This window comes from Pteronotus mesoamericanus, unplaced genomic scaffold, assembly GCF_021234165.1.
Source record: "Pteronotus mesoamericanus isolate MK-2021 breed Mesoamerican mustached bat unplaced genomic scaffold, CSHL_Meso_final scaffold_507, whole genome shotgun sequence".
Lineage (NCBI taxonomy): Eukaryota > Metazoa > Chordata > Mammalia > Chiroptera > Mormoopidae > Pteronotus > Pteronotus mesoamericanus.
The window spans coordinates 2041618-2102129 of NW_026555319.1; the positions used below are offsets into that span (position 1 = coordinate 2041618).

Here is a 60512-nt window from a genome sequence, read left to right on the forward strand (position 1 = left end):
CGCATACACCACGCTCCTTGCCTGCGTTTCCCCACCCCATTCCAGGCGCTTCGAAACTTCAAACAGGGGGTAGAAATATGCCAAGCCAAGGACACAGACATTTCCTTCAGAGCAAGGGCCGCCTCGTCATTTCTTGGAATTTGCCCTGCGTGGCCCTCTGTGGATAAGCCCACCTGTGACATTTCTCTTTCTTCTTCCCACTGTGGTGTGTGTTAAGTCTCATTTTCACATTTCAAAGTCCTCGCTGTTCAGTTGGCCATTAACCAATACAGCCAACTGTGCGAACAGGTTGAAGCCTCTGGAGTGTGTTGAAAGTCGCTTCATGGGCAAGGCCTGAGTATTTGGAAAGAGCAAGGAGTCGTTCCAGAAGGCCCACGCTGGTGGTCGGAGAAGGAGCGGCAGCCCCGGAGGAGGGGGGAGGCCAGGGTTATCTCAGGAGAGGCCACATGCTTTTGGACAGTGTGGCTCTCGTTCTCTTAGCAAAGCCTGCCCTGCTATTTCTTTGTGCACATAGAAACATGTCACAGTGCTTACACAGCTGGGGAAAAAACGAAGTTCTTGTCTTAGGGAGAGGGACGGGAAAGAAAACAGCCTGGTGGGCTTCCTGCCCCCCGACTCCCCGTGAGAATCCAGCGTGCCACCCCCCGGGCGTCTCCTGCGCAGGTGGTGCCCTCTGCAGGGACTCTATGCTCAGTTGGCTTCCAGACAGTTTCATCATGGGCTTACATGGCCTTTTTTTTTTTTTTTAACTGAGCCTTTGATAATAAAACGAGATGGGCTTCGCTGCCATGGGAATGAATGTGTCCTGATGTGATTAAATAAAATGCATTTTACTCATCTTCCTGATTACGGCACACCAAATCCAAAAGGAGCTGCATTTTAAAATGTATTCTTTGATGTTCCTTTACGTCGCTGGAAAAATTTAGAAGTATCGGAAGATCCTACATGTTTAGTTAAAATTATCAGTAAATGTCACTGCTTTGGTCGTTCCAAACTTAGAGCATTTCAACCCAATGCAAGCTCTCCGCTTAGGAGAGTTGTCCAAGCCAGAGAGAGATGAGCGAATGGCGGGTAGTCACTAAAGGAGGCTTTGGTTGGGGGTCGGGTTGCTGTTTACCCCCGGGGCACAGCACGACAGTCCAGAACCGGGGTGAGTTCCGAGCCAGCCTCTGGTGCTGCTGTGGCGGAGTGAAGACCAACTGAGCATGCGCGTGGCCGCCCCGGCCGTTGTAAGGCCCGAGTTCGTATGAGGTTGAGGATCTATAAATTGAGCGCCTTAGACGCATCTGGACACCCACTCCCCTTGGAAATGCTTGGTATACCCCAGGGATCAATATGCCCCAATTTAAAGACGGTCGCAGAGCTCCCTTTTCTCCTCTGCCCGTGCTTGGCCCGAGGTCCTCCGGAGACCGAACTCTAGCCAATGGGACCGAAGGGGCATGTGGCGGAGGCGGGGGCTCCGGACCAGTTTTCTTCTGATGAGCCAGGTCCTTTCGCAGGGAGCTGTGACAGACACTTCGTGACCCCGAGAGACGGCCCGGAAGAGAGCCCCCACGCAGAGGGTGCGGGGCGCGGGGAAAGCGTGGCGCCTCTGCTGAGCCACCAGCGCAAGCCCGTGACGCGCACTGGGCCTCCAGTCAAAGGAACAGGGCCTGACGTCTTGGCTTCAGCCTCCGGCGGCGGACTTGCCACAGCTGCTGCCAAAGGTGTTGCGGCTGAGGCAGCCAGCAGAGTCACTCCACGCGTCCCACCCCCGGCCGCCCGGGGCCTCTTCCTTTCAGTGCATCTGTCGCCCTGGCCAGTTGGCACAGACCCCCTGCTCTGAGACGTGAGGCTATCAGTAGTCACCAGGGAAGGCCAGACCCCAAGCCAGCACACCCGGATCCCAGCTCCCCAGCCTCAGGGTTCCTCGGGCCGGCAGAGGCGAGAACTGAAGACGCTCCGCGCCAGCGAGGTGAAGCACCTAGCCCAGGGCCCATCGCTGCGAAGAACCTTCCAGAGGGCGGAGCAAGCGCCGAGGCGGACTTGGCACAGGCAGATGGTGCCAGCCATGGGGGGCCTTGGGGGGCCCCGGGTAAAGACTTTAGGTTTTATTCAAAATGTGATTGGAAGCCATTTGGAAAGCTCTGAGTGGGCCGTGACGGGACTTCGATTTCCAAAGGATGGGGTGGGGGTGGGGCAGGCAGGGCACAATCAGAGGACCTGTTAGGGGGGTTTTGCAAAAGTCCCCCATGGGCTGCCACAGTGGCTCGGACTGGAGTGGGAAGGTGGGGATGAAGCCAAGGGGGGTGGGCAGATGGATGGATGGGCAGAGAGATCTTTAAACATCTGTATAGAGAGAGAGAGACTATGGAAGGCAGAACCGTGTGCTGCTGGGTTAGAATTTGGGCCTTGGAGCCCAGACAAGAGAAGGACAAATTCTAGCATGAGAGTGATTCTCCCCAAGTCAAACCTAAAGGAGCAATGAGGGGGGACTACCGGGAAAGGGGAGAAGACCCGCACGAGCAAGAAGGTGGCCGCCATTAGCACGAGAGGCTCTCCCAGGCCCCTCCCGCGGGAGAGGAGGGTATGATTCCACTCAGATGCGCAGCCAAGGGCCCTGAGTGTATCAGGTGAAAGGGTGTTTGAGGATTTCTGTTCCTGGCCTCCATGCAATGGTTGCTGCAACCTCCCAATCTGCCCACAGGCCTGTGACGATGGGGCAAACACCAGCTGCTGAGGGCCAGAAGTGCCTGGCGTGAGATCTTGGATTTCAACCTCCCCAGCTCCTCTCCAGCTCCACAGACGAAGCAGAGGAGAGAATGGGGCCATACAACCCAGCATCTTCCCCAGAAAGCAAGGAGACACAAACGGCGGGGAGTCGCTGGATGGAGTACTATAGAGCGGCGAAAAAGGTGCTCTAAACACGAGCCAGCGTGATGACTGTCAAAACCGTAATGGTGGGCAAAAACAGGGAACAAGCCACACAAATGTCCGATTTCTGTTTCCTTTTACAGAGAGGTCGGAAGCAGGCAAAACCCAAGATCTCTTGTTTAGGAACATATACATGTTAGAAAAACAAAGAGAAGCAAATAAATACTTAGCTTTCAGGGCACTGGTTTCTTCTAAGAGAAGAAAAGGGGATGAATTTAGGGAGGGCTTCCAAGACACTGGTCGTGCCCAGTAAACCGGGCGATAGGTACACGGTGTGCCTTTACATTATTTTAAAAACAGGACACCCATACTATATTTTGTCTTCTTGTATGCTGCTCACAATTTAAAAAAATAAATGAAGGCAGGGCCTCAAACATCTGATGACATTAATGACTGTTTTCCTTCACCACCAGACTCCACAAGGAGCTCTAGAGAAGTACACAAAGGCTTATGGCACCTGTCAACACTTCCAAAGGCCCCGCCTCCCGCTTCAAACTTTCTGTATCCTGACGCCTAGGAAGCAAGAGTCCCCTGCGCCAGTCTGGCCACGGAACTCAGTCATTCAGCAAGTTGTTTTCGACAGACAGGAGGGTCTAGAGGGTCAGGGACTGTGACAGAGAGCAAGGAGGCACCGCGCACCCCTCCCCACACCCCCGAGCTCACAGGCCAGGGACAGACACCCCAAGATAGCACACTGCGGGGCCACACCCACGGTCCTCCGGCTGCGTGTTCCTGAACTGGCGAAGTAAAAACGTATTGATGAAGCGCATTTATCGCTTCATGACTTATTGTCAAGGAAAAAGATCAAAAGGCTACATGGTTCTTTGAATCCAATTCAAGAAGAGGAAGCCATCAAACATCGGTTTTTGGTAAATTGGTCAACCGGGCCAGTTCTGCAAATCCAGTTAATTGATTATTTGACAAATCGGCTTTCAGCAAACTGATTTTCAATGTATTGGACCGCTTCTGCTTGAATCACCTGGACTGAAGACATCTGTCGTCAGTTCAAATGTTGCTCCCTCCTGCCAACCTTCCCCGGCCGGCCAGCATCTCGAGAAAGGTCCCTCCCACCCCCTGCCCCAGCACTCGACCCATTATTTCATTTTTTTCCTCAACAGGGCAAGACGGCCATCCCGACTGTTGCCTTCTGTCTCGGCCCCTGCCAGCGCGGTTCCAGGAAAGCAGGGACCTCCTCCCCGCCCCCGTTGGTGCTACGGGAAGGCATCCTCCGCCCCAGCTCAGGCGCGTCTACCGCTGGAGGCCCACAGCAGACACTCAGAGGAGGTGGGTCCCCACGCTCTGCCTTCATTTGACTTCCTTCTCCTCCCTGTCTGCAGAAGACGGGCTTCCAGAGAAAAGGGTCATGAAAAAGTCTCCTGTGTATTCATCTGGCCCATATGGTAAAGGAAGGGGCTTGAGGGTGTAATAAGATGCAAAGAAATCTTTTTCTCACACACTCTTTCTCTCTCTCACACACACACACACACACACACATTCCCTTTTTCATGCTATACCTGCTTCCCCCCACCCCAGGCTATGCACATAGTAAAAGGCCTCTAGAAGGCTGCTCCTCCTTGGGAAACCTTCCCCCCTAAAAAAGTTAAAGCCCCTTTTTCAGACCCTCTTTGCTAGAGCTAGCTTAACCCCATAGAGCATGACTGACTCCATCCTCAGGACTAGAAAATTATTGGAAGTGCCCTGAAGCGCTTCAGAGGCTCCAGAACTTACAAAACAGGACAAGTGCAACAGCTGAAGCCGGCACCTAAAAATGACACCTGAGCACACTGAAGCCTACCCCAAACCACCTGAAGCACCCTCTTCTGCATCCGCCCCGACACCCAGCTGCACCCCCGGCCCTTTACAACCCAGTAAGAGCTCAAAGCCCCGACCCCTCGGGGCGGACGTAATTCTCCCAGCCTAGCCTCTTCCTCCTTTAGAAAGTAAATAAAACTTTGCTCTCTGCATTTCCGTCTCACGGTGGATTCTTTTACAGCCCTGGTCATAGGCCACCCTACTGCCCCCCACCCCGTTTTATTGTCTGTGGGCTCAATTCAAGATCGCACCCAGATCCTCCGCCCGCGAACATGTCCGTACCCACAGCACTTATCACTGCCCGAAAGTCAGCCCTTGGCGTGCCCCCAGCGAGCTGCTCAGTGGCACTTAATTCTTTCTCGTCTGGTTTCCCAGCCACTCCCAAGAGGTCGGGCTCCGAGTAGCAGATCAGTAAATATTTATGGAAAGATTAAAGACCTCAGGGCGGAGGGATTCAGAATTTGTCTCTTCGTCTATATTGAAAGTCTATACTCGGCATTTCTTCTGGACATTTTGAGCAATTTAAACCTTCCTTTTACTTTTATGAGTGTTCCTTTATTTATTGCATTTATTTGTATTCATGATTCTTTGGGTGTTTTTGTTCCTTCATTTTTTTGGATGTCAAGCAAGAGTTTGAATTTGCTGGGTGGCTCCTTCAAAGTAGGCAAAACCCGCTGTAATAAAGCCGCCCAGCCCTGTTCACTTCTCCTCCACCTGGCAAGGCAGCGTGCTCGCGGCCACTACCCAGGTAAACCCTGCCAGTCCCCGAGGGTTTGTCGCCGCGGGATTCCGCCTGCGCCACCCGGATCTCTTCCCAGAACTCAGGCCGCGAGCCCGCGGGGAGCGCAGGAAGCGGAGGGATCCTGATCTCAGGCACGGACGACATTTAGCTCGCACGCTGATTGGCTGGTGGAGCTCTCGTCCCACATCGTCCGCTGCGCCGGAGGCTGAAGACTCACCAATCGCTAGTCGCTCGGGTGCATGGGCCGCGCCTCTCAGTCCCTACGAAAGGAAAGCCAGAAAACGGCGGGGCCAATGGGAGCTGGGCAGCGGGGCGGGGTCGCCCTTCCACCGTGAGGTCCCCCGCGCACTGTCACCTTTCCAACCTGACGGGTGCAGGGCGAGTCATCCTGCCCCTAGTGCTGGTCTCCCCCAGTCCGGAAACATTCACCCTTGACGTCGCTGAGTCACAGCCTAGAGCTTGGCGCCTGTGGGCCAAAAGGAGGAATTTGCGTTTGGGGCACGGCTCCTCTAATATTTATATGCTCGGATAAGTATACATGGGGCTCCTAGTGAGGACCCGATGCGCTTGGGGGGTGGGAGGGCACCCTACGAAGTGCAGAGGGAAGGAAGTGACAAACAATAAGGGTCACGGAACAGAAAGTGGCTGGACCAGGAAGCGGCCCCTCACAGGACACCAAATATCTGGCCCCTTGATCTTGGACGTCAGCCTCCAGAACTGTACGGAGTTTAAGCTACCCCGCCTGGGGTATTTTTGTTACAGCTGCCCAAACGCACTCTGGCAAGGCCCTTCTTATTGCCTTTTACTGAGGACCCCGGTTCCTCGATCGAAGACAGCGGGGTCCTCATCTGGGCTTCGATGTTCTGCCTGTGGCCGCGTCCCGTGCCCTTGGCCTCTGGAAAACTCCATTTCCGTTCACGACAGAATGGGAGAGAAAACGCCAACAGTCGGGGCCAGACCACGCTGTCCAGACGCTTGTTTTGCCTGACTCCTCAGGCAGGAACAGACAAGATCCTAGTCAAACACGGCCTCTTTGAATAGGGCAACCCAAACCCCCTGAAAGCCAAAAAATGTCCCGAAAAGACCCATTTGAGCTGAGAGTCTCCTGAATGTCTAATAGGCTGCAATGTGTCAATACATTGAGCTTCTACTTCCCTGGCCCGGCTGGAAGCTGGTTTAAATCCCAGCCCTCCAATCCCATGGTTGGTTGTTTCAGCTGTAAAGCAGGTATTTGGACACATGCCTATTAACAATTTTGAGTGGTTACTTTGCAACCATAAAGATCAAGTTCTGGCTAATGTTTATAACTAAGATTTAGCCCTGAGTAAGGTGTGGCTCAGCCGGTTGGGCATCATGCTGCAAAGCTAAAGGTCGCAGGTTGGATCCCGATCAGGGCACGTGCCCAGGTCCCTGGACAGGGCTTATACCAGAGGCAACAACTGACGTACCTCTCGCACTGGATGTCTCTTCCTCTGTTTCTCCCTCCCTTTCCCTTTCTCTAAAAATAAATAAAAATAGGATGATGATAATAATACCCCCATAAAAACGGTTTCAAAGACAAAGAGGCTGTAGGAACTGGACAGGAAACACATACAATCCCTAGCCGACCTGGGCATGGCGCGAATAAACCACGTGTTGGCTGCAAGCAGGACTGTGACAGAGGCAGCTGAGGGGCAGAAGCCGGGGAAGCTAAAAGGAGGCGGGACTGGGGCGGGGTGTCTGGCTCCCATTGCAGGGACGTGCTGTTGTCCCCTCGGCCAGCAGGGCATCGCCGGGTGAGGACTGGGCCCTATGTCATTAATTCCTCTGGGTCCCCACCTTCCACCCCAGCCTGCTCTGTTTCATTCAAACCTTTCTTTTTCGGTGTTTCTTGCAAAAATGATTATTTTAATCCCATGTATTTAATTCACTCGTGATATGGCTCTCCTCTCTCACTCCGGTTCCTAGTTTCTCACCCAGCATGGCCGCCGCGGCTACTAAGTGCTGCCTTCTCTGCCTGCTCGCTCTCCCAGGGCTGGGCCAGCCACGTGGCCTCCAAAGAGCGCCGCGGCGGCGACTAGCCTTCCTCTGTCCCCTGAGGGCTCCTGTGAGGCTCTCGTTGCAATATAAATGTACTCAGGAGCAATACTCTTGGTCATAGTGGATTTAACTTGACTTCCTCTTGTTACATTTGTTCCTGAATGTTTGCTAGGAGAGCCATTTTTAGCACCCACGAAGCATCTCTGGAGTCTCTGGGTTCGGGGTGGGGCTGGAGGGGTGATCATCAAAACCCTCCTAGGGCGGCCTAATTCGCGTATAAAAATACAGGATGCCTGGTTAAACTTCTTTCTATCCTCCCCCAAGGGCATGCTCACTGACAGAGAGAGGGGCAGGGGGGCGGAGAGAGAGGGAGTGAAACATTGATCAGCTGCCTTCCATACACACCCCGACTGTGGACCGAACCTGCAGCTCAGGCACGTGCCCGGACCAGAAACAGAACCTGCGACCTTTGGCGCTCCAACCAACTGGGCCGCGCCGGCCAGGGCGGGGTGCCTGGTTAAATTTGAATTTCGGATAAACAGCCAATACATTTTGAGAGTAAGTACAGCCCATGTGCTATTCGGGACACACGACCTTCTCAGATGGGGAACAGTCTCACGGGGTCACCACCGCATGTCCAAGCTGGGAAGACGCCACACACGCTTGGCTGGAAGCGATGCGACATATTTAAGAAGTCCGTACGACAAAGTTACAATACACGTTTATTAAGCTGTAATTTTCACAGTATTTTAATTCTGTTCTGAAATCAGTCTACAAATATCTCTACATATCACCAAAGCCAGTTATTCAATAAATAACAGGAATGTATCGCTTTGCAAAAAAATAAAAATAAAAAAATAAACAAGCCTTAAACATTTATGTCTATATATGATATTTGTAGAATCAGTTTCTCAAAGCTCATGGGGCTAAACTGCACACGCCACACACATACATACACACGCACCACTATATTCAAATCAGATTTATATTAAGCGTCAAATTAAATGCTATTCATAACCAGGTACACGAAATCTGAATTGAATCGTGAATGCACTGCTGACAATGGGCACCGTACCTCACAAACGCGATCTCCAGTTACGAGGAGGAAGGCTGCTTTGCTGGCTTTGAACTGAGTGCTGATCACCATCACCGTCACAAGGAATCAGTTTAAATTACAGGACTCAGAGGTTTAACACACATGCAGATATTAAATTGACACTAAGACCTTTAAATCTGCAAAAAGACATTGGAACATAGGGTCACTGACGCCCCTCGCTGCCACAGGTGTTCAGTACATGACACAAGTGACAATCAGCTTTGATGCCACCACAAGGGAAAAACTGGTCCTGGTGTGCCTGCTACATGCCAAGCCATCGTTAAAGGGAAGAGGGCAGAGTTCAAGTGCGGACCAAAGTCTGCCTGTCCCAGATGTTGTGCATCCTATCGATGGTTGCCTGACACTAACTCTAAGGGGACTGCGTCAGATCCGGCAGAAAGTATGTAATTCTGTTATTCACAAATGAGGCGCAAAAATCCAACTACTCGGGTGGCCATAAACAAAAACTCTGCAGAACAGTGATCGACTACTACAAAAATGAAGCTGAGGCGGTTGACACCTGGGTGGCCCGGAGTGGGGTTTCTGGGAGAGTCAGCCGCTTCGAAGCCCAGCAAGAAGCAGGTACGGGGCGCCAACCCGTGAGTCGGCTCGACGGCATTCGGCAAAAGCATCTTAAGTAGCAGGGAGCGTGGGAAGGGAGCCATGTAGGATTTTTAGAGTCTGTGCCGGCTATTGGACATGTCATTCCTGATCTCTCCGTCAGGCTGCTGAACCAGGGACAGGTGAACAGCCAAAGCGGCTTGCACGGTCCCCGCAAGCCAGCCCGCGTGGGCGTGCCGAAGCCTCCCAACCATGAGCCCTGGCCTGCGCCGGTGCCCAGCAGGGAGCGCTGGCACGGCCCCCAGGCCCCCTCGCTCCCTGCCTCCCGCGCGTGGGACGGGCTGTGTGTGGCCCTGCGTGGCGTGCTGCGCCCCCCATCCTCAGGAACCTGCGCATGAAAAAAAACCTCCTTTCGAGGGCATTAACCCCTACGTGTCTTCACGTGGTCACCTTTATAAATTAAGACCCCGGCACAATTCACAGGACAAGCTTTCAAGAAATCCTGTTGCTGCAGCTTCGTTCCCGGAAATGACACAGGGTATCCCTGAAACACGAAGCAGAAGACCCCAGGGGGCAGCTAATGCTGACTGGTGTCAGGAAATACATTTAGGGGAGGCTCTGCGCCCTGAAAGCGTCTTGTTCTAGCATGTCAAACAAGAGAACATTCTGAACATCGATCCCAAAACATCCACGTGACTCCAGCACTGAGAGACAGTTGGTCCTTTTTCTTTTCTGGACTAGTTTCTTTTCTTGGTATTTACTGTGATACTGAAGTATCAGGAAGTTAACACTGCTTATTTAAAAAAACTGAGTCTCCCTTAGAACAGATCCACAGCAGTTCTCGCCAGGATGTTTTTATATCACATTTAACGGAGTGTTGCACTAATGTATTCTACAGCCCTGAAGACATAAAAAAGGTTTCTCTTCAAGGTATGAGATATGGTACAAAAATACATTTCTCCACATACAAAAGAGAGAAAAAAGAAAGAGGTATGGGTGGCAGGGGAGGCCAAATGCCCTACAAGCGCCCATGGAATGGAGAAAGAAAAAACCCCCAAACTCTGTGGGGGTTAGGAATATGCCCAAGCAAAAGTCAAGTTTCTGCATTAAGAAGCAAGTCATTCAGCCCTGGCTGGTGTGGCTCAGTGGACTGGGCGCCGGCCTGCGGATCAAAGAGACACCGGTTGGGGCCCAGGCCTGGGTTGCGGGCCAGGTCCCCAGGAGGGGGTGCGAGAGAGGTAACCGCACATGGAGGTTTCCCTTTCTCCCTCCCTTTTCCCTTTTCTAAAATTAAATGAAACCTTTAAAAAAATAAAAAACAAGAATCATTCAGACCTAACATCTAGGACTTGCCCGAGAATTTCAAACAAGGTTCTACCCTGAGGTGATCCTCTGAACGCAGTGCAGGCTCCCTCATGACACAGACAGACAGACATCTCCCACTGGAGAGCATCGCACTGTGCCCACGTGGTAGAAACGGTGTGAATTCTCCACAGCGATTTCCAGTTATGCCGGTGGTTGGTCTGCGGCTCCCTGGATTTTCTGAGAGTTAAGATGGTTTCCCCACCTGGATCTCAAGCCAGCGCAGCGCCCTTCAGGTTTCCCCGTGAGGACGTGCCAGGGAACGCAGTGACCATCACACCCAGGCCGGCGAGAGCCTAAGACTCAAGTCTTGCGCAGGATGCACCAATTCCCCCGGTCAGCACAAGCAAAGCCGTGTTTCAGTCCCTGTGCGAGCCACATGCACACACAGAAACAGGACAAGGGTGGCCTCCCCGAGACCGTCTGTGCCCAGCGCTGAAGCAGATTCACCGGCAAGCATCTAAACGGCGAAGCTGGATGGGCTTCCAGCCAGAAAGCCTGGGTTTCAAGCGCCCACGGACACACACCTGCCCCAGCAAGCCCAAGAGTGAGACCAGTGTAGGCATGTTGGGGTCCCTTGGTGTGCACCTTAAAAAGAGAAGTTTCCTAAGTATCCCCCAGAAACACCTGCTTCCGTTCTCCAGCTCAGACCTCCCAGGAGCACGGCGCTGGGGCTGGCCAGGAACTGAGCTCTCTGCGGCATGACACCTGGACTGCAGGGTCTTGGCTCTGCCCGATCAGACAGGGCAGGGGGCTTGGGCGGGGGCGGCCGGGGCGTGGAGGTGCGCTGGGGCGGGCTGTGGAGACAGTGGGGCCTCTAGCAGCCTTCAAAACTACATCGAGCACCAGCCGGGCTGCCTTCCCGTGTCCTATTTTCTGGGGCAAGCCAATGCGCCTTGAGCGGGGGGGTCCAAGGAGGGGGCGCTCCCACCAGCCCCCGGTCGGAGCCCTGCTTGGCCCTCTCGTCCCCGGCAGAGACTGCCTCAGATGAGGATGCCAGACTGCCACCGGGAAGCCCCTCGCATGTGTACGAGAACATCTCAGGAGCAACAATCCACGTCCTCTCAAAGGCGCGTTTCTGCTGCTTACAGTTCCTGAGATGCTTCATAAGCAGCGCGAGGCCCTCCGAGGTCCTGAGTCAACCAAAGCCAGAGAGCAAGACACACACACAAAAGCCCTGCAGAGCCGCAGACCCTTCCCCTACAGGCCTTGCTGGCAACGCCAGGTGGGAACAGCTGGTTTTGTGAGCGCTCCTGGGCACCCCGCACCCCAGGCAGCTCTTGACAGCAAACCCCAAAGACATTTCTCTCCCGGGTCCTTGAGTTTTTCCTTTACAAAATGTTGGGCTTAACATCCATCCAAGAACAGAGGCAGGGGAAAAAACCTGAGGTTTTCTACAAATCACGGTTTCTTCACTTGGAAACATACCTGACGGGGATGTGACCGGGGTCCCTGCCGCCCAAGAGACAGTCCGTTTCATCCTCGAGCTCAACTGGCTACACTCAGAAGCGACGACGTTCATCGACTCGGCCAACAGCGACCCAAAGCAACATGAAAATAAAGACTCACCTTTCAGGGACGTGAGGAAAACGCACACAGACCTTCCCCGACGATACCTACACTGTGAAAACAAACGCTGAACTTTTCTAAAGTGTCGAATTAGCATATTCTTCCCCCTCTGTGTAAAGTTTTAAGAAACTGGACTCAGATCTGCCTTTATTAAAAAACCTTACAAAAGATGTGTTGAAGTGCTTGAAAAAATTAACTTTATGCTCTATGCAGATAAACTTCTCTCACTGTACAGCTAATAGGGTTATATCCTTTGTTTAAAAAATATCTCTCCCACTAACAACACCTGGCAGGTAGTCCTACTTCACTGAGCGGGTCCTCGCTCTCGGAATGTGTCCTAGGAGTGTACACGTGGCCCGAAACACCCTCACAGAGCGCCACCCCCTTGCTCAGGAACGTTTATTAGGATTGTTTGGGGTTCGCTGCCCTTTTCTTCCTCCTCCTCTTCTGTTTTCTGAGAGAGGGCGCTGGTGTGAGGGGGCCCGGCCGGCCGGCTGGTTGTCACTTGCTGTTGGCGCGGTCAAGGCTTTCCAGCACGCGGCTGAGGCGGATGTTGAGGACTCGGACCTGGTTCTCCAGGTGCTCCAGCTTCTCCTCCACGCTGGGGCCGCCGGGCCCGCCCCGCCAGTAGCAGCCCATGGGCCCGGTCATGAAGTACACGGCCACCACGAAGCACAGGGGCAGCGCCGCGCTCTCCGGCTCCCCCTCGTACTTGTGCAGGATGTACACGCAGGACATGGAGAACAGGAGGACACGCACGATCCAGAAGAAGCGGCCGAACACCACGTGCAGGAAGCCGAACGTGAAGCTCAAGGTCAGAGACAGGAACCAGTAGGCCAGGAGGATGACGCCGACCAGCATGATGGCGCGGGCCGGGCTGCTGGCCACCAAGGCGGGGTTGAAATACTGGGACATGTTCGAGACTGCAGGACAGAAAAGAGGGACAGTGGCCGGTTACAGGGAGTCGGGTTTCGGTACCGGTTGGGCGTGGGCAGCTCAGCGCGCTGGCTGGGCCTTCGCGACAGCCCAAGGAACGGAGCCGCCACCGACCTTCACGCTAGGCCCCGGGAGAAGACAGGGCCAGCCCTTCCGACTGCCTGCCCGATCGTGGGTGTGGGACACCCGTCACCGCAGAGCAGAGCCTGCACACCGCCCTTCCATTTCCTCCCTTCTCGCCTCCTGCAGTAACCAACGCGCACTTTCAGGCTGTCTCTCCCTTGCAGCTGCGCGACTCAGCCGAGGTCAGGGAGAGGGGAGCAGGAACGTTTCTGCGGGGTTTTTCCTAAATGCGGCAGGACTGTGCCCTTTACCTCTTCTTCTTCTGCCTGCTGGAATATGGATGGTAGGAATGGGAGCAGCTGTCTTGGGCCATGAGGGAAGAAAAGTCGCCTACTGGCGAGCAAGAAGATGGAAGGTGCCTCGGTCCTGAGGACAACGGGCTGCAAAGCCACCTACCTTCCTAGCCACCTACCTGTGAACTTTCCCACAAGAGAAATAAGCTTCCATCTTGTTGAAGCTGCTGTTTTGGGGGCGCTTCTTACTCACAGCCAAACCTAAGCATAACTGGTGCCCGCCCATGGAGCTCCACCCTAAGCATGGATGAAACGGAGGAGCTGCATCTTCGGTGGGCCCGACTTACGGACATTTTCAAACAGAGAAGTTAAAAGAAGAGTAAAATCAGGACTCCCGTTGAAACCAGCTAGGCTTCACAATTCTTCCCATTTTGCCGTATGTTGCTCCATGTCTCTAGTCACGCACCCTTTTTTTACCCAACCATTTGAAAGATGCACATGTCACACGCCAGCATGCTCCCCCGCGCCGCCCCGCTTCACGGAGATAGGAATGACCGACAGCACTACGCACGCTCCAGGCGGACGGCACGCTGCCTTACGCACTCTGCGACGGGGGGACCACGGTAAGCTTCTGACACCCCTCATCTCATAGAGACCCAAAAAAGGAAAAAAATTTTTGCTTGTCCTGAGACCTCTTAGGATCGAGTAATCACTTAACAACCTCCCTGTCTATCCCGTAGCTCTGGGTGTGAGAATCATCACGTTGTACCCGATCTCCCGAGTACTTATTTATCGATAGCTGCAAGTCGTACCTTTTGATCACCTTCATCCAATTCCCACGTTCCTTCCCTGCCTCTGGTAACCACAAATCTGATCTCTTTTCCTAAGGGCCTGGGTGTTGTTGGTGTTTTTTCCCTTCAGGTTCCACAGATGAGAGAGACCACACAGCGTGCGTCTCTCTGTCTGGGTCCCCTCACTGAGCACAGAGTGCTCTCAGGGTCCAGCCATGTGGTCAGAAATGGCAGAATTTCCTTCTCTGTATGGCCGAATAGGATTCTGTGGTGTAACGACCACACCTCCTCTAGCCTCTCGTTCATGGACGGTCGCTTCGGTGGCTCCCCTGTCAGGCTGCTGACGACGATGCTGCAGTGACCGCGGGGTGCAGGCATCTCAGACGCGGGTTCTCGCTTCCTTTAGAGACAAAGCCGGAAGCGGAACGGCTGGGTCATGTGGTACTTCCATTTTTAATTTGTTAAGGAAACTCCATACTGTTTTTCACAGTGGCTGCACCAATTTACATTCCCAAAAACAGAGCACAAGGGTTCCCTTCTCTCTGTATCTTCTCGTCTTTTTGAAAAATTGCTGTTCTGACAGGCGTGAGTTTTGATGTGCATTTCCTTGGCGTTTAGTGCCACTGATCAGCACCTTTTCATGTACCTGTTGGCCATTCATTATCTTCTTTGCCAAAAAGTCTATTCTGGCCCTTTACCCATTTTTAATCGAGTTATTTGGGGTTTTTTGCTATTGAGTTGTATGAGTTCTTTACGTATTTTGGAATAGTGTGCAAATACTTTTTCCCTATAATGTAGGCCCTTTTTATTTTGTTGACCATTTCTTTGGCTGTGCAGAAGCTTCTTAGTTGCCTGTAATCCCACCTGTTTATTTTTGCATTTGCGTTTGAGTAGGGGAAGGCTGGGCCCGGGCAACGCAGGGCACAGGCGGCCGTCTGCAGAGAGAACTGGGACCGGGTGGCTCCCGGGACCGCTTGACGGCTTCCTTTTCAGGAGGCAGCCCCTGGGTAACTCCTCTGTGTTTCCTCGGTGTTCACCCCAGGCCCGGCGCCGTTCTGCGGCTCTGCCTGAATTGTCCCGCAGTCCTCATGATATGCTGATAAGACATGTAGCACTTCCCACATGGGGACTCAGGCAGCCGGAACAGGGCAGCTCCGGGGTCGATGGCCTCCGGGGCTCAGAGCAGCTGCCAGCCACCCGGCGCACTGCGCACTGCGAGTCCCAGCTGAGACGCGCTGTCAGACAGGCTGGATTCCGAAGACTGAACGCCCCAAAAACGTAAGACACCTCAATCATCGTTTTCCATGCTGATGACAAGTTTAAAGGACAATATTTTGGATCGGGGTAACTGAAATCTTATTAAAATTAATTTTACCAGTTTCCTTTTTTAATGTGATGAGAACATGTCACATTACATATGTGGCTGGCTTTCTATTTCTGTCAGAACGCTCTGGGCTAAGACGTCTCCATTTTAACAACAGCCTGGAACATTCTGAAGGAGGAAATCAGAGGACCGTGCGCACAGAAAGATGTACCAGAATGTCCAACCTGTGAGCCGTTTCCCGTCAAGCCTCTCACACACTTGAACCTCTAAGCCTAAGACACAGATTGCCAAGGCCTTAGGATGCTTTGGAGCCGATGCCTCAGAGGAAAGGGAAGACGCCGTGACGGGGGGGGGGGGGGGGGGGTCTCCCCTCCGGAATGCGCACGCAGGTGGGCGTTCACTGCTTCGCGGCCCCGCTGTGGAAGCCTCTGATTCTGGTCCTCTCCAGGCACTTAGAAGGCTGTCTCCAGTCCACGTTTTTTCTCCCAAGCTTCATGCAATTTCTGGCAACCAGGTGTGTCCCTGCAGGGCTCACGGCCAGGGACAGACCTGCTGGAAGCTGAGCACTCGGGCAGGTGGAGCACTTGGACTCCGAGTGGGGTTGCGCTCGGTTGCCGCATCTGGGCTCCGCGTTGGCTCAGCCTCGGTCCTCGGGGGCCACTGGCAGCCCCAGAGGCTACAGCCGCACAGCCTCCTCTCAAGGGCCACGCCACCGCCTCTGACTCTGTGCCTGAGCCGAGGGGCCACTGCACCGGCCTAAGGGCTCCTCGGAGGGCGAGCTCAAAGGTCCAAGGCTGCAGACGGTTCCACGGGGCCGAGGGACACACCGGCAGGTGTGAACCGGGGCACCCGCCTGTGCAGCTTTGGGTTCCACCCCCAGCCCGGGGCTCCAGCCTGCAAGGTGGGGTCACGGGCCAGCAGGAGGGCTCCGGAGGCTCCGCAGAGCCAGGGCTGTATCCGTTTCCCGCGCCTGCTGTAGCCAACGGCCAGACTTGGCGGCTTAAGACAGAGTGTTTTCTCTCCCCGCTCTTGAGGCCAGAAGGTGGGAATCAGGGCGGGGTCGGGCTCCCGCTGCAGGCTCTGGGGGCGGCCCCCGCCTTGTGTCATCCTGCCTCTGATGGCTCCTGGCGCCCTTGGCTGGTGGCCACATCCCTCCAGGCTCTGCCTCTATAGTCACAAGCTGTCTTCTCCGGGCGTTTCTTTGTGTCTCTGTGTCCAAACATGCCTCTTCTCGTAAAGACGCCAGACATTGGATTTGGGACCCACTCCAATCCAGGATGACTGCCCCTTAACTTGACCACGTCGGCAAAGACCCTATTCCCAGGTGAGGCCACCTGCACCGAGACGGCCTTTCTGGACGGACGCAGTTTGATCGCAGGAGTGGCAGTGAAGCAGCAGGGCACGGCCCCCCGACCCTGACAGGGCTCCGCTGCGCCGGGGCGGCGCCGGGGCGGACAGTGCAGCCTGGAGGAGGTGGGCACGGCCCCCGCCTCGGGAGCCGAGATTTCAGAGGGGACCGCACCCCTTCAACATGCACAGGCGGTCACAGCAGACCAGTGCCACAAAGCGGGGGTCCCCACCTCCGGGCCACAGACCGTCCCAATAGGAACCACCGCCTGAGCCCCACGCCCTGTTCCCCGCATCCCATAGTGGACAAACCGGCTCCTGGTGCCAAGAAAGGCTGGGCGCTGCTGCCATAGAGAGAACAAAGGGACGGTGTGAGAACCAGCGCCGTCGCTTTACATGGGGTTCTCAGGATGGAGCCCCTGGAGGTGTCACGTACGAGAGACCCAAAGGTGGGAACGACCGACTGCAGACAAAGGGCTGGGGAACCGCTCCTGGCAGAAAACACCTAAAGGGACCCCTGGAAGGTGTGAAGGCAAGACACGTCCACGGACAGGACAGAGGCAGAAGCTGGGGAGACCCTTGGGGCTCACAGTCCTCAGGAAACCCCCGCAATTCCAAGTGCAGCTGGAAGTCACAGGGCAGTTTTAAGGTGAGTGATTTGTTCTGTTTTTTTTTTTAAATTACTCCATGCAATAAAAGTAGTCATAAAAAATCACCCTGGCTGATTGGCTGAGAAGGGACCACAGGCAGCCCAGGAAGGAGCTAGGACACCAGGACGCGTGCAGGGAGGGCGGAGCCGGCCTTGGAGGCCGCCCCCTCCGGCGAGGCCTGCGGGCAAGGCCGGCCTCGGCTGGTGTCCGTGAACAGGGATTTCCAGTGTGACGCTGGGATCTGAGCTTCGTCCCTGTTTCTGGCGCTGGGCTCCTGAAGCCCTTGGAATTTCCCCAGGGATAACAGCAATAAAAGTGCCTTGATCATTCATGACCAAGTTCCTTTGGACCACACCTGAGTTTGTTAATGAGGTGACTTTCAGATACCCCCAAGGGTGGGGGTGGTTGCCAGAGGAACCACCCACGTGCTCGGAGGGCTGGAACATTCCGTCCACCCCGACAGCTGGAAAGGGGAAAGGGGCTGCAGGTGGTATCTGTCCCCAGTGGCCGGTGATCTGGTCAGTCGTGCCCACGTGATGAAGGCTCTGCAACAACCCAGGGCAGGGGCTTCGCAGGGCTCCTGGGGCGGTGCACTGGGGAGCGGGAGCTCGAGCCCTCCTCCCAGACCCCACCCCACGCGTGTCTTCCATCGGGGCTGTTCCTGAGTTACGTCCTGTAATAAGCTGGTAATCTAGTGAGTAAACGGATTTCCTAAGTTTCGCGAGATGATCCAGCAAAGTAATCGAAGTGGAGGAGGGGGTCGTGGGAACCCCTGATCTATAGGTGGTGCGTCAGGAGCCCAGGGCACACCCTGGACTCACAATTGGCACCAGCAGCGGTGGCGTCTCATAGGACAGAGCCCTCAGCCTGTGGCATCTGATGCGTCTGCAGGCAGGTCGTGTCCGAACTGAGCAATATTTGTGGGACAGCGTCCGAGGAGAACCGGGTTACCTGCCTGATGGTGTCGTGTTGGAGAAAGGGCTCCCCCCACTGCCCCATGACAGGGACTCTCTGTGCGGCACTGTTTGCACAAACGGCGTGGTTCAGGCTGACACCTGCTGTCCTTCGGGCAGTCTGGGATTTGGGGAGCTGCCCAGAAGAGGGTACCCTTATGACCAGCCCATGATAACACCAAGTGTCTAACGGGCTTCCCCGGTTGATGACATTCCACGCATGTCACGGCTCATTGCTGGGGAATTAAGCACGTCCCAGGTGACTCGCCCGGGAAAATTCCAGAAGCTGAAGCCTGGCCTCCTCCAGACGTCATCTCCCGTGCCTTCTGCCCTCGCAGATTTTGCTTCATGCCCTTTTACTGGAACACGTACCAGCCGTCCTGGACAGTCGCCGAGCTGGGGGGCTGATCTTGGGGACCCGGACATGCCGCCAGACTTCCTGGAGGGAGAGGCAGCCGCCTGGCCCCCCCAGGCTGTGTCCTTGACGTCCATGGTCCCAGCCGCGGCCTGCTGGTCCCCACAGCAGCCCCTGCTGGTCAAGTCAGCTGTGTCCGGAGGGCGTACGTCCCTCCTTCAGCCCTTCTGATGATTCCGTCAGCGCCTCAATCTCTGAATCGAATCTTTTCTGCTTAAGTAACTGGAGTAGTTTGGAGCGGGTCCCAGAGAGCCCACCCCTGCTCCGCGCAGTTGGCCTGAGGGCAGACACCTCGACCCCACCCTGGCACCTTATCCCAAGTGGCATCTGCGGACCTGGGCTCTGATGGATCCTTTACATCAGCAACTATTCACAGCAGGTGTTTATGCCAATCGGCACTGGCCCCCACGAGGCGTGTCGCGAACCACCCACTGTGGGTACCAGCCACACTTGAAGACCCACTAGAATAAAACAGCGCCTTGAAGGAACACCCCCCACACCTACCGTCAAGTCCAAAAACATCCAAGATCTCTGTCCAAATTTTCCACAGTGTTTCCAGAAACATATCCACACCCAGCACGAACCTCTCGGTCAGCCTGGTCAAGAACTGCAGAAACAAGAGGAAGATCATTACTAACTTGGCCAACGCTGCCTTTGCCCAAGCTCATGGTCAACACGTCAGCAGGAAAACGGAGCTGCCGCTGACCACCAAGAAGAGCCAAGCAGCCCAGGGGACCGAGGAGCTGGCACCAATTGTCCGTGGGCCAAGAACTGAGTGAAATCGGGGCCAACATCCCCTTCTGCAGACTGAGCGATGCACCCATGGGAGACCGCAGCCTCTGCCGGGGAGAGCTGCCTCACTCCCGGTCCGATTGCTCCCAGAACCCTCTGCTCGCCCCTCCGTCAAGGTCTCTGCTTTCCTCTGCCTGATTTCTCTTTTTTATTTTTACTTATTTATTTTTAACTTTTTGCATTCACTTTTCAATTACAGTTGGCATACGTTATGTTAGCTGCAGGTGCACAGCATAGAAATGGGACATCTCTATACCTTACGGGACGATCCCCCCCATAAGCCCAGTGACCCCTCCCCACCCCGCCCCCTCCCGGGTCCACCCATAGTTAGGACAATATTGCTGACTGCATTCCCTATACCGCCCACCCCGTCCCTGGCTCACTCCGTCGAAGCCACGCGTCCCCGGCCCTCACAGACTCCGCGCCCACTGCCACCGCACGGCCTTTGCGCACGCTGTCCCCGCCGTCCCTGCGGCCTCTCCCGCAGCTCACTGCCCTGGCCGCTCCACTCCAGGTACTTCCAGTCGGCCGGGGGCGGGCGTGAGTGCAGACGCGCCAAGCTCCCTGCTACTCATCAGCCAAACTGGGGGCCAGAAAGCCAATCTTCTGGGCCTCACGTCCTTCCTGTAAAACGGGTGCCGGACACAGGCTAGGCTCGGACAAAGGTCGTCACCATTCCTGTCACAGCGTCCCGTCTTCTGTCCTTAACGACACTCTGAAATCATCTCGTCGTATGAATGTTTTACTTTCTCACTCCTGCCCCATGTAGTAGGTGCTCACGGGATTCTTTTTTTTAACTGTTTTATTTCTTTTAAAGATTTTTATTTACCTAGTTTTAGAGACAGAGGATGGCAGAGAGAAAGAGAGGGAGAGAAACATCAATGGGGGGCTGCCTCTCGAGTGCCCCCCACCGGGGACCTGGCCCACAATCCAGGCATGTGCCCTGACTGGGAATAGAACCTGCAACCCTTTGGAGCTCAGGCCGCTGGGCCACACCAGCCGGGGCTGATTGTTTTTTAATGATTTTAAAGTGTACCATCCAGTGGCAGGAAGTACATTGACGACGTTTGCAACCATCGCCTCCGTCTGGTTCCAGAACATCTTCATCCCCCGGAAGGAACCACCGTCTCCGCTGGGCGGTCACTCCCCCGCCCCTCCCCTTAGCGACCACTCATCTGCTCTCTGTGGCTATGGGTCTGCCTGTTCTGGACGTTTTGTGTAAATGAGATCATACAGTACGTGGCCTTTTGTGTCTTTCTTTTCATTTTCAAGGTTCACCTGTGTATGAGAACTTCGCTCCTTTTCATGGCCCAGTTCCTGTTCTACCGCACAGCTAGATTACTGTCGTTTGCCCATCTGCCAGCTGTTAGATATTTAGGTGGTTTTTCCACTTTTTGGCTGACGTGAGAAGTGCTTCTGTGAATGCTTGTGTACACGGTGCTTAATGATTTTGAAGCGAGTTAATGACTATATCACTTTCCTGCCAGACGAATCCCTCTCTTCTATAAACATCTACGACTCACTAGATGCTCACTCAGGGCCCGGTATGGTACATCTGGACCGATCACACTCAACCCCCGATCCATCTCCGGTGCGCAAAGGAGACCGAGCGGTCAAGCGCCAGGCCCAAGGTCCGTGAGAGGCAAAGCCGGGCTGGCGGCCCGTGCCTGTCGGCCAGCGAGTCCCGTGCCCCAAACCAGAAGGTCATGGGTTGATTCTCAACAAGTCCTAGATTAGCAAATAGGGTGTTGCTTTCAACACTCTCAGCCTTCACAACCCACCGAGCAGGTCTGGCTCTAATTAGTAAAGCCAGGCGCGCGGAAAACGACAGTCGCAAGCCAACCCGCTTCCCCTTGCATTAAGATTAACAGGACGATCTCCCACAAGCCTGGCCGGTCCGGGCTATGCTCAGCAGGAAATAAAATAACGTCAGGCCAGCCTCATTCTAGAACCTGCAGGAGTCGAAGACACTGGGAAAGGTCCTGAGGCAGGAAGGCCGTGGGCTCCAGGCCCACGCTGCCTGGGTTCAAATCCCAGATCTGCCCCTCAGCCCTACTTACGGCCAGTCACTTTGCTACCCTGTGCCTCAGTTTCCCCATCTGTCCCTCTGTAAAATGGAAACAGTAGCAGTACCTGCCGCGTCAGATTGTTCTAAGGACTGAGTTATGCTACTGATAAAAGCACTCAGCACATTCTAACCGAACAGCAGGTCGGCATTCCCAGCCTCTCCACTGGGGGCTGCCCCGAGAAAGAGTTCTGGCCTCGGGCCTCGGAGCCCTGGCCGGAGCCCGGCTGTCTTATCGGTGCCAGCTCGGAGGTGCGGCCCTTCAGTAAATACTTTGTATTTCACAGCTGCAGGCCTCAGACTCTCGCACAGACCGGTCGGCCGAGACACGGGTCGCTTCTGCCTATCCTGCTCAAGGAAGTCAGACTTCTTTTCGCTCCAAAACAAGTGGGTTCTGCTTTCACGCCGCTCGGGGCACAGACTCACCTTGTTCACATCCTTCAGGCGCAGGCAGACCGAAGGGCGGCCTGGCCGCGCCAGGGCGGCTGGCGGGGCGCTCTCCCTCTCCGATCCCCCGCCGAGAGCTCCTTTGCGCCAGAACCCCCCCCCCCTGCCCCGGCTCCACAAGAAGGGTCCCCACACTCACGGGAGAGGAGGGCCAGAAGCTAGTCTTCCTAACAAATGAACCTGTCTTTCATTTTGCCCAAAAAGAATGTCCGGCCAGTCTGATTTGGGTTTCCTTGTTCTTCCCCACCGCCCGCTCCCCCCCCCCGCCCCGCCCTTAATCTCAAGTACCAGGAAACATTTTTTAAACCCTGAAAGCCCTTCCAGCCCAGCTCCGCAAGGTTGGCTGTGCCCTGGCCAGGGTATAACTCATAGCAGCTGATAGGACTTCAGCCATTGCTCTCGGCCAGGAGAGCGCCAGCAATTCCCGGTCACGAACTCACAATGGCAGGGATATGGCTGTTTCCATTTAACAGGATGCAGAAACCGAGACCCAAAGCAGGGGGCGCGTGCCTGAAGCCCCCTGGCCTGGAAGTAGGAGGGCTGAACTTGAACCTGGACTTCGCTCCATTCCGAAGCCCCAGGGCTAGCGCAGACAAAGGCACTAATGGGACTAATGGGACGGCAAAACTGTACTCACGGAACCACGTTACCACAGGTAACGGTCCTCATTCACTTCCCCTTTCTGAGGGACTACTGGTGAACTGTGGCCCTAATGGCGGACCCATCCCACCCAGCTCCAGGGGCAAAGTGGGGGCAAAGTGGGGACCAAGCAGGCAGCTGGGAGCGTCCCTGAGCTGCTCCTGAGCTCGCCACACCGTTCCGGGGGTTGCAGGCTGCGACACAGCTCCAAAGTGAACCACACGCTCCAAAGTGAACCACACGCTCCAAGTGGAAGGCCCAACACAGTAGGTACACAGGGGGCTACAGTGCCAGGTGTCCAAAGCAACAGAACAGCCCTCATCGCTCCATTTTTCTTGTAAAGAAAAAAAAAGGCATAAATGTCTTCAAGTTACAAAAAAAGAGAGCCGTAGGATTCCGGGGGAAGTGGGTCAGGTGCAAGGCTAGAGCAGATCTGGGGTGACCGCAGCAGTGTGGGGAGAGGGCGCACGTGGGCACGGCGCCCCAGGGTAGCCAGCACGGTGCCTGGCTCACAGTAGGTGCTCATTCAAACGTTAGAATGAATGAATGAGAGGCGCGGCCGGCGTCAGCGCAGCCCCAGACCGGCCCCGGCCGCGGCGCCCTAGGGGGCAAGGTCCAAGGAGAAGTGCGGCAGGGAGTAGAAGGCGCCCCGAGGCCCTGCGCCCTGGCGCCGCGCCAGAACCCGCCGCCAGACCCCACACTGGCAGGGCAGGCTCCGGGGCGCAGGCTGGGCACCTCCGTCCCGATCACCCCTGTCCCCTACACCCCCTCCCCACGCCCCAGAAGCCGCGCATGGCCCAGGCCAGCCCCGGCGCCAGGTGCGCGGCGGCCGGGGCAAGGTGACCGCGGGCGCGGGCCCAGAGCCCACCTTCTGAGCAACGCGCACATTGTCCTCGCCGAACAGGCTGCTGACGCTCTGCGAGAAGGTGTTGACGGTGCGGCGGTAGCTGTTCTTCTCCGTGCCACCGCGGCCCCGCGCCCCCAGCGCGCCAGGGGCCAGCAGCCCGAGCAGCAGCGGCAGCAGTAGCAATAGCCCGGCCCGGGCCCGGGGCCAGCCCGAGGCGCGCGCGCCCATCCTGGGGCCGGAAGAATGCGAGGTCAGGAAGAAGGGTGAGGGCCGCACGGAGGGACGCCGCGACTCCGGCGGGGACCGCGTAGGCGCGCTGGAGGACCGCGTGCAGCGCCGTTGCCTGCCGCCGCCACTGCGCCACCTGCCCCGCCCCGCGCGCAAAGACGCGATGGCCCTGCCCACTCCTGGCCCCGCCCCCGAGCGCGGGGACCCGCCGACGACCTAGCTGGAGGGGTTGGGACGAGTTTAAGGTCGCTTGGTCTCCCGGCTCCTGCCCTGCTGAAGCCCTCCCTGATCTGGTGGGGTTTCAACCATAAAAGAAAAAATATTGAACTTTTCTATTAAAAGCAACCCATGCCTGGAAAACTCATGACTGCAGTTGATTGGAAACCATGCGTTACTATGTGTATTATATATCATTGAGCTTAATAATGGTGCCCACTAATTGGCCACGGTTGACCATCGAACGGGCGCAAGCTTCGTTCGTTCATTCTGAGTTTAAAACCAAGACGTTGATGGGGAACGGGAAGATGAAGGGGCCCACGTTGTCTTGAACTGGACCCGTCAATCTCGGCAGCAGAAAGTATCGGCTCCGCCTCTAATGGGTTCCTGCCGAAGTACTTTGAGCCATAACCTGATCTGGCCTCCACACCGAAGCAACAGGTGACGGGGAATATTGGGGATGGAGGAAAAAAACAGAAGCAGCAGAAGCCAGATCCAGAACGGGGAGTTCTCTACAGGACCGTAGGTGGCACAAAGCGAGAGTGGGGGGTGATTGATGTTTAAAGACCTAAGGGCCCTAATAACCGAATGCAGTGCAAGGGCTTGTTTACATCCTGAATCAAACAAACCATGTCTCGCCGGACATTTTTTGAGACAACCCTGAAAATAAAACTTATTTTTTCCCAAGCCAGAGTGTGACAAACTGTATCTTATTTTTGAACTTACATTTTTCTGGATTCCTGATGAGGTTTTCATATATTTTTTCGCCATATGTTTTCTCTTCTTTTTAAAAAAATAAACTTTTTTAAAGGTTTTATTTGTTTTCAGAGAGAGAGGAAGGGAGAGAAAAAGAGAAAGAGACAACCATCGATGCGTGGTTGCCTCTCGTGCACCCCAACTGGGGACCTGGGCCACAACCCAGGCCTGTGCCCTGACTGGGAATTGACCCAGGACATTTTGGTTCACAGGCCGGCACTCAATCCACTGAGCCACACCAGCCAGGGCTAAAAGTAAACTTTTTAACTGAAGTACAGCATATAGGAAAATATACAAATCATAAGGTGTCTGTCTATGAATTTAAACAACACAGGTAACCAGCATGCATTTGGAGAAATGGAATGTTGGCAGTTTCCCAGGAAGGCTCCTTTTGTACTTTCCCATTCACTCTAACCCCCACCAAAATTTAGGAGATTCATTTTGCCTGTTTTTGAACTTTATGTAAATGAGATCACAAAATATGACCTTTTCCGATTGACTTTTGTTCATCATATTTATGAGATACATGTTGTGTATACGTCTTTTTTTCCTTGCTGTGTGTAATGCCCACCCTTCCTTCCTTCCTTCCTTCTTTTCTTCCTTCCTTCCTTCCTTCCTTTTTAGAGAGAAGGGAAGGGATGGAGAAAGGGAGAAAAACACCAGCGTGTCCTGACCAGGAAGGGAACCAGCAACTTCTTGTTTAGCAGTATAACACACAGCCAACTGAGCCACCACCGGCCAGGGCTCAAATGCTCTACATGGCTTCTGAAGAGAGTCTTCTGGTTCACGATATTTTAGAAGAAACTATAGGAGAATGTACTATGACCAACTTAGCAATTTAAAAGTGAGCACACTTTATTTAATGAAATGAATATATTTAAAAATACTGGATTGGTAGCATCCTAAGCAATTAAAAACCTATGAACAACTATTTAAATGGATGTATAACCTTTAAACAAGTCCCTATGTATATTGCCCAAATCCTCATGCATCCCTTGGGTGTTCATAGGGTTTTGTTTTCGTTTGGGGCAAGGAGGGGCGTTTATCCAAGTTCGATCACACCCTTCCTTCGCCCGTTCCTGCAGTCCACAACTGTTCATTGCTTGCCTGCTCTGCAGCCAGATCTCATTCTAGAGTCTTCAAATGTTTTTCCTGGGAGTTTCTTAAAATAACGTCATCCTTTCTAAAGTTCTGAACTAACTCCTAGTGCCTTCACCTTTTTGTCTGATATCAAAGGTTTGCTCTTAGCAAGCTAACGCTGTTAACAGGAAAAAAAGGTGACGCGCTATAACCGTTCTGTTCGCAAGATAATTACAGGAGTCAGGAAATGTAGCATCGCCGAGTGTGCTGCAGACAATGTGAGGTGTACTGAGAGTTTAAAGCTAATAGATGACTTCTCCTTCCGTTTCTTCTGTCCCTGGAATGGAAATATTTAGTGCTTTTTTTACTACATAACTAATGTATGTTACAAGAATATCAGAAAATATAAATGAGAAAAAGGAGAGATGTTTGTATTAGGGGCAGGGTTATCTTTTTAAAGGTGACAAAACAGTTCCACTCCTAAAGAGCCAAATTAATATTAGTAAATAACTCAAATTAAGAGACTCAGACTACACCAAGTGAAAACAGCCTCCTTAAAATGGGCCCCGCCCCTCCTCCAGCTCGGCCCCGCCTTTCCACATGGCCCAGCCCCAGCCCCGCCCCCGGCGGCCCGGGTAGCCCCAGCTCTCGCGAGAGCTCAGTCCGGAAGTTTTCTGGCCTCAGCGGTAGTCTGCAAACCCACGTGGGCCGGGCTTCGGGGTGCGCAGCAGGGGACCCCGGCCAGAACTGAGCAGGACCAGGGCGTCATGGGGAGGCTGCGCCGGCGATACAACGTCAAGGGACGCCAGCAGGCGCCCCCCGGCCCTTCGAAGGGTCCCCCAGAGCCGCCCCCCGTGCTGCTGGAACTAGAGGGTAAGGCGTCCCAGGGGCTGGGTTTCGGTAGAAGGGCTACCCAGGGGCTCGCGTCCAGGGCCGGCCGGTGGGGGTGTAGGGCTCCCGGGTAGTGACAGTCTAATTTTACCTGAATTTGAGCAATACTCGGGGTTTCTCTCGCTCAGAGGCCAGCCCAGCGTGGCGAGTTGGGGCAAGAAAGTAAGTTCACTTCAGCCGTCCTGAGGGCGTCGGTTACCTCCCGGCCCTCAAGCTCCGAGCCCAGAACTGCCCGTTCATCGCCAGGCTGCTCGACACTCCTTTTTAGCAGGAGCGCCTGCGAAGTGCCGAGAGCTCCTAGGCCCTGGAGGCGTAACAGAACAGGAGACTCAAGGACACAAACCCTGCCCTGCCGAGCTTAGCTGTCCTGGGAGACAGGCAGGGGGCAAACGCCCAACAGACACGGGCCGTTGTATGGCTGTCAGCGCTAAGGAGATGAACGGGAGGGGCGAATGGGCGGGTTGTGTTGCTTGGGGTGGACGGGGCGCGCGCGGGCGCAGAGAAAGCGGCGTTTGAGTCTGGACCTGAAGGGCTGAGTGGAGATGAAATTTAAAAGTGGGGCGTAGGGTCACCTAGGGCCTCCTGGGCCACAGGGTGGACTGGCTGTGGGGACAGCCCTATTGCTTGCTATTGTCTCATTCTTCTTAAGGACGGCCCCACAGCCTCTCTTGCTGTTTACATAAACGCGGGCAGGGCCTGAGCAGTGAGTGAATCAGAGAACTGGGCGCAGCCCCTGCGGGACACTGCAGAGGGAACCCCAGTGTCAGGTGCCAGGCACAAACCATCCCTCACCAAGGGGCTGCACTCGGTGGAGTCGGGAGCGATGCGGGGGCTGGGGCTGGGCCTGGGCCTGCGTTGTGTGCTTTCAGACTGTGACATTTAAAAATAGACAGGGCACAAATTTGGTACGTCGTGGTAATGTTATGAGAATAGCTTTGATTTTGCAGACCCGCTGAGAGCAGGCCCCCACACTGAGGAAGACACTGTTACAGTGTGTACCCCCTTTTCTCTTCCTCCACACTGGGACGAGGGTGCCCTGGCTCCCAGCAGAGCCAACCCGTGGCAGGTGCTGGCTGGGTGGGTTGAGTGAATGTGAAATGGGCTGGGTCTGCACCCCCATTCCTGTGGGGCGTCAGGGGGCTCCCACGAAGGGCTGGGGGGCCCCGGAGGACACCAGCGTTGAGGGGAACTGTGAATCTGCCAGCATCTCTACTCCCTGGCCCCGGGGCTGAGGGTCAGGCGAACGTGTCCTTTCAGAGAAGGGTGCGTTGAAGGGAGTCGATGCCAGCAATGCCCTCGTCTTGCTGGGGAAGAAGAAAAAGAAGACCAAGGCCCCTCCGCCGTCAAAGAGGAAGAAGCCTCTGACCAAGAAAGAGCGGAAAGCGCTACAGAAAATCTTAGAACAGAAGGAGAAGAAGAGCCAGGTACGCCTGCGCCGTCCGGGTCTGCAGACGGGAGAGGGACGGGAGGGTTTGAGCCCCAGACATGGCAGTGGGGAGACTGAGGAGCCCCGATCCTGAGACCCCACCAGGTCACCTCCGATGCTCTGTCAGGGTCACCGCGCAGGGGGCTGTGACGCCAGCAGGGGACAGTCAGTCTCCCATGAGCCGCGCTGACGCTCATCCCCCAGAGCACTTACTGTTCCGTGTGCCCTTTTAAAAGCCCGCGCAGGACTTATTTCTGCTGTTCTGAACCTTGTTTTTTTCCTCTGTTGATTGGGAAAAGTATGTATAGAGGCACATATAAAATGTCTAACTTCAAGAATAATGAACTTGTGAACTGCTCCCTGAGGGGAGGAAACCAGTGGGCACGGCCTCGCAGGCCGCTTTTGGACCAGGACGGCCTGTCGTGACACAGTGAGGCAGAGAGCGGCGCTCTCCCGCCCCAGACCCCGCCAGGGGGTGCGGAGCAGCCCCAAGCTCCCGCCTCTCGTACGCATCCGTCGGTGTGAGAACGCCACGCGGCATGTGGTTGCGCTGTGACTGTCAGTTTAAAAAGGCCACTGGCGTCCGCCGTGCTGAAGTTTTATGTAGAGTCTCCCACCCCTTTGAGGAGAGGGTTGTGATGCCACCGCACGTCTAACGCTCTTGCCCCTCCCCAGCGCGCACAGATGCTGCAGAAGCTGAGTGAGGTCCAGGTTTCGGAAACAGAGCTGAGGCTCTACTACACCACGTCCAAGCTGGGCACTGGGGACCGCATGTACCACGCCAAAGAGTGAGTCGGTCAACCCCTTCCGAAGCCTATGCAGAGCAAGTGCGAAGGCCCTGGGGCAGGTGGGGTCGTGGCCTCCGACCCACGCTGGAACCTGGAGCTGCTACGGTCTGTCCATCCGAGGGCCTCTGTGGTTGACCTCTGGCTCTCCCGGCAGGAAGGCTGATGAGGTCACAGCCCCAGGTCAGGAGAAGATCAACAGCCTCAGCGGGGCCGGCCGGAAGCGCCGTTTCCAAGAGTCAGAGGGAGAGTCTGAGTCCTCCGTGGAGTCCGAACCCGACGAGGCCCCGGCCGCTGAGCAGGTGGACGCCGGGGCAGGAATGATGGCGCCACCTCTGCCGCCAGCTCAGCCAGGGGACGCGGGGGAGAGCCCGGTGCCCAGTGGCCCGCCCCCTCCTGCCAGGACCCCTGCAGCTCCTTCAGCCCCTCTGGCTGCGGCCTCCTCCCTGGCCAGGCCCCCGGTGAAGCCCGCCATCTTCGTCCCTGTGAACCGCTCCCCGGAAATGCAGGTTTGAGACACCGGTGTCTGTAATGAGAACTCGGGTCGCACAGCGAGGGCTGAAGCGGCAGGGGCGCTGGGAAAGGAGGGAGCGTCCCTTTGACTTGGGCAGGTTGCATCACCTGCGCCATATGTGTCGACCGCACCGGCACAGCCGAGTTCCAGTGTCTCGGGCCACTCTGCACCAGCCAGGCTGCCCCCGGTGACGATGGGTCTTGCTTTCTGAAGGGCCCTGCTTGTGGCTCTGTCCCCTTCCCCAAGGCTCAAGGCTTCCATTCACTGATGGACACACGTGGGGCCCCGTGTCCACGTGCCAGCCGCATGCCGGCCACCACCTTTGTAGATACCGTGCTGCCCGGTGTAGTTTTTGAGCAAAGTCCCCTTGTCCCCTCCGCCGTTCTGTAGGGCCCCCCGCTTCCAGCGCTGACTCCCTCTCTCTGCAGGAAGAGCGCCTGAAGCTCCCGATTCTCTCTGAAGAACAAGCAATCATGGAGGCGGTGGCCGAGCACCCCATCGTCATCGTGTGCGGCGAGACCGGCAGCGGGAAGACCACGCAGGTGCCCCAGTTTCTCTACGAAGCGGGCTACAGCAGGTGGGCCAGGCGGCTGGCGGGACGCGGGCCCCCGGAGTCCTCACGAGCGCGGCCTCCCCATGACCCGGTCCGGGCCCTGCCAGTCACTTGCTCCGTGGCCGGGGCAAGCTGGTTCTGGTCTCTGGGCCTCGCTTCCGGAGCGGTCACAGAGTGTCCTCACACTGACTCTCCAGGGTTGCTCTGTCGATGAAATGGCTCGATTTGTGTAAAGCACTTAGATCGGTCCCTGGCACAAGGAATAGCGTGTCTCCTTTTGTTGGCATTCATGACCCATGTGGTCGGGTCCCCAAGGCCGCCCCAGGCTCAGTGATGGGCTGGGAGGGAGGGCGCAGGGGACTCAGCGTGTCCTCGGGGTCAGGGTCACGCTCCAGCCCAGCACAAGGACGCGAAGCCCAGTCACAGAGGGAAAGGCCCGCGGGGCCACGTCTCGGGAACACGGGCTCCCGGCCGAGTCACCCAGGCCACCTTTACTCCCTCCGGCCACAAGCTGAGGTGTGGTGTGTCCTCCACCGGGGGAGCCCATGAGAGACTGAGCGCCCAGGTGTTATCGGGGGGCTGGTCACCTCGGCCCCCCTCTGCCCAGCTGGTCCCCCAATGCCCGACGCCCCGCAGGACAGCCGGTGTCAGCCTGAACAGTCCCGCACACAGAGCCCCCTTATCCGTCAGGGAGGGGCGGGAACCCTCCCGAGACCCGGGTCCCGGGCGCCAGCCCCGGGCCAGCGTGCCTGCCTCCCGTACAGCCCAGCCCAGCCTCTGTTCCCCAGGCAGGCTCCGTGCCTGGTCCCCATCGCACGACCCTGTCAGGCCATCTCCTTTGAGCTGGCGGGCAGCCCGTTCCCTTTTGCTGCTCAGCGGTGCCGAGGTGCCTGCCTGGTGTGCACGTCCCTGGTCCCCAGCGAGGGCCTCCTCTGTGCAGTGAATCCTGCCTTGGAACTGCATGGGGCTTTGGGACCGACGGCGGCGTGGGGGAGGGGCGAGGCCCTGCTGATGTGTGGCTGCCTCTGTCCCCCAGTGGTGACAGCATCATCGGCGTCACAGAGCCCCGCCGAGTGGCCGCCATGGCCATGTCCCAGCGCGTGGCCAAGGAGATGAACCTGTCGCAGCGGTGAGCGCTCGGCCCCTGCGGGTGCGGCGGGTGGGCCTCTGGCCCTGCCAGGGGTCAGCTGTCCCGGGAGAGCTGAGCAGCGCACGGGCCATCATCCCTGCTGAGGGCCCTGGGTGGGAGCGTCACTTCCGTACCTCAGACGGGTCTCCTCACGTCTTAGGGAAGGTTTTCTGCACGCCCACTGTCGGGGGCTGGGGGCCCGCGTGGAGCCGCAGCCCCAGCCAGCTGGGCCCCTGCGGGACTCACCTGCCCTGTCCCCGCAGGGTCGTCTCCTATCAGATCCGATATGAAGGGAACGTGACCGAAGAGACCAGAATCAAGTTCATGACGGACGGTGTGCTGCTCAAGGAAATCCAGAAGGTGGGTTGCTCGTCTGATCTCTGAAGACAGGCCAGCGAGCGTAGGCGGCGTGGAGTTAGGAAGCCTGTGCGCATGCGAGCAGCTGGCGTGCCAGCGGCTATGGCTATGTGACCTTGGGCGAGTTACTTAGCCTCTCTGGGCCGTAGCGTCTTGACTGGCGAGTGAGCCCCTTCCTCGTGTGACAGTTTTGCGTTACAGCAGCTGTGTAACGCATGAGAGCCCCTTACACAGCGCCCAGCGGGTGTGCACTAAGTGTGAGCCCGAGGTCGCATTGCGGTTGGGTTCGCAGACGTGCGCCTTAGCCACGTGCGCACTGCCCCTCACTGGCCTGTGAGCCCCTGGGCCAGGCTGGGCTGGGTCGCGAGGGTGGCGGCGACTCCCTGCTCTACCTCGCAGGTGGCCGGGGTCTCAGGAAGGTGGCTGTGAGCCTGGTTTGGGGAGCGGCGCCCCCTTTCTGTGCGGCGTGCAGTAGCCCAGGCCCCGCCCTCTGCAGCCCTCAGGCGCCGCACTTGGCAGGTCCAGTCTGATGAACCCCAGCTGCCCTTTTTCTGCCAGGCCCCCGCTCCCCGGGCACTTCGCAGGCGTCCCTGTCACCGAAGCTCCCCCAGGGCCCCGCAGGGTGGGCGCTGCGACCCCGCTGTTCGGGTGAGGGCGCGGAGGCCCCAGCAGGGCGGGGGGGGTTGCAGGCTGGGGTCTGTTCCTGGTGTCAGGCATGTTTGGAGGCGTGACATAACCCCGGGGTGGCTCGGGCCTGGGCTGGCCGGCCTCACGCCACGGCCTCCACCGCCCAGGACTTCCTGCTGCTGAAGTACAAGGTGGTGATCATCGATGAAGCCCACGAGCGCAGTGTCTACACGGACATCCTCATCGGCCTCCTGTCCCGCATAGTGTCACTCCGGGCGAAGGTAGGGCGGGGGGTGGGGAGCCAGAGCCCCTCGTCCCCCGGCCAGTACCCAGGCGGCGGCGGCTGCTGGGACCCGGTCTCCCGGGCCTCGGCGTAGTGGCCTGTACAGGAGGCCTGGGTCCAGCTGTGGCAACTGCCGTCCTTCCCTCCGTCCAGATGTAGAGGCTCCAGCAAGGAGTCCATGGCCGGCCAGGCCCCCCTGGAGTCGGCCTCAGGCCCCCACCAAGTGCTCGGGATCCAGAGATGGGGCCGCCGGCCACTGCTGTGCTCTCGGGTCGGAGCCCGGCACCCCGTGTCCAGCCCGCTGTCAGCCCTCCCCCCTTGCCATCCCCGCCCTCAGTGTAACCTGGCCTGGGGCGGTGGCCGCCCAGCCCCCCTGGGAGCGGCCCGGCGCTGTCTGAGGCTTCCAAACGCAGGACGCTCATCTGACGGGGCAGCCGTGTGCGGCGTGCCGGCCGTCGCGGCCAGGGAGCGGGGCCCCTGGTCTGGCCTCTGCGCTTCCTTCAGAGAGGCTCTGAGCTGGGGCCGAAGGCAGCGGGTGGGGGTGGGGGCTGAGGGGCGTGAGGGGACCCCAGGCTCATGCCACCCTTGCAGCTTAACTTTGGGGACGTAGGGACCCCGCTGAACAGGCCTCCACCCTGGGAGAGGAGATTCTGCTTCCGCTCACTTCTCCGCCCTTTCTGGGGTCTTCGGCAGCCAGCATGGCGGCTGGGGGCAGGGCCCTGCCCGGTCCTGGGCGGCCGCGGTCCCTGAGCCTGTTGCTCACCCTGCAGAGGCTGAAGCCGCTGAAGCTACTCGTCATGTCGGCCACGCTGAGGGTGGAGGATTTCACGCAGAACCAGCGGCTCTTCCCCAAGCCGCCCCCTGTCATCAAGGTGATGCTCTGGCTGTGGGCGGCAGGGTGGGCAGGGCCCTGTCAGCCTCAACAGCGAGGAGGTGCCCGAGCACCAGAGGGGGACTTCCGGTCGGAGAGTCCAGGACGGGGAGGGACCGAGCCTGGGCTGACGCTCGCCCGTGGGGCGTCCGTCGCAGGTGGAGTCCCGGCAGTTCCCGGTGACGGTGCATTTTAACAAGCGGACGCCGCTGGAGGACTACCCTGGCGAGTGCTTCCGGAAGGTGTGCAAGATTCACCGCATGCTGCCGGCAGGTGCGGCCCCGCCAGGCCTCCCTCCCAGACCCAGGGCGGGCGGGGGCGCTGGCAGCGGGGGCTCGGCCCACCTCCGGGTGGCCCAGGTGGTTGCTTGTCCTTGCCGTGCCTCAGTTTCCTCACTGGTCCCAGAGCGTTCACAGCGCCTGCCCTGCCGAGTCGCACCCAAACTTTTGTGAGGCTGCGGTGACTGACAGGGGTGGCGTTGGTCTGCGTCTGATGGCAGGACAACACGAAGGGCCCCGGCCGGTGTCAGCTGGCACGGGAGCCCGCAGGCACAGGGCAGAGGAACAGGTGTGTCCTCCCGAGTCGCACTCTCGAGCCCCAGGCGCCTTCGCTCCTGCTCGGTCACAGTATCTACCTGGCACTGTTCCTGAAGTTGGCGAGACCTTCCCGCCTCTGCAGATGCCCCTGTTGTGCGTCCCCCATGTGAAATGGGGCCGCGCAGCGCGCGGCTTCCTGTGTCTGCTGCTCACACTCGGCGTCATGCCCTCCGGGGTCACTTGCATGGTGCGCGTGTCAGAACTTGGGTCCGTCCCGTGGCCGGGTCACATCAGAGTGTGGGAGGACCACGTCCATTTGTCCGTTCACCCGCTGACGGGCACTGGGTCGCGTCCTCCTCTTCAGCTGCCACAGGCGCAGCTGCCGTGAGCAGCTGTGAGCGGGTGTCCTTTGCGTCCCTCCTTCCCGATCTGGCGCCGCCAGGTTGGGCGGTACCTGTGGAGTGCCCGCCCTGGCGCGCTCAGTCCGTGTGGGGGCTGCCGGTGCCCACCCACGTCCCCTGGTTCAGCTCGGCCTCCCGCAGGCGGCATCCTGGTGTTCCTGACGGGGCAGGCCGAGGTGCACGCGCTGTGCCGCAGGCTCCGGAGGGCCTTTCCGCACGCCAGGCCCCGGCTGCCAGGTGAGCGGGAGGCACGTCCCTGTCTGAGAACTGCACCTTTGCCTGCCCGCCCGTCCCCCCAGCAAAGGCCACCAGCCAGTGACCATGCCCCTCACAGTGAGGAGCAGAGTCCTGGCACTGGCCACGGGGTGTCTTCCCTCTCTGATCTGCCCACCTCTTCCAGAAAAGGAAGACCAGGAGGATTCGGCAGAAGAAACGAGGAGGTTTAAGAAGTCTCGGGCGAGGGCGAGGAAGGCTCAGGCGGCGGTAGGTAGAGGGAGGCGGGGGCTCTGAAGCTGCCTCGTCTGTGTGGTGGCTGCCACCTCCCTGCCCCGCCCCCCTCGTGGTTGGCTGTGTAGATAGAAGTTCAATTAAAGAAGTAAAATTAAGCTCCCCCTCCCCAGTCATCAGACTCAGGTCAGGTGCCTGGTGGCCACCGCGGATGCTGGTGACTATACCAGACAGCAGGGGCCTAGTCCCTCTGTACTGCAGGGGGCCTGCTGTTGGAAGGCACTGTCCCAGAGGCCGCGGGGCCAGCGGTGACGTGCAAGACCAAGGCTCCTGTGCTGTGGTCCCGGAGGAAGCTTCCGGGGGCTGGGCCCAGAGTGCCTGAGCCACAGCGTCGTCACGTGGCGGTCACCGACCGCGCCGCGCGTGGCAGCACGCCAGGCCGCGTCCTGCGTTCCTCTCTGCGTTGGCTTACCATCCTGTGGTCCCCAGTTCTTAGATGAAGAAAGTGAAGCAGGAAGAGGTGGTGTGGCTCACAGCGGCAGAGCTGGGCTTGTCCTGGCTTTTCCTGCTCTTGGCAGACGGTGCCACATGGGTCCCCTGCAGCCCGTGGTCCCGGTGTCTTGTTTCCCGTAGACGCTGCCCCAGATCAGCTTGGACAGTTACTCGGTGCTGCCGGTGGGCGAAGGGGACGAGGACAGGGAGGCCGAGGTGGACGACGAGGAGGCGGCCCTGGGCTCCGACCTGGACCTGGACTTGGGGGACGGTGGGGAGGATGCAGGTGCGGCCTCCAGCACACATGCCTGCAGCTCGTGCGCGTAGTGGGTGTCCCTGGGGCCCCAGGCCCTCCGCCCCGCCCTCGCTTGGGGGCCGCAAGCCTCTGATCCTCCCTGGCGCCGGGCTCCGACAGAGCCGGGGCTGCCGGCTGCTCCCAGAAACTGCCTCGCGCCCACCAGGCCCTCCAGGGTGTGGCGTGAGGGTAGTAATGGGCCCCGCGGGCTCAGCATGGCTGAGGGTTTACGCGCCTCAGTGCCCCCCTGGGAGGCGTGTCCGACTCCAGAGGGTGCTTGCTGGAGCCTTCCGTACAGAGGTGGCCCCAGCACCTTCCACATCCCGCCCAGGGCGTCCAGGGCAGCCCGAGGGCACCCAAGCCGGCTGTGGGGCCCGGTTCGAGGAAGAGATTCTACAGCGGGCTGGGCTCTCCCTGTCCGGTCCGGCCGCGGGGCGAGCCGTGGGAGCCTGAGCCCTCCATCGACCCAGGCTTGGCCTCCTCGCCGGTCGGCGGCATGGCTGGCACGGGGGCCTCCCTGGCAGGCGGGCCAGGGTGCGGGCAGAAAGGGGCCGGCTCCTGCCGGGGGCACCGGGCATAGCAGCAGGCCTCTGCCTCCCCTGCAGGCGAGCAGCCGGACGCCTCGCTCCCCCTGCATGTGCTCCCGCTCTACTCGCTGCTGGCCCCGGAGAAGCAAGCCCAGGTAGCGGCCGGGAGCCTCCCGCTGGCAGCGGGGTGGGGGCGGGGCAGGCCCCTGGGCCGAGGGGCCGACTGGTCCGCCCGGTCACCTCCCGGGCGTGCGCAGCCTAGCTGGCGTCTTGGAGGGAGAAACCTGGCTCTGTCCCCACATGATTCTTTCCTGATCTGGGTGGGTTTTTCGTGGCCTCTGCCTGCTACCCTAGGTCTTCCAACCTCCCCCAGAGGGGACCCGACTGTGTGTAGTGGCCACCAACGTGGCTGAGACGTCCCTCACCATCCCGGGCATCAAGTACGTGGTGGACTGTGGGAAAGTCAAGAAGCGGCACTACGACCGAGTGACCGGTGTGTCCTCCTTCCGCATCTCCTGGATCTCCCAGGCCTCAGCAGACCAGCGGGCGGGGCGAGCCGGCCGGACAGAGCCCGGCCACTGCTACAGGTGAGGCCCCTGGGGCCCTTTGCGGGGACGCCAGGGACACTCTGCGGCAGCCGCACCCAGGGAGCAGGAGGAGCGGATCTCTCGTCCCGCTGGGGACTGTCCCCGGGTGCTCCCCAAGCTGCTGAAGCCAGGCCTTTTGCTTCTATGTGGTTCTTTGGTTTTTTATTGTTGGGTTGTAAACGTGGATGTTTGATCCTCCTCGGCGGTGACCTTGGTAAATGTTTATTTCACTCTCTGCACTGTTACTGTATAGTAGCTTTATTGCTGTTGTTTTCAACACTGTTTTAAATTACAAACAAAGCTGAGAAACTGCACCAAAAACACCCGTAAGAAGTAAGTGGTTGAAATGCCCGGCCCTGTGGTAAGGACTCTGCGTGCGACCCCGGAAGTCCTCCCCGGTCCGCACGACGCCGCTGCCAGCTCAGCCCGTCTCACGGGCGAGTCGCGACGCGAGGGCGGGACGGGGCGCACACCCCGGCCTGCGTCACAGCCCACGTTGCGTGCCTCGGCCGAGCGTGGCCGGTGTCCGCTTAGGTTTCTGAGTTGCTGGGCCCTGTCCCCTCAGGCTCTATTCCTCCGCCGTGTTCGGGGACTTTGAGCCCTTTCCTCCCCCTGAGATCGCCCGGAGGCCTGTGGAAGACCTGGTCCTTCAGATGAAAGCGCTCAACATCGAAAAGGTCGGCCACAGCCCCCAGCCCTGCCGTTGCGCCACGGTGCCGTGTCGGGGGCGCTCTGCTGGGGCGGCCCCAGCCCCTCGTGCGCTGGCTCCCCGTCGCCGTGGCCCGGGAGCCGAGCCCGGGGTCGTGCCCAGCCACGGGGAGCAGGCAGACGGAAGGGCCCGGCCCCCACGGCACTGTCCTGGTAGTCAGAGTAGCCTATCCACTGAGTCCTCAGTGCAGGGGACGGGACCACGTGCCTCCCCCCACTCCAGCAGAGGTGGAGCAGCCCGAGAGAGGAACCCCGTACCCAAAGGCACCCCTATCCTTTAGGACTCACTCCCCATCCACCCTTCCCTGGCTCCAGGTGATCGCTGGTCGACATGCGTGGTGCTTGGGACAGGCCCGGCCTTGCTCTCTCTCGCGGCCACTGCTCGCTCGCGCCGTTGGTGGCCATCTCCTACCTGTGTCCCCGCCTCCAGGTGGTCAACTTCCCCTTCCCGACCCCTCCGTCCGTGGAGGCCCTCATGGCCGCTGAGGAGCTGCTGATTGCGCTGGGGGCCCTGCAGGCGCCCCACAAGGCAGAAAGGTAGCGGGGGGAGGGAGAGCCCTGTCCCCGCCATGGCCGCAGCCCGCGTCTGTCCCCAAGCCCACCTGTGCGCGGGCCTCTGTCCTCCAGGATGAAGCAGCTGCAGCACTCCCGGCTGAGCCGCCCCATCACCGCGCTGGGCAGAACCATGGCCACGTTCCCCGTGGCACCCCGCTACGCCAAGATGCTGGCGCTGAGCCGGCAGCACGGCTGCCTGCCCTACGCCATCACCCTCGTGGCCGCCATGACCGTCCGGGAGCTGTTCGAGGAGCTGGACAGGTGGGCTTGCGGCCGGCCAGGGGCCGGCCCCGGCCGAGGGGGCCCCGGGGCTGACGGGGCCTGGAACCCCGCCTGCGGTGGAGAACTGGCTCATCAGGTGGCCGCACGAGGCCCCCGTCCTCCCTGAGCCCGCCGGTGTCCTGGTCACTACAGAATCTGCCTGTCCCTCGGACGATGCTGTGTCAGGGCTCCGTGGCATGAGGGCTGAGAGCCCCGAGCCTGGGCCAGGCCACCGGGGTTCAGATCTCCCCCTGCCACTTCCGAGCTGTGTGACCCTGGAACGGTGGCCTCGCCTCTCTGCGCCTCACCTTCCCCATCTGGACAGTGGGGGCGAGGTGTTAGTAACTGAGTTGTGAGGGTTAAATTAGATACTACAAGTGAAGGGCCACAGACAAGGCCAGACCCCGACCCGGGTGCCAGCGGCTGCCCTCGGGTCCAGGAGCCGCGAGAGCGGTGCGCTCCCTGGGCCACACCTGGCACTGTGTCAACGGTTCCAGGGCTTTCTACTGTTGCTCACAAACGGCGTGGCAGCATATGACATCATTATGTTGCTGTCTGCACGTGTGCTTGCTGGGGTGGACATGGGCCCATTTCTTGTCTTCTTGGGTGCCAGAGGTGACTTTTGAGCCAGAGCCTAAGATCTTAATCATGTCAGTGACCCCACCAGGCAGCATCTCCGTCCCTAAGTCCCTGAGCCTGCTGGATTGGGGCCTGCCCGTCCCCATGGCTGTCGGCCAGGGCAGTAGCCGGGGGGTGTTGTGTTGCAGGCCGGCCGCCAGCGATGAGGAGCTGACCAGGCTGAAGAGCAAGCGGGCCCGGGTAGCCAAGATGAAGAGGGTTTGGGCCGGCCAAGGGGCTTCCCTGAAACTCGGGGACCTCATGGTGCTGCTGGGTGCGTGTCAGGCGTGGGGGGGGGGGGGTGCCGCCGCGGCGGCAGGGGCGGCGAGTGAGCACATCCCTCTTCTGCAGGCGCCGTGGGAGCCTGCGAGTACGTGGGCTGCTCGCCCCAGTTCTGCGAGGCCAATGGGCTGCGGTACAAGGCCATGGTGGAGATCCGGCGTCTGCGGGGCCAGCTGACCACCGCAGGTGTGGCCCAGCGCAAGTCTCGGGGACTCCCCGCGTCCCCTGTCCTCGGGCGGTCCCCGCAGAGGACGTGACCCCTTCCGTGTTGAAAGGTGTTCGGAGCAATGTTTTGCACGTACAGTTGCTCCCCAGTCATTCACCGATTCCCTATTTGCAAATTCACCTACTCACTAAAATTCATTCGTAACCGCAACACCAGTACTCACACCTTGGAGGTCCTTGGGGGACACGCTCACACTCTTCTGTCTTGTTGTTTTCTTGGTGACATCCCTCTCGTCACCCTCTGTCCTGACTCTGGCCTGGACCAGCTGTCCCTGGCTCCTCCCCTCCCACTCCTGGCCTCATCCTGGGCCTCTCTGCTCCCGAGCAGGGCCCGGCCTTGGCTTCTGGGGTGTACAGGGGCCTGCGTGCCTCTGGGCTGTCTCCGGGCTACTGTCCTCACACCTGTGGCAGCGGCTTCATCCTCGACGCCACCTTGGGGGCTGAGCAGGCAGTTGGAGCTTTGATCGCATCTGCTTTCCAGACGGCAGCAGGGCCAGGACTCGGGCTGGCAGAACCCAGAGTGGGCTTTGTCCCCGGGAGCAGGAGGGCCCAGCCGTGGGGCGGGCAGTGGGCTCGGTCTGCCGGGCTCGTCTTCCTGCGGCTCAGTGCGGAGGGGCCGTGGCCAGCAGCTGCGGAGGCGGAGCTCCGCGCGGAGCAGGTGGGGCCTCCCAGGAGGTCAGGGTGCAGCCAGCCCCAGCCCAGGCCCTCACACCCGGCTCCCCTGCAGTGAACGCCGTGTGCCCCGAAGCCGGGCTCTTCGTGGACCCCAAGATGCAACCGCCTTCTGACAGCCAGGTGACTTACCTGCGGCAGATCGTGATGGCCGGCCTGGGGGACCACCTGGCCCGCAAGGTCCAGAGCGAGGACCTGGTAGACGAGAAGTGGAGGAACGCCTACAAGGTCAGGCGCCGGCCAGGGGACGGGCAACGTGGCAGTCGCTGAGCCCGGGCGCCCCTTCCTCCTCACCCTGTCGCACGTCCTGCCGGCCTGGGAGTGGCCAGCACACCTGGGGGGCAGCCGGGGGACCCTGGGGTCTGGGAGGACCTGTCCTCAGCCGTGGTCCCCACCAGGGCACAGGGTGGTGTGTGTGGTGGTCACAGCCTCCTTAGGCATCAGCCTCACCCCAACGGCACCTTCGTAACTGCTTGACTGAGATACAAGTCACATGCCACGCGATTCACTGTTTCAGAGTGTGCCGTTCCGCGGCTTTTAGTCCATTCGTGGAGTTTTGTGCCCGTCCCTAGTCAGTCTTAGAACATTCTCGTCACCCCACTTTCTCTTCACCTCCCGCCCGCGAGTCCACGTTCTGCATCTGGTTTGCTTATTCTGAATATTTGGTGCGAACGGGATTGTACAACACGGGGCCTTGTTCGCCTGGCTTCTCCAGGCCAGCACGACGATTCGGAGGTCCGTGCTGCCGCGTGCCGGTGCGCGGGTCGGTGTCTTCTCACGGCCGGACACCGCTCATCGGACCGTGCGTGTGCACAGCAAGCTCTCCTGCTTCCCCAGCTGGGCACGCAGTAGGGTTCCCGTGGGTTCGTCTCCCCAGGTGCTCACGTCTCCTAGGCTTGGGCCCACCCACCCTCTCTCTGCAGACGCCCCTGCTGGACGACCCCGTCTTCATTCACCCCAGCTCCGTCCTCTTCAGAGAGCTCCCCGACTTCGTGGTCTACCAGGAGATCGTGGAGACCACCAAGATGTACATGAAAGGTAGCAAGCTGGTGGCCGGCCCTGGCCCCACCCGCTGTGGCCCCCGTGAGCAGAGCGCCCGAGCCCCTCCCACGGCAGTGCCGCCTCTGACCCCGCCCCTCCCTCCCGGGCCCAGGCGTCTCGAGCGTGGAGGTCCAGTGGGTCCCGGCCCTGCTGCCTGCCTACTGCCAGTTCGACAAGCCCCTGGAGGAGCCGCCCCCTGCCTACTGCCCCGAGACGGGACGCGTGCTCTGCCACCGAACCAGCCTGTTCTGTGAGTTGGGCGACCCCCCCGAAGGCTTCGGCACACACGTAGTCCCGTGCCCTGCACTAGGAGACGTGTGTGTCTTGGGTGGTGCCGCCCCAGGCCTCCTGTTCCTCTTGTGGGTGGGGTCCAGGGCTCGGTGCTGGGCTGGAGAGTCTGGCGGGGTCCATCCTGGCCCTTCACTGGTTCCTGCCACCAGATCGCGTCGGCTGGCCGCTCCCCGCCGTCCAGGTGGATTTTCCAGAGGGCCTCGACTGCTACAAGCACTTTGCCCGCTTTCTGCTGGAAGGGCAGGTAGGTGCCTGGTGCTTCCCCTCGCCCCTTCCTTGGTGTCGTGGGCTGAGGTGAGCCTGGGACCGCGCCCCATCCTGTGATCTCTGCTCAGGTCTTCCCCGAGCTGGCCGCACATCAGGGCTGTTTGCTGTCCAGCCCCAGCACGATGCTGAAGACGTGGGCCAGGTACAGCCTTTCTGGGGTGCGGCAGGGTGGCAGGCAGTGGCAGAAGCTGCCGTCGGTGTTCTGGGCCACCATGACAAATCGCCTTTAACTAAGAGGAATGAAACAGTAGAAATATGTTCTTTTGTAGTTGTGGAGGCCAGAAATTCAAAATCAAGCTCTCAGTGGGGCTGTGGTTCTTCCAAGGGCTCCAGGGGAGGGTCCTCCTGCCTCTTCCAGCTCCTGGTGGCCCCAGGTGTTCCCTGGCTTGCAGCCACATCGCTTGGATATCTCCACCTCTGTCCTCGCGTGGCTGTCCCCCCTGTCCTCTCATAAGCACAGCGTCATGGGGCTCAGGGCCCACTCCAGTCCAATGCGACCTCATCTTAGTCAATTACATCTCCAAAGACCCTCTTTCCAAATAAGGTCACGTTCTGAGGTTCTGGGTGGAACGGGCTTTTGGGGAGACACTGGTCACCCCAGCATCGAGCTGCTGGGTGCTGGCAGCAGGTTCCCTGCAAGCCTGAGGCCCTGAGGGCCTCCTGCCGCCTGAGCCCAGGCCCGCCTGCGCCCCTCTGCCCCTGCCCCCTCCGCTGCAGCTGCCTTTCTGCTCGCAGCCACCCGAAGAAGACACCTGCCCGCTCCTGAGGCTGGCTTCCCAGGCGGGGTGGGGGGCCTGGAAGCAGGCGGGTGCTCCCAGGGGCCCGGCTGGGGCATGGGGCCAGGCGCCCTGCCAGCAGATGGTCCCACTGGGATACAGGCGCGGCACCATCCCCTTGGGGACGTCTGTAGTGGGAGATGACGAGACAGCACAGCCCATCCAGGTGGCTGCAGAGGTGGCAACGTGGGGTCCATCAGGAGACTGCCTGGGCGGACTGGGGGCAGGCGGGGCTCTGAGCCAAGCAGAAATCTGGAGGAAGGTTCTCGATGGGGTGCGCAGCAGGCAGAAGCAGCATGGGCGGGCAGGTGCTCAGGGATGAGAAGGGCCAGGGCGGGCAGATCAGAGGCAGCAAAGGTGCAAGTGGTGGGGCCTGGGGTCGGAGAGGTAACGGGTCTGGACCCTCTGTCCAGCCAACGTCCCCAGCACGGTGGAGGGCAGGGGACCCTTCACCCGCCCGGGCAGGGCTGGCCTAGCCGTGGCCAGCCTGTGGGCGACGGGATGACCCACACCCGCCCCCCTAGGCTGCAGCCCAGGACGGAGAGTCTCCTGAGAGCCCTCATTGCTGAGAACGCCAACTGCCGAGACGCCTTGCTGGCTGCTTGGAAGAAAAACCCCAAGTGTGAGTTAGCCCGCAGCAGGCCCCCCGGCACGGGGCGGGGGTGGGCGGGACGGGGCCAGCCACGGCAGCCCAGGCGTGGCGGGAGGCAGCTCTGCCTGCAGCGGGTGGCCGGGCACCGAGTGCTTGACACTGTCCTCCTGCCCCTGCAGACCTGCTGGCCGAGTACTGCGAGTGGCTTCCACAGGCCCTGCACGCCGCCGTCGAGAAAGCCTGGCCGCCGGCCTCAGGCTGCTGACCCCGGTGCTGGCCGCAGGGCCGCGGCCTCCTGAGGACCGCCGAGGGGGTGACAGCAGCCTGTTTCCGGCGGGGCCCCTCTGGCCCCTCTGGAAGCCCTCGTTCATCTCTGCCTGATTCTGGTCACGGCTTGCTGCTGTCCCGGGCAGTCTGTCCTAGGGGTGGCTTTTTTAATGACTATTTATTATGTGGCGGATGGTGGTGTACCTCTCGTGCTGGTCCCCTTCCTAAACATGCTCCATGGACTACATTAGTCTTGTGTGGAGCAGCATGGCTAGGGGGGCGGAGCCGCTGAGAGCACCCTCCTGACAGCGACGCAGGGCCCCAGGCTCCTCGCCCTCTCCTTCAGGGGGCATGAGGACGGGCGTCTCCCCCGTGGGCAGCTCCCCTCACTATAATCTTCGCCCAGCCCTGGCCAGTGTGGCTCAATGGATTGAGCACTGGCCTGCGAACCAAAGGGTTGCAGGTTCAAATCCCAGTCAAGGTACATGCCTAGGTTGTGGGCCAGGTACCCAGTAGGGGGCACACGAGGGGCAACCACACATTGTTTTCCCCTCCCTCCCTTTCTCTAATAATAAATAAAATCTCTTCTGTTTGTTTTCAATAAATAAATCTTGGCGTAGAAGTCTTGTGAGTCCTAGGGAACCTGAATGTGGGGTGGTCAGGGGCACCCACCTTCCCCGCGCACGTGTGGAGGAACTTGCCGATGGACACTCACCCGCCTGTCCGTGCTGGTCCCCTGCACCAGGAGCCCACTGGGGGGTCAGTTCCTCTCACTTCTCCTAAATTTTGGGTGTTTTAGGAAAAACACCCAAATTCTTCCAAATGTCGGTGTTTTTCCTAAATTGATTTGTGCTATCACAATCTAACTGCCCAAGGTCCATAATGTAAGTTCGTAATAGTAAGACAAAGCAACAGTATGCGTTCAATATTCCAAAACTGTTCACTTCCCCACAGCCTGGTGGCTAACTTCAGAGTGCCCCCAAGTAGATTTCCCCTTGTCTCCCACGCACGTCCAGGCCACCTGTGAGTTCTGCCACTGTACCCCCAGAATTTGTCCACAGCCCCCGCATGCTCCCCACCTCCACTCCTGCACCCTCCTCTCCACCTCCTTCCCGGACCGATCTTGGGATTCCAGCCTGATCCCCGCGTCCTGCCTGCGGGCCCTGGAGCGTCCTCCATGCGGCCGCCAGGGGGAGCCTCTAAAACCAAAATCGGATCATGCGCCGATACAGCAGGACTTCAACCTCTTGGGAGTTGGAACCCCTGCTTCCTTACACCTGTAAACCCCATGCACAGAGTTTCCTTTCTGTCTCTGCGACCAGAGCGCACCCCACACCCTCAGCCGCAGGGCCTTGGCGCCTGCCGTTTCCTGTTTCCGCAGACAGCACCCCGACAAAGTATCTCCAGCAGCTGCCCCCACAAACACACACACACACAGCCTCCCTCCCGCGGCCTCCATCTCTTCGCCCTTCGTCTCCACGACACTTACCGCTCCTTGCTTGTTGTTGGACTCAGCTGGAGTCTCAAGCCCAGGGGGGCAGGGACGCCTGGCCTGTCTTTCCAGAGAAACCAAGATCCTTGAACTCTCCCTGGGCACACGGTAGAGCACCAGTGCATGAACGTTACCTGGCATTGGTCACCTATGAGTCCCTGAGTAACTGCTTGGTGACACGAATAACTCGGAGTGTTAGTTTAAAAGTGCAGGTGGTCCCCTGCTGTATCTCTCTCCCCCCTTCCCAAAAAACCAGCTACTAACTTCGACTCGCCAGCAGAGGAACCGGGTGTGTCTGTGCTTGGGAAACCGGGACCTTTATTAGCGACGCCCTATCCCAGGGAGCTTTCTTCCCGGGCTCGCTGACGAGGAGCGTCTGGGTCCCCTTTCCTGCTAGGACCCCTACGAATAGCCTCGTGACTTGGGGGTAAAAGGTGGAGATGCCGGGGATTGAACCCGGGGCCTCATACATGCAAAGCATGCGCTCTACCACTGAGCTACATCCCCTGGCTCCAGCTGCTGCAGGACTATAGAAATTCACAGTTTGTCTCTGTTTGCACGCATTCCCTTCTGAATGCTCAGCGTCTTCGTCGATTCAAACGGTCTCTCTGCGCCCCGGTGAATGTCCGCCGATCAAGCTCTGCACCTGCCAAGGCCCAGCCTGGGACGAGCGGATGCCCCAGGAAGAGAACACCATATCTATATGGACCAACGTGGAAGACTGCAATCAGGGCTCATCCTCGTTAGTATAGTGGTGAGTATCCCCGCCTGTCACGCGGGAGACCGGGGTTCGATTCCCCGACGGGGAGGCTGCGCAAACCTTTTAAATGCTCGGAGATAGGCACGGCCTCGTGCGTGTCCCCTGCAATTGTACCTGCAAACGTTATGAAAAATTAGGGGACGCTTCCAGAAGATAGCCTTCCCCTCGGCCCTATTGAGTAAAGAAAACTGGGCACTGGACTGTGGGTCGACGGGGTTCCCCAGAAGGTACGTGATGTAGCAGGTATATCGAGTGTGTTTTCACACACGTGTTCCTGGTCAGTAGCTGACGATCATATGGGGCAATTACCATGGACTGGGCAGTGTTCGACAGCGCTTTATGGCCTTGTCAGTAGGCGTAACTTTATCACATTGGTCAGGTGATGAAATGCCAGCGCGTGCAACCTGCCCAAGGTCACGTAAATCATCGTCTACTCTGGACACTGGTCCCCTCTCGGGGGAAGGACGGGGCGACGGTGGGAGCGACTCCTTGACTTTCCATTCTTGTCTCTCTGGGCTGTTCAGCTTTGCTTTCCTGTCTCCCTCCCTGCTTTCTTTTCCTCGTTTTCCCTTCCCCATTTTCTTGCCGCCCTCCCTTCCCTTCGTTTCCTTCCTGTCTTTCTTATTCCATTTTCATCAGAATGACACACTCCATAGTTTTTAAAGATTTACGGTCCGTTCGTGAAGAGCAGCAGCAGGGGTCCCCTGTGGCTCCACCCTTGCTCCGCTCCTGGAAGAGTTCAGAATATGCCACTTCGCATATAGATCGTTTTGAATCGAAGGTCCTTGAAAAACAGTAAATGTAGGGAGAGGCTTTCGGTGAACTCCCCTTATCTGCCTAATGACAGGTCCTCAAAAGGAACTCAGCCGTCACCCATCCCCTCCCCAGGGATGACTTGTCACAGCACAGAGACCAGGAGTGGACGACACACCCAGACGAACTCTGTCACAGTCATACTTCCCACGTGCAGTTGGAAGAAAATCCAAACCCTTCACCTCGGAGGCTTGGCAACATCTGGCCTCTGCCCACGTCCTCGTCCTTGCCCTGCACCTTGTCCCTCCGACCCCCCACCCCCGCCCTCACCTCTTCCACGCAGACTCTCGGTTCCTTCCTCACTGACCTGGGTCCAGCCTCAGGGCCTTCCTTTGCACCAGCTGTCCCTTCTGCCTGAGAGCTTTTCCTGAGGTCTTCCCAGCTCCCCGCTTCCCTTACTGCGGCATCCTCCATATTCCATCCCATCCCTACGGTTTGTGTGTGGATGAGCCAGGCGCTGGCAAACACTTAGGAAATCGCTTCACACCAGGAAGGATCTTCCCACCCACACACACCCGTTTCCCAAAGGGAAGGGAGACAGGGAGCGCCGCACCTGGACGCCGACTTGTTGATCTCTTCGTGCCTAGACGCTGAGCAGGTGCCGCAGGTGGGGTGGCCCTGCGTGGAGGCCGGATGTGAGGCACTCACCGCCTCGAGGAAGGCCACATTCAGGCCTGTGCGTCATTCCCCGGGCCTTGGGATGGTCAGCGTCCCTGCCCGGCTCGGGCTGCCAAGGACAGCCTTGTTCACTTGCACAGAGACGTGAGTTTAGGAAACCCGAGCCCTGAGCCAGGTAGGATTCTTGCATTCGTTCGTTCGTTCGTTGATTAATTAATCAAATGTGTATTAAGCACTGTCCTAAACCCGGAGGCAGTCAGCAGTGACGCAGACAGATGACGTCCTTGCTTCTCCTAGGGTGGTCATTCTAGCCAGGAAGATGGAGTACGGACAAGGAAAACAAAACAATGCCTAAGCCAACAATAAACACTTAGGGGCTGGGGTCGTGTTGCAAGGCGTGACCAAGGGGAAGCTTCTCGAAGGCGGTGGCCTGGAAAGACGCGAGGGGGCATTACACACAGGTGCCGGGCAAACCCGGCAGGAGCGGATTGCAGTTGATTTTAGTTTCCTGGCGTCGGGTCTCCGGACGGATGACTCAGGGCTGTTAAGACAAGTAGGAGTGGAAGAAAAACCGGTTTTCGCAGCCGCCGAAATAGCTCAGTTGGGAGAGCGTTAGACTGAAGATCTAAAGGTCCCTGGTTCGATCCCGGGTTTCGGCAGCTCTCCTTTTCAACTCCGGAGGGGTGAAAATAAGTAAATAAGAGCACGGTTTGGTTTGTTTTTTTTTTTTTTTCCCATCTAGTAAAAGAGCTTTACTTTTTTTAAAACAACTCAGAGCGGTATCCACCGGGAGCCAGAGGGGATGGGGTCTTCCTCGAGGCTCCCATCTGCGGAAATCCAACAAGGACAAGAGGTTCCGCGACTCCATTTCTGTTTTGTGATGAATCTGTTTCATGTTTGTTGCTTGTTCGTTAATTTTTGCTTTCTATTTATTGATGTCTGCGCTCTGAACGCTCGCTTCTAAATCATGAACCGAGCAGGAAACGGCCTCTTCAAGATGGAACTAGATGGGACTTCTCGTTGTTTAGCGCTCTAGTAGGAAAAAATAAATCGGGTAAATCTTCGGGTATATGCCTTAAAGGAAAGGCTTTCAAAAAGACATGTGCAAAGCCAAGAGGTGGAGATGCCGGGGATTGAACCCGGGGCCTCATACATGCAAAGCATGCGCTCTACCACTGAGCTACATCCCCCGCCTCTGGGGGCCCGCGGAGGCAGGAAGTCGCGCCCTTTCTCCGCTTGCGCGTTTCTCCGTTTCTGGGGATTCAGCGCCGCCGCAGACTCAAGCAGGTCTCCCCGCGCCCCAGGGAAGTCGGCCGCTCGACCCGCGCCTGCGAAGGCCCGCGGAGGCCACCGGCGCCGGATCCGGAAAGCACTGTTTCCATATGGACGGATGAGGAGGTCACCCTGCAGGGCTCATCCTCGTTAGTATAGTGGTGAGTATCCCCGCCTGTCACGCGGGAGACCGGGGTTCGATTCCCCGACGGGGAGGCCTCATAACTATTTTATCCTTTCCTTGTACTTTTGCATCTCTCTCAAAAACAAATTAAATGTTTTTTTCCGTTCAATTTTATTTTGTACAAATCAAGTTCTTTGACTTTCATAGACATTTCCTTTCTCTGGAAGAGTAAACCTGCCAGCCAAGCGACATTCGCCAGGCGGCTGTCTATCGGCTGCCTGGTCCCACCCATGCCCTGGCTTCCCAGTGTCACAAGGCCACAAGGGAGAAACCGTTTTCTCCCACTGACCCATTAGTGTCCATTTCCTGCTTGCCCACAGGGCTACTGTACAGTGTGTGATTTATACAATGGTTTCCCAGGGCAAAACTGTCAACTCCCAAGGCCTACACTTGCTCATTCTGCCCCAAACGTTCCAGCTTTCTGTGTCCCCTGGCTCAGAGGCTGACTCTCGGAAAATGCTGATGGATTTGCGACAGGCGGCAGGGAGACTCTGAACTCAGAGGTTATCGGGTCTTAACTCAGCTGCAGACTCAACTTCCCACACAGAGGCCTCATCCTTCTTGTTTCCTGTGCTTTCGTTTGTTTATTAGTTTGTTTATTCTTTTCATGTCGTCCCACAAACGCCTTCTGAGCACTTATCATGTGCCAGGCGCTGTGGTAGGCACTGGGGATACGGCAGGAAACAAGACAGGCAAGGCCTTGCCCTCCTGAGTTGGCGGGCTAGTGAGGGGCACAGGCAAAAAGTACAAAACAGGCTTCAAGCGTGACAAACGCTACGAAGGAAAACCAAACACATCAGAGGGGGGGGGACAGGGAGCGTGTGAGCGCCACAGGCCCCTTGGGGGACGTGCCAGGACGGTCTCCCTGAGGACCCAGACAATGAGGAGGAGCAAACCATGAACCGGGCTGGGAAATGGCTTCGAGACAGAGCGGGTGGGGCGTGCAAAGGCCCTGAGGTGACGAGGAACCCGCCTGCCTGAGGACTGGCCAGGAAGCCGTTGTGGCTGGGGTGCCCTGAGCAGGGAGGGGCAGGGAGGACATTAGCAGCATCAACAGAGACCAAGTCACAGAGGGCCTCCAAGGCCACACTAGGAGTTTTATGTGGGAGGAAACGTAATCAAGTTTGTTTTGAGCACCACAAGCTGGCAAGAGAGCACCTGCTGACTGAGTACAATCCCTTTGGCTCCTCCCAAACCACGTCCGAAATACCACGGCCACCTGCACACCATCCTCCTGTCCTTGTCCCAGGGCTCCCCCACGGCCGCCCCCTGAGCTGGAGGAGGAAGGCCAGGGCACGGCCTGCACTGGCACCCGCGCCGCCCCTGCCCGCGCCCTCTCGTACGTCTGGTTCCCCGGAACAACACCCACGAAAAGCCGGTTCAACCGGGAGGACCGTGGGCAGCAGCGGCTCTTCACTAGAGTCCATACAACAGCATGGCTGACCATAAGAACTCACATCTCAGAGCTCAGCCCTTGTACCGGGCATTGTTCTAACCCTTCCACGTGGCCTTTGTTCAGTGGTCACCCCCACCCTGTGAAGTAGGTACTAGTAAAATCGCCATTTCACAGAGGAGGTCCCCCGAGATGCGGTGATAAAATCTTCGGGGCCGAATCCAGCTCACTGAGACCTCTCACTGTGACATTTCAGGCATCAGCCAGCTGTGAGGGAGCTGACTGGGGACCAGGAGGCCGGGACATTGTGGCGGTGATCTCTCCATCACAGTAAGTGACTCGGTTCCCTGCCTGGGAATCTCGGGCACTCCGGAGAGGAGGTGCAGCCTCAGTTTTCTGCCCTCTACTTGCCCCTCTCCCATTCCTTCACGACTGAGTGGCACCCCGATGACCAGAAAGACACTACACGTTGTGACTTTTGTCCCCGGGTGTGCTGCAGGAGCGCTCCAGAAGGGAGACGGGCTCCTGCACAGCAGGTGGCTCTTTTCAGTGCACCAAGGCGAAGGGGTTCCTTCCTCTGCGTTTAAGCCATGGTTCTGGGAGTGGGATCTGTTTCTCTTTAGTTCGCTTATTTTTATACTCGGAAAAGTTCTTTCGGGAGGAAAAAAAAATCTTCAAGCCGGTGTGCAGACCTTAAAGCCACTGAAGGTTGAAATGGTTTTAAAGACAGGAAACCAGAGATTCCTTGGTAGAGGTGCAAGTGGGCAACACCCTTCTTTATTGGAAAGAAATTCTTTCATCTTCCTTCCCTTGTGTCTGTTTGCGAGAAGCAACATTCAAGAATAGGTCTGTTTCCAACAGTATGGTGAGTGCCCGAGGGGCCGGGGGTGGGGAGGATGAAGAGGGTAGAGGGGGTCAACTGTGTGGCGACGGAAGGAGACGAGACTTCTGGTGGTGAGCACACGGTAGAGTATGCAGGTCTGGTATGATAAAGTTGTACCCCTGAAATTTACATAATGTCATTAACCAATGTTACCTCACGCAAATTTAATTTAAAAAAAAAGATTCATTCCCAGCACCTCCATCAAAAACAAACAAAAAAGAATAGTTCTACTTCCCTTTTGTTCCTTGGTTCCAGTATTAGCTAGAATTTTAGCTGTCAGTTTATAAAAAACAGGCCTATTTGGGAGAAACAAATGATTTATTTTGATTTGCTTTTTCTAAAACTCAACACACATTTAAATATACAAAATTTAATTAGAAAAAAATTAAGATTAGAATCTAGCAGAGAATTTCGGAAAACAACGGCCTTAGGGCAGGGGATGTAGCTCAGTGGTAGAGCGCATGCTTTGCATGTATGAGGCCCCGGGTTCGATCCCCGGCATCTCCATGGTACTTTTGTTTCTCATCATTAAAGAGCCATGAGTGTAATTTTAACGAGTGTAGCTCCTCCAGTCATTTTCTCAATAGTTGTGACCTGTCCTTTCTGAAGTTTTTAAGATTCCAAAGGCACTTTTGCTGGAAAAGGCAAACAGGAGAAGTTCGCAGGAAGCAAAACCAGACGTGATGATTGAAACCACGGCAAGCTGAGCACAATGATAAAACCGGGGAGTTACTGCCTATTTCCTGGCACCGTGCCTTCTGTGAGAGGACTGGAGGGCTGGTCACTCAGTACTAGGGGCCAGAGGGTGTGTGTGGCGAGAGTCAAAGGACTCAGGGGCCCTGCTCCTCCTGCTGCCAGACTGACCATTTTAGAGGGAGCCACCGAGAGGAAAGCAGCATTCCCAGCCGGCGGGGTTTTGTTCCCTGCTTCAGGGGCAAGGCAACCGTTTGCGAAAGAATGCATGAATGCATGAATGAATGACTTGCACATACTGCTTATATTTGTACTCTGTATTTTATCACTAAAAATAATAAAAGCTATATTTTATTGAAAGAAGGGGTCCTGTTGCATCCTGTGGGTTCGGTTCCTTGTCTGCAGTAATAATGGAGCCTCATCCGTTAGTCCTGTCTCCTTTGACTCCACCTCATGTTTTAAATCATAAAAACATCTCATCTTCGATCCAGACAGGTTCTTGGCAAAGCCTTCATTTTTGAGATGGAACTGAACTTCCTGGGATGACTCACCAGGCGGGAGGTGGAATATCGCTGACAGCTGCTGTTTGTCACGAGCTGAGCTTCAGTGAAGGTTACTTCTCCCTGAATGTCAAAAAGGTTTTAAGAGGAAAAAAAAGCAGTTGAAGTTATTTCTAAAATTATGAGGCCTAACACAAAACTAGTGATATGCTTCTTTTACTTTGTGTCTTCCAATTAAATATTTCTGATAACACAATGACAAGGAAGAAATACCACAAGGAAAATAACAACAAGGCTTGTGCTGGGCTTGGGCTGGGAAAAGGAGCTTCCTAGAAAAGCTATTGTGAATCTCTGAAAAAAATACTTTAACAATGACATTTTATTTTATATTAAAAAAATAACAATAAAGCCCATTATATGAGCTACCTAGAGTCGTCAAATTCATAGAGACAGAAAGTAGAATGGTGGTTGCCATGGGCTGGGAAGGTGGGGCAATAGAGAGTTGTTTAATTAATGGGTACAGAGTTTCAGTTTTGCAAGATGAAAATAGTTCCCGAGATGTATGGTAATGACGGTTGCATAGCAATGTGAAGGCTGAAGGGTAGCAGAATACGCCTCCCCAAAATAGTCCACTTTGATATTATTTTGAGCTGAAGACACTTGAAAACCAGAAAATGAAGGGAGAGTCTTTCACCAGCTCCTTTCTCTGCCTGAAGACAGCTCCTCCAAAAGGAGCTGAGTGGGCGTAGATCCCTCCTGGGTTTCACTAACCAGGGACAACTGATTCTTGTCACAGGAAGGAGACCAGGAATGGACACCACACTCTGTCCCTATCGTAACTCCCATCTTTTCTACTCTCCCATGTGTGTTTCCTAAAAATTACTCTCTCCTAAGAGGCCCATATCCCTGTCCCCTTTCCCCTATGGTATTTAAGCCTAAAATCTAAAGTCACATCTTGAGTTACGCATTTTCCCCAGGGAATCTCCCAAGTATACATGAAGTAAGACCTGTTAATAAACTTCGGGGTTGTTTTTTCCTCTTGTTAGTCTCTGTCATTACAAGGGTCTCTAAGAAATCAGAAAGGCAAATTATTCCCCCTCCCCCATACACTTAGCACTACTGAGCTGCACAATTAAAAATAGTAAAGATGGGAAGGTTCGTTAATGTGTATTTTGCCAGTTTTTTTTTTAAAGCCCAAATAAGTTGGAAGATGAAATTGGTTATTTTTAAGCTGGAGCAGTTTGCGTTCTGCCTCGTGATGCAAATGCACAAATGTAAACAGGAAAAAGAACAGAGTCCCTTGGACTGCGGCGGCGTGTTTTCTCCCTGAAGCTGCAGATGCCCTTGACTGCCTTTTATGGTTATGTAACTGATGACAAAGCGGGGCCGACTTTTCCATCCGGCTCTCCGGGGGAAAATGCCTGCCAGTCATTGTGTTCTGGGACATTCTCACGATGCTGAGTTAAGTCCTACATGAGGTTGTGACCTTCAGGGGAACTGAATTCTTTGGGGGGAAGGAAGAAAAGCAGACAAATTGGTGCCAGTCCAGTCTCTGCCTTCCAACCTCCCCACCCCCAGCCCAGCACCCAGGCCCTTTGTGAGCTCAGATGTCACGTGCTCGGTCTCCCCGCCAATCCAGCCGTGTTGCTGGGCCTCTGTCACTCTTCCATTGGTGGCAGCTCTGAAGCAATTTCTTCTCGGGCGCCTGCAAAGGATGGGTGTGGGAGGAAGGGACTGAAAATGGATCCAATGACTCATCCTGCTTCTGGCACCTTCTAGCACATTGCATTCTAGGTTAGGGGATTTTAGGGTTAGGAGCATGCCCTGACACCTGATTCCTGAGACCCAGTGGGACACTGAAACTTTGGGAGCCCTTCTCAGCAAACAGAAAAGCAGTTGCCACAACAACGACACCAAGAAGCCTCTGGAGACCAGGGTTTCTGAACCTAGGCATTGCTGACATTTGGAGCCAGGTAACTGTGTTGCAGGGGACTGTCCCATTTTAGGGTGTTGAGCGGCATCCCTGGCCTCTACCACCAGCTCTTAGGAGACCATACTCCATGGCACTCCTCCTCGTCCCCACTCAATTGAGACAAGCAAAATAGTATCTGCAGATGTCCACCGATGGACCAAATCACTCCTGGTTGGGAACCACTGTTCTAGAGAAACACCAGCCACCTTGAAATGAGTAGAATAAAATGTTCCCCGAAATTGCTCCACTGAATCAAGCCCTGCCACAACTATGGCAGTATGAATAAGTAGCTATAAATCGATGGTCCAGGAACTACCCTGACTTTTTTTGTTGGTTTTTCAGATCTAAAGCCAAGCCACAAACGCTAGAGGCAAACTCAATGCCTGGTTGGGCAAGTCCCTTCCTGCATCCCATAATAAGCCTTGCACAATCCCAGAGTGCCTTGCTTTATTGATGCTACTAAGAACCCCAGCATTCCTAAAAAGAAAAAAAATCAGCCAACCTACACCCTGATTGGTTAACCCCAGCATCTTCCGTGTTCCCAAGGAATAAAACCCCGTAGGCCTCACATTCAGGGTGCGGAACCTGAGGCCCTATCTTACTGTTCTTGCCCTCTGCAGAACCTCAATAAATCTGTCCTTGCTTTTATCAGTGTCCTTGGTCTAAGTTCTTTTATATCAGGAGGCAAGAACCCAAATTCATCTGTAACAACCTCTCTTTGCGGAGGTCATTTTTCTCCTCTCTCCTCAATGTCCTTAGACAAATGTTTACAGCTACTGACTGGAAGAAAACACAATGTTGGACTTAAGGTTTAGGGAATGCAGGAGTATTTCAGAATATTTTTTTCCTGGTAGAGACAACATGGGTCTTCTCCCCAGCTCACAAGAACGTTGTTTTCCCTTTGGAGGTCACCCTGGGCTGACTCCCCAGCCCTCCGAGCCTGATTCCTTCCTCCTTTCCTCTTCTCCCTCCTCTGAAACCAGGGCTGTTTTTCCTCTGTACCTTTGGACTGAAAAAAGCTACCTCTCAAAGCCCGTGACTCACAGAGCCTTTAAACCACATGAATCACAAGGCTCAGCAAAACAACAGCCAAAAGCAAACAGGGTGTGGCTTGGAGCTAGGCCTGGTCACCTCAGAGTCTCAGCTTTTTGTTCCTTTAAAAACTTCTTGAAATTCAGCTAGAAATAACCTTACAAACAGTCTCAATGTTTTGCTCCTTTAACACCTCTTTCCAGAAATTGAGAAAGAAATAATCTTTACAGAAATCTGTACGGGAAGTCACTGGATCTCCTGCTAACCTGAAAAATGGCATTTCATGTACTTTATTTTTCCAGTAATGAATTTATTCTCCTTGAAAAATGTTAAAAATAACAAAGTAAAATTTATTTTGAACTGCTCAGACGTTTTTCATAATACAAACATACATTAGTGACCAAAGAAAACAGGTGTGTTTTGGTCGGATTCACATTTTAGGTATAATGTTTAAATAACATAATGTTCACAGTTTAAGCCAGGAATGTAGTCTTTTTGTAACGGCAGATTTTTTTAGTCACTTGGGGAACAAGCCCAGGGAAATGGGCCCAGGGTTAGTCATGTTTTTGGTAACGTCTTTGGATTATTTTTTTTTTCTCAGAAGGCCTTAACAGGGTAGAAATTAAAATATCCCCTCCCTTTCCAATTTTTAGAACTAGGGAATTTTTCTAGAAGAGTCCAGAAGGGAGTGACTGGGAAATTAAAGGCATGAGGAAGGCTTTTTACTGTAAACTTTTAAAAACTTTAAAGATTTTTCACCATGTTCAATTTAAAACACTTAGCCCTATGCTGACGAAATGACAGAAGGGAAAAAAGATCTGGCTGGTGATCTTTTTTACCCAAATGGAATTTACCTGTAGAATTTCATATTCGGGATATTAAACACATTACCCCACCCCCGCCCCCCTCAAAGATACACACGGCTGTGTCTTTTGAAACCTCAGGCTTGAATAAGGCTCGATTTCTGACCTGAGTGAAACGTCAAGAGCCGAAACGGGGTGCCAAGGAGCACGGCCTGCACCCCAAGGCGGCGCAGAACAAGCGTGAAGGGTAACGAAGTCTAGCAAGTTCTAGGCCTGTCAGCTTTCAGGTCCCGCTCAACTCCTTTTACACAGCGGTCGAGTTTTTCACCTTTCTTTTCAAAGATTCAGTCCAGAGGCACCACCAGCCTTTCCCCGACAGAAACCTACTTTTCGCTCATTTGTTTTGAGAAATCCCTGCCGGCCCCGTGCGGGATTTAGGCCTCGCCGGGTGTCCAGGCCCCAGGCTGAGATTTGCCGAGTCATTCGCCTTGTCCCAGTGCCCGCGCTGGGGGATGGGCGCGGCTGCCGCGAGTTGGGGGACGGCTGAGTCTCCGGGCGCGGGGTGCGGGGAAGGGGGCCCTCGGACCAGCTGCGGAGTGGAGGAAGTTCAGGCAAGCAGAAACATATCTTATTTTAAACGTGACCCCAAAATAAATACCCTGCTGTTTCGAGGGGGGAGGGGTGGGCGGGCGCCCGTGAAGGGAGCCAGGCCCCGATTCTGCGCGAGATTCAGGGCGACCCCTGTCCGCCAACGACGGGACCCGAGAACCGTGGGGACTGTTGAGGCTAAGGGTTGGGGGCGTCGGGCTGTAAGCCGGTGACGCGGGAGCCCCGTCCGCTCCGGGCGCCCGATGACTCCACGCCGGGTTTTCGCGCACCCCGCCCCTCCACCGCTCGCATCCCCCGCCAACCAAGTCGAGCGCCGGCCACGTCCGCGGACGCAGCGCGCAGCGAACGCGCTGATCCCTCCGCCCTGTGTGGAGACACCCTATTCAAGATAGCGGCCCGCTCAGCCTAAGATTCAGCACAGAATTCCAGCCTTCACAGGAGAACATTTTATGAAAGATTTATATAACGCTGGGTAGCTAGTTGTCTTCCCAAGCAGCGGAAGAGCTGAAGAAAGTAGTCCCTTCTCGGCGTTTCTGCGGAGGGATCTGTCTGCGCGGCACTACCGGTGGCTATATAAGGCGGCGCCGGGCGTGGCGCAGGCAGTTCCGTGCGGACCCCGAGTACTTTTGCAGGAGGCTTCTCCGACTTGCTGCTACCGTCACTTCGTTTGGTGAGGAAGGGGCCGCTACGCTGGCCGGGGGACCTGGGGTCATCCTACTGCTTGCGGGACGGGGCGTACGGGGAGCGGGAAGCGCGATAGCCCGTTGCGGGCGAAGGGCAGGCGGGGCTCTTATCGCTCGGGTCCCGGGAGCCGGGTGGCCCTGAGGGAGGAACGGCGCAAAATGGCGGCGGGTTCCGCGCCGTCACGGCCTGGGAAGCGGGCGGTGAGGCGCGAGAGAATCTGGGGGGGTTGTGAAACACGGAAGGCCTTGGTCCCTTAGCGGTGGGAGAGCGCAGTTTTGGGACTGAACTGGGCAGTGTTGGGGAATGTGATGTGACGTCTGTGTCGCGACCTCGCTGGTCCGATATCGGTTTCTCGGCCCCGTGAGCGGGGCACTGGCCAGGCCGGGGCCGCTCTGAGGAGTCGGCGGGGGCGCGCGTCGGCGGGGGCGCGCGACGTCAGTCTTCTGTGGATTCACAGTCGAGGGTGGGGCCGCCTGCCGGTGTGTGCGGTAGGTTTTCGTCGGCCGCGGGACACAGGGCTGGGGCCTGGCGGAAACCCCACTGAGTTCACAGGAGACAGACGGCCAGTGAGGAGGGATGTAAGTGAGGCCCGCAATTTACGTGGGTTCGGTTTCCCTGGTTTTCTGTTGTAAGTGCTTGAGGTTTGGGATTCGACTTTGTCAAGGTTTTGTTTCACTTCCTGAGGTAGTTTGCGCAAGTTTTTTTAATGTCTTGGGATGACGTTGGTTAATAAAATGTATGTTTCAAGTGTCTTTTATGATATATGACTTAAATATTTTGTGTCAGGCAAGTTTTTGTCTTAGTTACTTGGCAATGTAAAATGACATTTAATTTCTAGAATTAGGAATATGTTGTGATGTGACTTGGTTGCTAAAGTCTATGGGTATTTTTTTTCCATTTTTTTTTTCCTAACAGACAATGCAGATCTTCGTGAAAACCCTGACTGGCAAGACCATCACCCTAGAGGTCGAGCCCAGTGACACCATCGAGAACGTCAAGGCCAAGATCCAAGACAAGGAGGGCATCCCCCCTGACCAGCAGCGGCTGATCTTCGCCGGGAAGCAGCTGGAAGACGGGCGCACCCTGTCCGACTACAACATCCAGAAGGAGTCCACCCTGCACCTGGTGCTGCGCCTCAGAGGGGGGATGCAGATCTTCGTGAAGACCCTGACTGGCAAGACCATCACCCTAGAGGTCGAGCCCAGTGACACCATCGAGAACGTCAAGGCCAAGATCCAGGACAAGGAGGGCATCCCCCCTGACCAGCAGCGGCTGATCTTCGCCGGGAAGCAGCTGGAAGACGGGCGCACCCTGTCCGACTACAACATCCAGAAGGAGTCCACCCTGCACCTGGTCCTGCGCCTCAGAGGGGGGGATGCAGATCTTCGTGAAGACCCTGACTGGTAAGACCATCACCCTGGAGGTCGAGCCCAGTGACACCATCGAGAACGTCAAGGCCAAGATCCAGGACAAGGAGGGCATCCCCCCTGACCAGCAGCGGCTGATCTTCGCCGGGAAGCAGCTGGAAGACGGGCGCACCCTGTCCGACTACAACATCCAGAAGGAGTCCACCCTGCACCTGGTGCTGCGCCTCAGAGGGGGGATGCAGATCTTCGTGAAGACCCTGACTGGCAAGACCATCACCCTGGAGGTCGAGCCCAGTGACACCATCGAGAACGTCAAGGCCAAGATCCAGGACAAGGAGGGCATCCCCCCCTGACCAGCAGCGGCTGATCTTCGCCGGGAAGCAGCTGGAAGACGGGCGCACCCTGTCCGACTACAACATCCAGAAGGAGTCCACCCTGCACCTGGTCCTGCGCCTCAGAGGGGGGATGCAGATCTTCGTGAAGACCCTGACTGGTAAGACCATCACCCTGGAGGTCGAGCCCAGTGACACCATCGAGAACGTCAAGGCCAAGATCCAGGACAAGGAGGGCATCCCCCCTGACCAGCAGCGGCTGATCTTCGCCGGGAAGCAGCTGGAAGACGGGCGCACCCTGTCCGACTACAACATCCAGAAGGAGTCCACCCTGCACCTGGTGCTGCGCCTCAGAGGGGGGATGCAGATCTTCGTGAAGACCCTGACTGGTAAGACCATCACCCTGGAGGTCGAGCCCAGTGACACCATCGAGAACGTCAAGGCCAAGATCCAGGACAAGGAGGGCATCCCCCCCTGACCAGCAGCGGCTGATCTTCGCCGGGAAGCAGCTGGAAGACGGGCGCACCCTGTCCGACTACAACATCCAGAAGGAGTCCACCCTGCACCTGGTGCTGCGCCTCAGAGGGGGGATGCAGATCTTCGTGAAGACCCTGACTGGCAAGACCATCACCCTAGAGGTCGAGCCCAGTGACACCATCGAGAACGTCAAGGCCAAGATCCAGGACAAGGAGGGCATCCCCCCTGACCAGCAGCGGCTGATCTTCGCCGGGAAGCAGCTGGAAGACGGGCGCACCCTGTCCGACTACAACATCCAGAAGGAGTCCACCCTGCACCTGGTGCTGCGCCTCAGGGGTGGGATGCAGATCTTCGTGAAGACCCTGACTGGCAAGACCATCACCCTGGAGGTCGAGCCCAGTGACACCATCGAGAACGTCAAGGCCAAGATCCAGGACAAGGAGGGCATCCCCCCTGACCAGCAGCGGCTGATCTTCGCCGGGAAGCAGCTGGAAGATGGGCGCACCCTGTCCGACTACAACATCCAGAAAGAGTCCACCCTGCACCTGGTCCTGCGCTTGAGGGGAGGTTTCTAAGTTTCCCCTTTTAAGCTTTCAACATGTTTAATTGCACTTTCAATAAAGTTGTTGCATTCCAAAGTAGTGTGATTTTTTTCCCCTCCTCCTTTACTACTGGCTAGTTTAAGTAAGGTTCTCTTTTAGGGTGGGGTTTGAGGAACAGAGATTTTAAGTAATATTTTGTGGTAATAAATGCAGTGTAAGGTGACCTAAGTTTAGAACTGCAGTGAGTGGGTGAGAAAAAAAATCAAATTGCAATTAGAATTTTCCCTGTGTACAGGTAAATGTAGATTAATGAGTAAACTACTCAGTTTAAAAATACTGAGTATGGGCATGGTGTGAGGTACCTGAGAATGGGAAAAGTTTCTGGAATACCAGCAAGGAGATTTTTTTTTAAGGGTGGGAGTGGTTGTAGGGAACATAAAAAGAATCAAATTTAATAAAGAATAGCTCTCCTTGGAGTCACTGATGCATAGAAAATCATTTGGCTAGATTTAAGAGGAGTGATTTGTATTTAAGTCTACTTGTACATTATACTACTGGTTATTTAGAAAATGGAAGCTGATTGAAATATATTTAGTAAAGTGTCACGATTTCTCAATGTGACTGCAGATGAGTTTCTGTGTAACAATTGGTGGGTGAAGCACTTGGCTTTTGATCTTCATTTGCAGAGGTTGGTAATAGTGGTATTTACCTAATCATAATGCTGGTAAGGGATTTTGTTAGTCAAGAACAAAAATTTGAAGGGAAGCTGACAATACAAGGAGTAGGCACCCAGAAATTGGGCCTATTAAAGGACTTGAGATTGTTTGCATCAGCACCTTCTCTGCTTTCATCCATTGAGTTTAGGGTGTCCCTGTGTAACATGTAGAGGAAATT

The 60512-nt window shown here is 56.7% G+C and overlaps 3 protein-coding genes and 6 non-coding genes across 9 annotated transcripts; 6 read left to right on the forward strand and 3 right to left on the reverse strand.

Moving 5' to 3' along the window:
- Positions 1 to 8249: 8249 nt before the first annotated feature.
- BRI3BP (BRI3 binding protein) lies at positions 8250 to 23959 on the reverse strand. Its single transcript, XM_054594093.1, has 3 exons — positions 23658 to 23959; positions 19351 to 19453; positions 8250 to 12997 (listed from the first exon to the last, which is right to left on the reverse strand). The coding sequence occupies exons 1-3, from the start codon at positions 23862 to 23864 to the stop codon at positions 12576 to 12578; spliced, it is 732 nt and encodes a 243-aa protein (XP_054450068.1). The 5' UTR covers positions 23865 to 23959; the 3' UTR covers positions 8250 to 12575.
- A 2639-nt stretch (positions 23960 to 26598) lies between these two features.
- DHX37 (DEAH-box helicase 37) lies at positions 26599 to 43531 on the forward strand. Its single transcript, XM_054594051.1, has 27 exons — positions 26599 to 26789; positions 28065 to 28231; positions 28909 to 29021; positions 29176 to 29527; positions 29961 to 30109; positions 31122 to 31214; positions 31478 to 31574; positions 32366 to 32479; positions 33252 to 33353; positions 33511 to 33625; positions 34431 to 34526; positions 34690 to 34772; positions 35370 to 35514; positions 36129 to 36205; positions 36405 to 36637; positions 37203 to 37314; positions 37776 to 37882; positions 37973 to 38161; positions 38929 to 39053; positions 39131 to 39247; positions 40014 to 40186; positions 40882 to 40996; positions 41112 to 41249; positions 41440 to 41534; positions 41626 to 41699; positions 42858 to 42955; positions 43105 to 43531. The coding sequence occupies exons 1-27, from the start codon at positions 26684 to 26686 to the stop codon at positions 43188 to 43190; spliced, it is 3471 nt and encodes a 1156-aa protein (XP_054450026.1). The 5' UTR covers positions 26599 to 26683; the 3' UTR covers positions 43191 to 43531.
- Positions 43532 to 45119: 1588 nt separating this feature from the next.
- TRNAA-UGC (transfer RNA alanine (anticodon UGC)) lies at positions 45120 to 45191 on the reverse strand. Its single transcript has one exon. It is a non-coding gene; the product is annotated as a tRNA-Ala (tRNA).
- A 230-nt stretch (positions 45192 to 45421) lies between these two features.
- On the forward strand, positions 45422 to 45493 carry TRNAD-GUC (transfer RNA aspartic acid (anticodon GUC)). Its single transcript has one exon. It is a non-coding gene; the product is annotated as a tRNA-Asp (tRNA).
- Positions 45494 to 47461: 1968 nt separating this feature from the next.
- Positions 47462 to 47534, forward strand: TRNAF-GAA (transfer RNA phenylalanine (anticodon GAA)). Its single transcript has one exon. It is a non-coding gene; the product is annotated as a tRNA-Phe (tRNA).
- A 459-nt stretch (positions 47535 to 47993) lies between these two features.
- On the reverse strand, positions 47994 to 48065 carry TRNAA-UGC (transfer RNA alanine (anticodon UGC)). Its single transcript has one exon. It is a non-coding gene; the product is annotated as a tRNA-Ala (tRNA).
- Positions 48066 to 48291: 226 nt separating this feature from the next.
- TRNAD-GUC (transfer RNA aspartic acid (anticodon GUC)) lies at positions 48292 to 48363 on the forward strand. The gene has a single exon. It is a non-coding gene; the product is annotated as a tRNA-Asp (tRNA).
- A 2679-nt stretch (positions 48364 to 51042) lies between these two features.
- On the forward strand, positions 51043 to 51114 carry TRNAA-UGC (transfer RNA alanine (anticodon UGC)). The gene has a single exon. It is a non-coding gene; the product is annotated as a tRNA-Ala (tRNA).
- A 5677-nt stretch (positions 51115 to 56791) lies between these two features.
- On the forward strand, positions 56792 to 59714 carry UBC (ubiquitin C). The gene is given in 6 exon segments (XM_054593965.1): positions 56792 to 56886; positions 57816 to 58267; positions 58269 to 58611; positions 58613 to 59068; positions 59070 to 59609; positions 59611 to 59714. Coding segments are annotated over 5 exon segments (1815 nt in total). The 5' UTR covers positions 56792 to 56886; positions 57816 to 57818; the 3' UTR covers positions 59638 to 59714.
- The last annotated feature ends 798 nt before the right edge of the window (positions 59715 to 60512 follow it).

Coding starts and splice junctions, on each gene's coding strand:
- BRI3BP (XM_054594093.1), bottom strand. CDS start 23,864: ATGGGCGCGCGCGCCTCGGGCTGGCCCCGGGCCCGGGCCGGGCTATTG. Junction 19,454..23,657: donor ATGTGCGCGTTGCTCAGAAG/GTGGGCTCTGGG, acceptor TTGTTTCTGCAG/TTCTTGACCAGGCTGACCGA. Junction 12,998..19,350: donor GGATGTTTTTGGACTTGACG/GTAGGTGTGGGG, acceptor TCTGTCCTGCAG/TCTCGAACATGTCCCAGTAT.
- DHX37 (XM_054594051.1), top strand. CDS start 26,684: ATGGGGAGGCTGCGCCGGCGATACAACGTCAAGGGACGCCAGCAGGCG. Junction 31,575..32,365: donor TGCTCAAGGAAATCCAGAAG/GTGGGTTGCTCG, acceptor TCCACCGCCCAG/GACTTCCTGCTGCTGAAGTA. Junction 34,527..34,689: donor CGCCAGGCCCCGGCTGCCAG/GTGAGCGGGAGG, acceptor CACCTCTTCCAG/AAAAGGAAGACCAGGAGGAT.